This window comes from Hippocampus guttulatus, chromosome 13 (assembly GCF_054856545.1).
Source record: "Hippocampus guttulatus isolate MCC_2025c chromosome 13, RoL_Hgut_1.0, whole genome shotgun sequence".
In the NCBI taxonomy this organism is placed as follows: domain Eukaryota; kingdom Metazoa; phylum Chordata; class Actinopteri; order Syngnathiformes; family Syngnathidae; genus Hippocampus; species Hippocampus guttulatus.
Window position 1 is genome coordinate 6,926,652 of NC_141273.1, and position 72,089 is coordinate 6,998,740.

General features: G+C 41.3%; 3 protein-coding genes and 1 long non-coding RNA gene across 9 annotated transcripts in view; 3 read left to right on the forward strand and 1 right to left on the reverse strand.

Moving 5' to 3' along the window:
• Positions 1-22,737: 22,737 nt before the first annotated feature.
• On the reverse strand, positions 22,738-28,342 carry exd1 (exonuclease 3'-5' domain containing 1). 2 transcript variants are annotated; one of them, XM_086127434.1, is made up of 11 exons: positions 28,108-28,342; positions 26,105-26,173; positions 26,002-26,035; positions 25,872-25,933; positions 25,730-25,797; positions 25,517-25,603; positions 24,433-24,537; positions 24,283-24,363; positions 24,047-24,190; positions 23,734-23,925; positions 22,738-23,407 (listed from the first exon to the last, which is right to left on the reverse strand). In XM_086127434.1, the coding sequence occupies exons 1-11, from the start codon at positions 28,115-28,117 to the stop codon at positions 22,922-22,924; spliced, it is 1,338 nt and encodes a 445-aa protein (XP_085983560.1). In that variant the 5' UTR covers positions 28,118-28,342; the 3' UTR covers positions 22,738-22,921. The 2 variants fall into 2 exon arrangements, with proteins under 2 accessions (XP_085983560.1, XP_085983561.1); XM_086127435.1 differs by lacking the exon at positions 28,108-28,342 and adding an exon at positions 26,292-27,381.
• LOC147196135 (uncharacterized) lies at positions 23,402-24,179 on the forward strand. Its single transcript, XR_015102678.1, has 3 exons — positions 23,402-23,619; positions 23,716-23,781; positions 24,042-24,179. It is a non-coding gene; the product is annotated as an uncharacterized LOC147196135 (long non-coding RNA).
• On the forward strand, positions 28,212-52,343 carry LOC147196136 (RAS guanyl-releasing protein 1-like). Of its 2 annotated transcripts, XM_086127433.1 has the most exons (17): positions 28,213-28,454; positions 30,100-30,275; positions 37,533-37,638; positions 40,017-40,079; positions 40,158-40,289; positions 41,863-42,016; positions 42,158-42,331; positions 43,231-43,347; positions 44,302-44,577; positions 45,562-45,642; positions 46,531-46,635; positions 47,406-47,515; positions 47,791-47,935; positions 48,034-48,070; positions 48,731-48,874; positions 49,860-50,179; positions 50,279-52,343. In XM_086127433.1, exons 1-17 carry the CDS (start codon positions 28,318-28,320, stop codon positions 50,411-50,413), a joined length of 2,412 nt encoding a protein of 803 aa, XP_085983559.1. In that variant the 5' UTR covers positions 28,213-28,317; the 3' UTR covers positions 50,414-52,343. The 2 variants fall into 2 exon arrangements, with proteins under 2 accessions (XP_085983558.1, XP_085983559.1); XM_086127432.1 differs by having other exon boundaries at positions 28,212-28,454; positions 49,860-52,343.
• A 12,376-nt stretch (positions 52,344-64,719) lies between these two features.
• Positions 64,720-72,089, forward strand: part of LOC147196137 (synapse differentiation-inducing gene protein 1-like) — a 15,128-nt gene continuing 7,758 nt past the window's right edge. Inside the window, exons 1-3 of one of the 4 annotated variants that reach the window (XM_086128184.1) lie at positions 67,783-68,155; positions 70,218-70,317; positions 70,923-71,384. In XM_086128184.1, the coding sequence (XP_085984310.1) occupies positions 70,953-71,384 (432 nt within the window). In that variant the 5' untranslated portion in view covers positions 67,783-68,155; positions 70,218-70,317; positions 70,923-70,952. Of the gene's footprint in view, positions 64,822-67,782; positions 68,156-70,217; positions 70,318-70,922; positions 71,385-72,089 lie in introns of those variants that run through there. The other 3 variants (XM_086128185.1, XM_086128186.1, XM_086128183.1) reach the window with 3 other exon arrangements.

Sequence of the window (72,089 nt, forward strand, 5' to 3'; positions counted from 1 at the left end):
CACCCCCGCTGTTGAAGATAAGTAATTGCCTCCTGTCGTAAGTGGAAAGAAAAAAAGCTTTTAAAAACCCACATTTTTAAATTACCGGTACTCATCATACTTTTGACCAAGCCTAAAAGATATACTATGACAGTTCATCAGTTAATCCCTTTAAAATAACATAACATAACATTAATATTCAAGAGTATAACATAATGTACAAATAATCAGAGGTGGGGAGAGTAGCCAAAACTTTTATTTAATTAAGAGTCATAAGACTTGAGTCAATAAAATGACTCAAGTCAAAATAGACTAGTCCTTCAACTAATTACTTGATACCTTTTTGACAGTTATTTATGACAATAAAATAGGGCTAATGTTAGACTAATCACATCTGACAATTACTGCAAGGTGCCCCCCCCCTCAAGTCAGAAATGGGCTGAAATTTCTGAATTTATTAAATTTAGGCAGGCGCAGCCAGACAACGCAGGATGAAGCTGTTGTGTTTCGTAGTCTGAGATGTAAAACGAGTCGTGCGCCACTCAGTCAGGCCAGCCTTTGAAAGAGGTGCAAAAACATCATTTGACTGCCTGATGCCATTTTTTTGGGGTGAAATGGAATCAAACGTCACTAGCTGTTAGCACCCATCGAGGAAGTTTCTCCGATGAGCCAAAACCAAACGGATTGCGACAAGCAATTATTGATTGACAAATAAAAGTACTGAGCAATAAAGGTACCATTTTTTTCTTCACATAAATACTCAAGCAGAATATTTTGGATTAAAACTGACCGTGAATACAATTTATCCAAAAAGATACGGAGTTGTGAGTCAAATTAGCCCTTTACAATCCACCTCCGCTAATCATGCTGCCCTTTTACAATTTTGACGACCCACTTTGGCAAAGCTGACATTCCACTTGTCAGTGTAATAAGAGCATGTAGAAGTTGTGGAACTTTCCAGACACCCGTGTGCTTGTGTGTTGCCACAACACGGCAATGCCAGCTCTCCTCCATATACCCTTATCGCTACCACTAACAACACGCTGCTTACCTCAAGTGCTGAATGTCGGTGGAACATTGTATGTCGACTCAGCAACGGGTCCTCAGTTAGATGAACGCATCATAATATCAGTTAGTCACGCAGATATAATTCCCACACAAGTAGTTGTATGCGTGTTGCCAGGTTGCTTATTATTATGCAGGGCTGAAGGAGCACCCCCTTCTTCAATGCTTTTATTGATTCAACAGACCTGCTCCATCTTTGACACATGGAGGAGGCATCACCACGAGCTCAAAGATGATGTCACTATCTGGCACATTATGCAATTTTACGATGAGGAAGAATTTTAGCACACTATATCTCACAGTGCAGAGGTCATGGGTTCGATCTTGGCTCCGGCCTTCCTGTGTGGAGTTTGCATGTTCTCCCCCGGGCCTTCGTGGGTTTTCTCCGGGTACTCCGGTTTCCTCCCATGTTCCAAAAACATGCATGGCAGGTTGATTGAACACTCAAAAAATTGTCCCTCGCTGTGAGTGTGAGCGTGGATGGTTGTTCGTCTCTGTGTGCCCTGCGATTGGCTGGCAACCGGTTCAGGGTGTCCCCCGCCTACTACCCGAAGACGGCTGGGATAGGCTCCAGCACACCCCGCGACCATTGTGAGCATTTTGATCGTATTTTGTCCAAATTTAAAATTGTATATTTGTCATACATTTAGTTCCGACGTCCCTGGCCCTATGTTGCCCGCCCACCCCCACGCCCCTCCCAGTAGCACTGATGAAAAATTGTGACCCCCTCCAGCGTTGAACTTGTCCATCCCCGACTTCAGCCTACTGTGCTACTGTATTTTAATGTTGGTCATAATGGTGGTTCTTGGGGAGCTTTTGTGGTTGGTACTTGGTGTAAAATGTTGGAGAACCACCGGTCTAGTTCAACGTTTGATTAACTGTGTCCCTAAACATTTGCCCGTGCAGTTCATCTGATTACCCAGCATCATCAAAGTACCACTAATCATGGAAATACTTTGATGTGTGGCACTGCAGGAAATTTACTGTAAATTGAACGCTGTCAGTGTGATTAGTATCTGATCATTTAATCTTGGCATGTCAGTCAATGATGGTGTTTTTGGCGTGACCAGGGCTTAATGATGTCTTATCTGTTGGCCGAACATTTCCTGACCACACGACCTCCGTTGTTTGTTTACATGCGTACATGTAGAAACTGCCCTGACTTAAATTCCTGTTTTCCCATCATATAGTTTTTTGCTCACCATCCTTTTACTTTTGCCTTGTGAAAATAATTTTTTGAAGCTGCTTATTTGGTCTTTCTATACCACGGATTTTCACATGTAGTAGTCGGGTCTGGAACATATCCACACATGAGGAATTGTAGCACAAGGGATGATTTTTTTTTTTTTACCGCCCTACTCAACAAGCATGCATTTGTCCCCCATTTTCACAGGTGGCATTTTTTGACATTTTTACGTTTTAGTCCAAAAGTTATGCTTTTAGACCCGTGTTGAATTTGTTTAGTTTTTTGAGGCCTCCAAAATGTCATGTTAACAAGACACATTTGATCTGTTTTTAGCGGAAAACTCTCATGTAAGCTGCTCCTTTTGTGAGGTTGTACTGTTATTGACCTTACAAGTGCGTCATGTACATACTGGACATTCACTCATCTCCACTCGGAAAAGATAAACAATGCATGCAAATGCTTTTGCGCTGAGTAATTGCTATTCAAGTCAGCATGATGACAAGATGAAAGATACTGAGTTTGGCGGGCTTGAAGCCATGTTTGATCACGCTCATGCTTACTCAGCAGCGTACTGAGTTCGCCCTCTTTGATGCCTGATTCATCCTCCTGATGGGAGCCTTGTGGTGAAGGGTCCGAATGCAGACTGTTTGTCTGGTGGATGCTCAGTGACGTTGGATCCCCGCAGATGACGTTCAGCAGCAAGGCCTCATGTTGATGGCAATGGAGCGTTTCCCATAAGCGGACTAAAGTGGCCACGTGTTTGGCCCGGTTACTGAGGTAACTCCGGAGGAGTTCCCTGCTCTCCTGGGCCCAGAGGCTGTTTTTCCAGCCCGACCCCTTCACTCTCAAGTTGCTCGTGTTCTTACTCTTCTGACGTGACTCTGCGATGCAATTTTTTTGTCCATGTCCAGTAGTTGACATCTCTGAAGAACTCTGGAAAATGTCCATGTGTCCTACTCGCTTTTGCTCTGTTGTTGCAATTTAGCAGGAATGTCACTCACATGAGTGCAGACCTTGATTAAGATTGAACTGCTAACAAACAAAACCTTGGTGTTTGTGTTGTTTGTATGTTAATTAGGTCTGGTTCACTGAGAATCATGTAAAGTGGGCTACATGCTGACTCCAAAAGTTGATCCCTTGTAAAACGGTTATGGCAGACAATCATGAAAGCTAAACTTGTTCAGTATTTATGATGGCAAAACTATGTGTTATGTGGAGGGCCACAAACAGACTGGACAACTCGTTGTTTGTCACAAGTCATTCACCGAAACAGTCATGACAAGAACAGTTTTCAACTGTATTGTACATACCAGATAAGCTAATTGTTAGTCTTGCTTCTTTGAATTCTTCAACAATTACCGGTAACTGTATTTTTCCGGACCATAAGATGCTACTTTTTTTTCCAAGCTTCGAACAACACGGCTTTTAATGTGACCCAATTTATTTCTGAATTTCTACTGACAACTCAAAGCTGTCAGTCGATTTACCCAAAGTATCGTCAGGTCTGACCAATGAAATGGGCAAACAAGTCATAGTGGACCAATGAAACTGTCCTGAGTCTGCCCTCATACTGAATATTCTCAGGCATTTGCGGTTGCAGTGCGCATGATGGGATGCCTGAAATTTCTGGATGTCTGTGTGGGTAACGGTATGCGGCTGTGTCGGACTGACTCTATCGGCTAATACAGGGAAAGAGTGCCATAAATACAGCCCCCACCTGCCTGTTTGTTTGGCGACCGACACCCATCGGTGCACCTGAAGTCAGTGCTAACGGCGAGCCATGGAAGACAGCGTATCTGGCCATGCAGTGGCATCCCTTGCATCTCCCAAACACGACACAAATGGATTTCAAAAGGCTGCACTGTTGCTTGATAAAGCTCGTCGGCAAATTGGTGTCTTATGACAACAATTGTGACTCAGAAAGGTTCTGGGATGCCACTGTGTAACTATCTGCATTCGATATTGCTCGGGAGGGGGGAGCAGCTTTCTGTGGAAAAGATTTTTTAAAAATCCATGTGTCTGACCTCTTTCCCATGTTATAATGTGAAGACCCGCAGCTTTTAGTACATCTTGGCCAATGTATGTACACATTTGTTTTTATCGCTAAAATTAGCTTCTGCAGATTTTAATCAGATGCATTTTGTAGTCTGGAAAATACGGTACTCATTCTTCTGCAAAGTGGCCCCATGCTGACTCTTCAAAGTTAGACTTGGTACGAGGACACATAGCTGGCACCTCGAGCACAGCAAAGACTTTAAGAGCAGCAAGCACACATAATCTATTTTTTTTTCGTCATCAGTAGGTTGTCTCGCATTTTAACAATTGATTGAAATGTTAAAAATCTGTATGTTTGTATACCCTCCTTAATATGTTAGGAGAAGAGGGATGGGAAGAAGAGAAAAGGTACAGTATTCCTCTCCCCAATTGGATGTGTTCTTGGCCCAACACATTATAGAATTAGTTGTAAAATGTTCCCATAATGCTGCTCATAGGCAAACAGACAAAAAACAGCAATCAAAACAACGCCTCTCGTTTTGCTCTTGGGCTTGGCAAAAGTAATATTAGCTTTCAACCTTATGTGGAAGAAAATGACTGAAGCGACTGTGAATTATCCACACATTAAGAAGCTACAACCAGACAGAAAGTTGGTCTATTTCCAGTGCAGTCAGACAAACGATTGACTCCATTACACCTATCAAACTCTCGACAAAAGAATTTCACCTCTCATAGTTTCCATGATGATTTTTTTTTTTTACCCTGGGCAATGAATGGCAGCGATAGTGTAAGTGCACGTGTGGGACGTTTACTGTAGACCCTAAATTGTTGATCTTACAAGCTACACAAGCAAGAGCGGGACGGAAAAAAAAAAAGTGCATTCAATGTTTTGCAAGGAGGGAAAATATATTTGTCATCTGCTGGCAAGGAGGGAGAGCATCAGTACATGACCACTTATATTAACATCCATATTTTAGAAATGCATACCGGTACTCAAAATTGAGGATTTATCAAAAGTATCCAATACAAATAAATACAGTACTGCGCACGAATTCAGTGTAATATGTCATTGGTGATAAGACTCTGAGAGAGCTGCCGTGTGTACCCTCTCACGGTAATTATAAACACAGTGCTATGACAGGCTTACATAACCTCTGAGGAGAATTAAGCTAACCTGCAACACCATTGTTTGTTTGTTCGCGGAAAGGATTGTCACGGTGCTGCACGGTCCCGTCGCACAGACTCAGTTTAAGTTGATCAGAATTATTTTATTTTATTTTTTTTAAGGGTTGCGCCATTTGGTGAGTGAGCCAATGGGGATTGATTACACAGACATCAGTTATGACTCTGCTATGCTGACAGTTGGGTTTGCATTGGCAATATAAAGCATTTTATTTACTTCTTGTGACATGCCATAATTTTTCTAGGGGTGCTGCTTTGCTTCACCTCGCCTCACCCACTCGGGCCGTAACCCCTCCGCTCTCCACCTCCCGCCCTCTCACCCTCATCCCATCCTCTGCCTTTTTACGCCGAGCCTGGGAGCGGAATTCTGTGAGCATTTTTCCATGTGAAATGCCGAGGTCCAGTCGAGGGGTGTGACGCCAGTGCATTGTTCCAGTTGCAAAAAAAGGAACCGCTTGTGATGAAGCCAATTCCTGTCGGTCCTGAAAGAACAGGCACTTTCTCACACTGGTTTCCTTCCTCATTGGACAGCGCAAAACAATCACGCAGCGAGCAGCATAGCCGAAAAGAAAGAAAGAGGAGGAAAATGGGGATCGGGAGACAAAAAGTCAATCGAGTGAGATGGCCAATAGGAAGAAGTGTTTCCCTTTTTGTTGTGTGTATAACTGGCAATCATCATTCCCTGAAAATCTCCCCTTTTCTCGACAAAAACAGACTTTCTCTCCTTTCTACCAAACATGCAACCCTGCAAGCTGCACTTATCTTTACTGCCTTGTATATTTGTCATCGCCTGACTCATTCTCGTTGCATTTTGCTTTTTACTGTTCGGGCCGTGTTTGCTTGTGCGCCAATCAAGAGGAAACATTCAGGGATGGAAGGTTGAGCCGCAAGTAAGCCATGAATGGTGCCTTTAGGAAAAGTGCTGCAAACTAGGCAGTTCGTGCAGGATTCAGGAAGCACCTGCCCGTGTGGAGTATTTATCTCGGCCGACTCACATCAGGTGATTTCCTCGTTCGCCTGACCCTTATTGGCTGCCGCGGACCACTCCTTTTAACATTCATTGATCTTTCCAGGACTCCCTGTTTCACATGGTTCCTATTTTCCCACCAGGATCCCCTCCGAAGAGACACTTAATCATGATGGAAGTCGCTGGCAAACAGGGAGCACTTTAATGAGCCCAAACTCAAGCCCTTCCTGACATTTCACCTCTGTCCTCACTACACAAACACGGCAGCCTTGAAGATGGCTTTCCTTTTCCTCCGCGTGCCTATATCCAGACACAGTGAAAACAAATAGGCTCATCAATTAGCCTGCCTCGTATAGCCTGAACCGTGCTGTTCTCCGTGTAATCTGTATTTCTTCACCCCAACCTGCATGGCCACAGCTCAGGTCGGACTTAACATTTCATTGCTCAAATCATTTGTCCATTCATCTTTGCTGCTAACGTTAGTCAGTCGCACGCAGCTAAAGCAGCACAAAGCTCACTTCCAGAAGGTTAACAAAGGTTAAGCAGCCATGTTCCTGATGTCACTTTTATGTTTTATTATGGTTTTATAAAACACTAAATATGACATTTTCTATTGGTTCTGATCCATCTGACAGGCCTCTCTGGGGTTTTTTGGGGGGGGGGGGGGCTAGCCTTGACATCTGCGAGCTAGCTGTATTTTTTTACTTTTAATGTGTATCATTTCCAGTCATTGACCAAGGTGATGACACAAGCTCTGTATTCTGCCCCGTGGGTACCGTAAGGTTACCGCCTACTGCCCCTCTGGGATATTAAACAGAGAACAAATATCATCGGCCAAGTGACAAATAAAGCACCTTTACCTTAGTTGGCATTTTACTCAATTTGGAGTTCCTCGAAAGGCCGAGAATTATTGACACAAAGTCGCTAAAGGCTTTTTCTCAGGGTACAGTCTTGGTCTAAGGTTATATCAGGACCACCAAGACTCTTAAAGACTTGGACCATAATCGTTTTATTTAAATCTATGCAATGTTAAACACCCCAGCTCATAATAAGTGTATGTGGAATGTATCTAAGTATATGTGTGACGCCGTTTGAGAAAGCACCGTTTTATGTAGATGCACTCCATATACCATTTTAACCGCACTGGATTGTTCATCTGTTGGATCGTGACGTGTATGTACTGATATAATTTTTTTTTTGTTAAATGTGATCAATTCCTTTGTCATGATTCTAAGATTCCTACTTTGTCTGAGCTTTTCCAATTTGAAGTGAAACAGCAGATTTTAAACTCTGGAGTTCTTGAGGGGTGGCACAGCTCTTTATTAATTATGCTTAGATTACCGGTACTGTTTGTCATGAGTGCTGGTGATGACGGCAGGTGGACTGGGCACAGGTGGCGTAAATAATTGTGGAGGACTCATGATTATTTTAGCTCAATATATCTAATTAAGCAGTGCAGATGCACACTACTGACCTTTTCTTCTCACCAGGGGACCAGGCTGACTTATGCGTATGCTTGTGTACTCTATAAGGAAGGGTGCAATGATTATAACTGCCCATCACCATGGTGATTCGTATTGGCAAGGCTTCAGACGACGTGATATCACACAAGCAAATGGCTGAAATCGAACTTATTACTAGCCGTGTTAACTCAGCAGAAGCCCCCCTACACCCTCCCCGGGTGCAGTCTCTGCATGGCCTTTCGGTGGCCCTGCCTTCCGTACTATCTTGTTATCTCAGCAAGTGTTTCCTGTGAGCACCTCGCTCTTCTCTAGGGCATGCTGTGGAGCTTGTGCCGAGTTGCGTCCACGGGGTATTGTTCTCCCACAGTTTGGGAGTCGTAAATTAGCTGGAAACGATTTGTCAAACACGAGGGCCAGGAAAGGGTGAAAAACAACAACAAAATCAGGGGCCTGTTGTGGCCCCTGCACTGAACGATACATGGCACCGTTATGGCGATGGTTGCTCAAATTACGGCCACTCTGACTTCTCAAAGAACTATTATCCAGAACACTCAAGTATGAGCAAAATGAATGAACTTTCTGAGGTATTTCCCATGCACCAAACGCTCCTACTACACTACAACTTCAAGGCATTGCTATATATATTTGACAAACACACTGAGTTTGAGATGGATGAATGTAACAAAATGTTGCAACTACTACGGTGTCAATCAGAACTGAGCATCATTAGAAATGTTATATTAGATGTAATTGTGTTTTGTCCATGTGGTCGGTCAATAGGCTTCTTAGATCGATCCATCTAATTAATGCATATGTGAAACAAGCCCTTCCATGTTGAGAAACCATAACCTCCTGTGTTTATTTGAGATTTCAGGAGGGACCACCCTGTGTTTACCCCAGATCCGGATTCCTAATAACCTTCAACATGACACTCTTTAATGAGGGAATTCCTGCGCATTAGAGGATGTCTCACACACATCCTGGCTTTTAATCAACACTCGTGTTCTCACCTCCTTGCGTCAAGGTTCCATAGTACTGTAGCGACCTATTTTAGGGAGCGGTGTTCACATCCTACCACTCTGAAGGAGTGAACAATTCAAGTTAAACCTGTCTCGGTTTTGGCTGAAGCACAGCAGTAAAGTGTAATCTCCAAAGATTAACAGCCTATTTAGAACCCAACATTGAAAGAAAAGTGTGTGCAACTGCTGGTCGCTCGTCATTTGTCATTTTCAGGATACACGACTACAAACAATGCTCTTGCTGTGCCTTGGCGCTGGACAATGCAGAATTATACTGCACAGGCTCCACTTTGCTGCAGTGGTCCATTTTCTTTGCCCTCAGTCACCTCTCACCCAAAATGCTGCTACCATGGTATCCAAGATTTAACGTAACACCCGATGTGGAAATGGTTCCCTTCACTCCACAGTCTCCCCATTTTCTTGATGCCATCCGCCTCCTTTTCAATAAAACATTTCTCCAAAACTCTGCTGCCGTGTTATCAAACAGATAAAAAATAACAGTTGCAAACTGTAGTGGTAATGTATGTTGAACAGTATCCATTATGTTGCTTTTTTGTTTTTTTGGTTTGTTTTTGGCCGCCCTTAGTCTTTTGAACTAAAATTCTTCTCCAAAATGCTGTTGCCATGTTAACGGCCACAACATCAGTTCAAAACTGTTGAATCAAATACTTCTCCAAAACGCTTTTTCTCCATGATGACAAGCAGCTAAAACAATAGATGACAACTGTCTTGGAATTCGCTCCTTATATCCAGTCTGCACTTTGTAGCAGCGGTCCGTTTTCTTGCTGCCCTCAATCTCTTCATGAATCATGAAATACTGCGTCCAAAAGCAACACTCCAATAAGTAAATACAAGAGACTTCCTTCAATGTTGTTGTTTCTGTCTCTGATACATTAAAAGAAAAGCTCGGTTAACTGAGTCTCCCGTGGTACTCTTTTGACGCCCCTCAAGTTGACGTGAGTCGAGCTCAGTTGAGCTGTGGAAAAGAACCCTCATGAAGTTCAACACGGAGAATGTTAAAATGACTCTCAAAAAGATGATTTCCATTCTAATTGTGTTTTGTGAGAAAATTGTTTGGAAATTCGAGCAGTGTCAAGCATTGCAGACTGACTTTGAAAGCATGCTTTTTTTTAATTTATTTTTTTGGCCTCTGTTAGGTTACTGTCAAGTCAAGTTTCTGTCCTATTCCCTCAGGGGCTCTCCGACTGTCATGACCAATGTTCCCATGGTTGGAAGTGACATCAGGGGATGCCGAGATTGACAGGGATGGTGAATTAAAGTTCTCTCTAGAGTCAAGATGGAGGCTAAAGGAGCAAAAATCAAAACATGCAGTAAAGTTTGCCAACAATAGCAGTGTACTCTTTGCGGTGATATGAAAACCCCCAGGCCAACTCCTGCTATTCACAGATGGGGCTATCTGCACTCACACAAGCACGTCAAAAGGGGGCCGCACCAAGATGAACTATGCTGGGAACCTGTCACATGAAAGTGATCAAAAAGAAAATCCACTTAAGTAACATTTAACAAAATTGCTTCGATGAGAAAAAAAAAAACGGCCCTGACAGTCATCATGGGCAATGAACAGTCATTACATATGAAAACGACTATTTGCACAGTAAAATATCTGTATTTTTTTTTTCAAAAGGAAGTTCCTTCCTTCTAGCAGAACGGATTGTTCTCCAGCTTTGTTTATGTAAAGCTTTGTTTATGCTTAAAATTATATTTCACTCTGTGACAGGAGCGCAACCAGTTTCGTCCAGGAACAAATACAACAGCTGGAGTGAGTGTGAATTTATTTTTACTCTGCATCCATTGTTTTCCATTAAAACCTCAACACAACACAGTTTCTAAATTTCATCCGCTTTAGTGCAAACAGGACTCTCGTAACAAAAGGTATTTTAAATTCAAACTACGAGGTTTCCCCTCCGGCGTGGGTCACGTGATCACCCAACCACAAGAGCTCCTGAGTGAGTTGTGGCAGGACAACTCATAGCTGATTCACCAGGAAAAATCACCTGTTGCAAATGCCCTGCCTGAACTTCCAACAGTTCGTCACCTTACCTGTGGCTCTGTGTGATTTGTTTGCTCTTTCCCAAGCTCACGGGCGTAATCAAAGGGACCCCGTTAAAGGAACACATCATGATGGCCATGAGGCTCGCGCTCGAATCTTTCCGGGAGCATGCGAATGCGTGACATGGAAGTCTAAGAAAGTACGTTAGGCTCCGGGGAATTCATTCGAAGAGGCAAATTTGCACGTTGTCATATGGAGGTGCAGTAGCAGTATGTGACGGCAGTTCTGGAACATTTCTGACTCACCTCATGGAACAAGCACAGATGCTTATAAAAATGTCAACTACAGCCACTCAGCAACTGACTCGAAAATAGATGCCACTCATTTAGCCACATGAGAAATTGTGTCCAAACCTTTGATTTGTACTGTACTTGCAGGCGGAAGACATACGTGCACAAGTCAGGAAAACAAAAACACGACTAAGTCTGGCTTTTGGTTTTTCTCTACACAATACACCATTTGACTGAAAGGACTGTCAAAACAAGATTTAATTTAATGACGAGACAGCAGTCACGAGAGAACAAGATAATCATCTGGGCTACATTGAAGTTGGTTCCTGTTTGTCCTTTGGGAGACCGACTCTTTATTCAACACTGTGACGACTACTACTACTGCTGCTAAACCCATCATGGCCTGAATGAGAAACTTAGTAGACAACATGGCTGCCGCCGCAAACAATAATGGCTCTTGTCTGGGTGGGAGGGGGTGCGGGCTCCTGTAGGAGAGCCACCTTTTGTTTGTTGTTTGCTGAGTAAGCTACTGCTACTGACATTCATCCATCCATCCACCCATCAATCCATGCAGCCAACCGCCCACCGGCTAGGCAAACAAGCATCCATAGCACAATGGGACCTCCCAAATGGTGAGTTTGAAAGCTGTGTCGGTTTCCTTAACTGCACTCAATTCCCACTCTTTCCTAAAGTGTGGGTGTCATCTTTGGGTGTAACTCACCAAATTCAATGAGTTGTTGCACAATATGCATTGTTCTTCTGGCATGGAGTACTGGACAATACATTTTGTGTGTGTGTGTGTGTGTGTGTGTGTGTGTGTATATATATATTCACTCTGTGACAGGAGCACAACCAGTTTCGTCCAGGAACAAATACATATATATATCCCACATTCCAATATATATATATAGGGGCGGCCCGGTAGTCCAGTGGTTAGCACGTCGGCTTCACAGTGCAGAGGTACCGGGTTCGATTCCAGCTCCGGCCTCCCTGTGTGGAGTTTGCATGTTCTCCCCGGGCCTGCGTGGGTTTTCTCCGGGTGCTCCGGTTTCCTCCCACATTCCAAAAACTAGAATGGCAGGTTGATTGGACGCTCTAAATTGTCCCTAGGTGTGAGTGTGGGCGTGGATGGTTGTTCGTCTCTGTGTGCCCTGCGATTGGCTGGCAACTGATTCAGGGTGTCCCCCGCCTACTGCCCGAAGACGGCTGGGATAGGCTCCAGCATCAAGCATCAAAGAATGTTTTTTAAGGTTGGCACACGGGTCTATTATTCTGATGTGACTCAGTACAAAGTGGCCACTGACATGACTGACTCACGCTGAACATTTGGGGGATGATTCAGCCCCTCTAAAACAGGCCTAACAATGCCATTGCCACTCAGTGAACATTTTCAATTGTCACGAAACATTGACATTGAACCTGGAAGCCATTTATAAGGCGGCACCCTCCTAATGACGGAAAAGTGCTCACCGCTTGATGTCAAGTCTGCAAAAATGTTTCCTTTTAGGGCACTTGAAGCTCTCCAACACCCACATCATAAAACGTAATCACAAGGTCTCAAATCACCGAGCGGATGTTATCTTTATTGACACAAAACGATTTTTTTTAAACTAAGAAAGAATGTAAATCACAAAGAAACAGCTGTAAATTCTCAAAGTGGAAGTCAACTTCAGACAGAAAAATTTGGGCCACTTTGGACCGGATAGTTACTTTTCTTTGATGACTATGTGAATCAGCATTCTAAAATGGTCCCTAGTTTGTGCACTTAAAACCAAACAGAAACAAAGACCTTTCAAGGCTTTCTGTATTTAAGAATCACAAGCTCTCCACCAGTAGCTCCCGACTTTCATTGAGCCAAGGCACCTGTTTTACATTAAGAAGAAAAACATTTCACAGAACATCACCAAAGGGAAAAAAACGAATGGAAAAGCATTTCATCGTTCTTCCTTTCACTATAGGTTGCTGGCAACGATAGGTGACTAAAGATACGATTGTAATGAATAAATGGTCATTTTCAGACAAATTACGAAAAAGTGGATAATCCTTTCGCGAGCCTTATGAGGATAAGCAGATCAGAAAATGGATGGATGGGTGGGTGGATGGATGGATAAGTTCCTTTGGCACCCCAGATGTGCTTTCGCACAGCAGTAAGGTGCCACGGCACCCTTGTTGGGAATCACTGCTCTCTCCAAGGGCAATTATCACCATGCATGTTTGCGGCTGGTCGATGGTACTCAAGACCAATGTTAAGTATGCTGCTGATTAGAAAAGTGGCAGACTAATTACGCAAGGACAAAAGTCAAACAGGAATGCCTGTTAGGAATCGTCATGCATTGTGGAAGGTTCATAATCTCAGTAATAGTTCTTACAAAACACACAATCAGATTAGCCAAATCAATTTTAAAAATTCGGCAGTAAAAAACAAAAAATATCGAATGATTCTCTGAATTAATTCATTCAAACTTCCACAAGTGCCTGTAAAGGAGTTGGAACAAAAATCATTAACTGTGTCCCACTACCCTACTTTCGCATCAGTAAAAACTTCTTGGGCCCTTCTCATTCCAAGTTAATGATACAGGTGACAAAATTGGAACGAAAAAGAAAAGTCAACGATACCAGTAGACAATGTACAAACAGGTAAGGGAGCATGTACCATTGCAAAAACAGCATTTAAATTCTATTTAATTTGAAGCATTCTGCTGTTTTGGAATAATTGATTTGGTGTTTCGGCTTTTTCTTTTTAAAATGTTGTACATTGAACTATATAGCTTATCATGACATGCATAGGGTTGTTTTTTTTGTGTGTTTTATGTCAAGTTAAGTCCAATTTATTTGTGCAGCCCTTAATCACAAAATAGCCTCAAAGGGTTTTACAAACCCACAGTTGACAAATATTAATGATATCCCCTGATCTTAACCCCCAGGAAAGCAAGGGAAAAACCCCCATCTGGAGAAAAATAAGAAACTTTGAGAAGGGGCTTCCCAAAGTTGAAAGAATATCAAAGTGCTCCCTATATCCTGTAATTTTGCTGCACGTGGAATTTAGGGGATCTCATATGGTGGTGAAATAATGCAATGGTTGTCAAAAATAGCGAGCACCAGCACCACCACCAGCAGCAGCATCAAAACACTTTTGGTCCCATTCGAGCACGGCCATTGTCCACCGGCGGTAATTGTCCATTTTGCTTTCCCCATTACAGCACAAAGAGAGGGGAGGTAAAAACAGTTTGCCCACAAATCTCCTTCTGTGTGCCAACTGGTTTACTCCACTTATTCAGGCCGAGAAGCAAAGACCATCTGCTCATTTCAACTCCCGCCTCAAAACACTCGATAATGCGCATTCACTGTTCGCATTTGTCGTTTGCCAGCACACGATTTGACCAAACACTTAGTAAAACTCCCTCCAAAACAGATCCAAAGCTAGCTTGACCGAGCCATGAATGCGGCCGCTTTGAATGCGCGAGTCCTTGCTTGGTCTCCTCCTGGCGCGACTTGAATGGCATCCACCAAAGGAGAACCGGACAAAGCCGGAGTTGAGGTAAAAGCCAAGATACAGTCAGCTTACAGGCTACAATGGTGAAAATAAAATGATTTGGCAGTACATTGTTTTCATTTCTTCATCAATTGGAGGATGTCGTATTGAGATATTTTAGGTCTTTACTTATTGCTTGGACAAAGATCTAAAGACCCGCAATGTCTTTTGGCATGTTTTGGTATGACACTTTGATCCACTTTGCAGCTCGCAGCGCAGGGCCAAACAAACACGCTTTTGTATGAATATTCACATAGAGCTGTCTGGGGCAAGGCGATAGCAGCTGGTGCGCTTGAGACCTACAAACAGACCTAAGCCGTGCCTGGATGGGACACGGGCAGCTACATCTGAGCCAGATTCAAACATTCCAAAAACTAATGATTGTAGGTTAATTTAAGAGTGCAAATTGTTTACGAATATTATATGAATGTGAGTGTGACTGACTGTCTCTGCGCCCTGCAATTGAGTGGTTACCTCTCAAATCTCACCTGCAACCCTAGTGAGAACAAGGGCAATAGAGAATGGGTAGATGGGGGTTTTTTTGGCGCCCCATTGTTTTTTTTCCTTTGTTGATTTGTAGAAACATGACTAAATACGGCTCAAGGCTTCAAATGTTTTGCCCTTCTGCCATGTTGATCATAAAGGTGTTTTCAATTACATTTAACTACAATCCCACATTCAGGCTGTATTATTTCAACAAAACAAAAATATCATTTGGTCAGGTTTCTTCATTATGGTTAAATATAATCAGCTTAAAATGGCATTTCCCCTCTCTATTGAATGTAATTTTTTAATGAGCAAATTTAATCTCATCCTAATCCAATGGCCTCGCCATAGCAAGTATGGCGAGCGGGTTGGAATACAAAAACGGCTCTTGTGAGAGTTGGGTGTGCAACGCTATCGATGCCCCCTACCCTTCATGGGTTGTTGGTTGGCCTTGACAACACCCCTCAACACAGTGCCAGGCTGTCAGGGTGCCAAGGTCGGGCAGCAGCTGCCGGCCTAAACCAGCGGGCACTGATTGCGGCAACGGCAGGGAGCCCCATGCTGCCCTGGTCCTCCCACTGCCTCCTTGAGGCTGCGACCACCCCTCATCCACACAACACACACACAATGCGACTTTAATTATGAAAAATTAGCCAAAAGCTAATCTCCCATCTTTTCAATCATTGATGTGCTGGGACCGCCACTATAATAATAACTAATTAGCAGTTTTAAGAAAAAAAAAACCACTGTTCCCTTTGAGGAACCCTCATCTTTCTCTCTAAAGCCCCACATGGTGTTTTGCACTTACCCTGCTTCATGCATAAACATGTTTAAATATTGCAGATGATCATAACAATTTCATGTAATACCCATTTAATCCATCTTTATTGTCGGTGTGCTTTTTGCATTATTAATGTGCATGACTGTGACAGAAGTGGGCCAGGTGGCATCGGTTTCGTCTCCGTCTTTGCCAATTGTGTCATGTCAGACTTGGGTCTTACAACTGAGAATTTACTACAAAAAGATGACAGTCTGCAAATCTTCGCCGCATGCGCGAGGCTTCCCATTCAATATGCTGTGATGTATTTTCAATTTGAATTTGTTTGTTGAACCACAAAAACATGGCGTGATTGTGTAAGAAGAAGCAGCTGGTCACAAAAAACAGGTAATGGGCAAGAATAAGGAAAGTCTGTGCATAATTTGAGGCTGTTGGCAATGAGTACATTTTGGAGACCTGGAAGCATATTTTGTGTGAACGCTCATGTGCATTTTTGATTGGCTGATAGTCTGATGCTGCACTGACGATTCATTGTTTTTCAAATTGCAGCAACACCAATGTCCAACCATTAACATCAACCTGTTGTTGAATCCCACACACTGCGTGCAGTTCAGTCATGTAGTCGGTGTGTGATGGGCTTAACTCACAAGCTAATTATTTGTCAAGAACTCGTTGCCAAAATGCCGTTTCACCGAACTTTAGTTACAATGCATTTGCATTTCATTCAAATACCTGCATAATGTCACCCTTCACATCGCCAATCAATGTAAACCACTGACCCTCCGTCCATCCATTCCGCCAAACATTTTCTGGAGTGCTTGACAATCAGTCAGAAAGCACATGTCCATCAGAGCTAACAATTCACATATTTACACTGTCACTGAGTGGGAACTGAACGCATGCTGGCTGCATGAGGGAAGTCAGCTGCCAGGTGAACCACTGCTCAATCAGTGACATGTCCAGTCACAAAATGTGACAATGCATCTGTCTATTGACATATTGCAAATGTCAGAGTCAGAGTAAGAGGGTAAAAAAAATAGTGGCTTACTTGCAGCCAGTATGGAATCTGTTCCCACTCAATGACAGCGTGACCTGACAGCCAATTAGTCCAGGGTAACAAGTTCAGCTTCCATTCTAAATGGTACTGAAAATAGACGTATGGGTGTCTGGACCTTCCCGTTTAGGAAAAGTACCTAAAAGTGGAGGACAACACTCTGCAGCCTGTTGATTAGGTGACAGTCAGTCATCGCTTCAATTCGACAATGTTAATGGAATCGGAAGAACACAGGCAACACATTCCATTGTCGTCCTTTATTTACTGTGCTCGTCTTTTTTGTTGACAGTTTTCGCCGGTGATGTTGGTATGATGTCACACTGTTGCCAGACGTGACATCCTCCTGCCAGACAGTGAAAACACAGGCCAAAGTAAGGTTTACTGTACCAAACTGTACATTATTATACAGTACTGCATTATGCTGTGTATGTTTTCTTCTACTATTACTATGACTATTACTATTAATACTCTTGATTGGATTAATATTGAGTTTTGTGTGCATCTTGATGTTTTGAAGTATTTTCAGGAGACTTCCTGAGTGCAGGTACACATACTGTTAATAAGGCAGCCTAAAATATTGATGCTCTGTTTTGTTTACATTTTTAGTGTACTTGAGAAGCCACCGTCCTTTCTCACGTTAAATATGCAGTGGCCTGGTGAATGTGACCAAGGGAGAGCAAAAGAGGATCATTTTGTAACATGAGAGACAACAGGCAAGAGGTGCTGGTGGGGACTGAGCACAGCATTCAACAATAGCTTTGGCTAACAGATGGATGATAGTGTGTGGGGTTAGAGTTCAGTGTCATTGTAGAACCTGATATCTGATTGTGGCCATCCCGACTGATAAACACAAAGGGATTACATGCGGTTACATGAATAATGAATTTTTGAATTATTTTGCTGACATGCGTCTAATTTGCTGTGCCCTTGCAAAATGCCACAAAGGAGCAGCGGATCATGTTCCTCCAGCGGGCCAATTAAATAAGTTCCTTGTGACCGGCTCGCCTGTGAAGTGAGGCTCTTAATTAGCGGAGAAAGGTCCACGTTCGCAGGTGCAATCAGAAGAACTTATTTAACAAGCTGGAAAACAAAATGCTTGTTCATGGTCCAACGCTCCAAAATGTTTGGAACTTATCCCTATGTTCAGTAGTCATGATAAAATGAACCGTGGTCCGACTGTATACACAGTCAGCAAACCCCACAAACAATTAGAATGATGTGCAAACACACCCATCATAAAATGCAGACAAAGCGGCGACTTTTTGAGTCAACCACTTCTTAATATTGAACGACACTCCATAAATTATGAACAAATCTGCAGCCGAACACTCATTAAGACCAGGGGTTGTTGCTTAGGAGCGCTGGCATGTTCGGTCACTTGTGTGGTGTTCGTAACTGAACACCCTGCAGTGTGACAGTAATATGGCGGAAAGTAAATAAGGCGGGGACCTTTGTTGTGCAGGCTGCCACAAGCATGCTACAAATCCAAGTGTTCAATAATGCAGTCCGACACGTGTCTGGCTTGCTTTGTTACCCGGCACCCTTGACATGCATGTGCCCAGGCGTGCATGACCTACTAAAACAGCCTTTCTTTAAATTCTTTAGCTTTAACGTCACAACAAAAAAGGTACAGCCGTCCATCCATGAAACCACTTTCTACAGCATTTGTCCTCACTAGGATTGCAGGTGAGCTGGAATCTATCCATCCTGACTTTAGGCAGGAGGCGCAGTCCACATCGGACAATCACAGACGACATGACCCAAAAAAAAAAAAAAAAAAAAAGTAGAAGCACTCTCTAAATGTTGACTGGTTGTGGATATTTGTGAAAAGTTGACCATTGAGTAAAATATAAAGTTGACATACCACTGTTAAATGCGATTTTTTTATTTTTTTGTGAGTGGGACAAGAGCCTGTGAAAAAAACAGTCATTTTTGTGTTACTTGCAAAAAGACAAACTTTCAACTGTTGGAAAACTGTAGGTGTTTGTTTACATTCAAACTCGGCTTGTAGTGAGCTTTAGTGACATCATGCACAGTGATCGCTGATTACAATTTCAGCATCCCGGATCATAGACTTATTATCAGGGTCCCCCATACTGGTTGTCGGAGACAATTTTGTTTACATGCCACTCTAACAGTGCCATTAACATCGATTTGTAGGTAATGTAGTATGTTAGCTAAAGTTACAGAACATCAACAATTTATTTTTCATGTATTAGTAGTGAAGTGTGTCTAAAGTTATTCTTGTAACACAAAAAATCAATAACAATTACGGTACTACAGTACATTTAACCATCATCTGGAATGGTGCTTACTGAGACCTCGAACCCATGTTACAACCGCCCCTGAGCTTGGGAAGTGAGCCGCCAACTATCAGGCCAAGAACCTGGGCTGCTAAGGCACTGGCTACCGTTACTTATAAGGCTGTCAAGGAGTGTATTTTGACAAACGTACTTTTTATACAGTTCGAACCTGCACCTGCGACATATGTACACTGCACAAACTTCATTCGCTGAATTCAGCCTACGAGTGACTGCTGCGTAACAGTAACAGTCCAAAGTGCCTCACTTTTCACGAATGACAAATCAATTTATGTTCAATCCAACTGTTAGACTAATATGAAAGCTGCAGTAAGTGTGGGGAGGTGATTGGTCATGTCTGGAAAGTGAGGTAGAAAGAGGATGTCCAAAGTAATACAAAGGCGACTGTTATTGCATTACGACTCGGATGCTATATTAGCGTAGCAACAGACCTAACACAATATCCCACGATGAAATTGACTATATCATCGTTAGAGGGTTATATTTTCAGTATATGTTTTTATATAGCACTCCAATATGTATCGTTATATCGTACACCTCTAGGCCCAAGTGGACAAAGTTTACTCTCTGAAACATTTTTAACTAATCTGTAACTGCCTGTAACATAACAGAAATCAGAACATTTGGGATCTCTGCATCAAAACAGAGAAAACGCTTCCAGAGTCCTTTGATGCTGGCTGAAGTGAGTTTTATTCGAGTCTGCTTAAGTTACACATGACATGATGCTTGATGGGTTTATCTCCTAAGTTTTGTAGGACCACTGGAGCGCACTAGGAAATCAAAGAGAACATTTTGATTGGTTTTCAGATTGTACAACATTTTGTGGTAGCAGATGGTAAAGTTTCAGATGTTGAAATGCGGATGACTTATTTACACCATAACTGAAGTCAAAACAATCGTTGACCTTGCGCCGTCAAGCCTCCGTTTTAGGAGATAAACACAGCTGGACACCCTAAAACTTTTGGTGTTTATGTCTGTTTGCTACCTTTCCAACTTGAGGCTAAAAATAGCCCCCGTGCATCCGGCTGGGATGCTAACAGTGCAGTCATCTTTCCCTGTGAAGGACACAACACTGTCTGAAGTTTTGGGAGCAGGGAGAGGGGGAGAGGAGAGGGGAGGAAGCGGTGACTACCGTGTGACAAGCGCCCTTTTCCTTCCTCCCAGGCCTGGGAAACAGGAAGTGCTACACACAAGGCATTATTGTGACGGAGAGGAAATGCAAGGTCCTCTAAAATAAGAGCCTCAATCTGGTTGTCAATGACATGGGACTTGTCCTCCACAGAGACCCCCCACTGTCTCACGCACACACACACACACACACACCTCCGACAGTGAGTGATTATGTTGTGCTTTTATTTTGGATGCATGTATCATAAAAGAAAATCCAGATATGGATGGTGATTATCCAGCCTGAATAACTTTTCAAAGCGGCAATACGGGGGCAAGTGTTGAGCAGACGTTGAGGAGGAGCCGGTTGCTAAGAGAGATGCAAGGCTCGAAGTGTGCCGCCTCCCAGTTAATCAAAATCTTCCTTTATCTGTTCCATGTTTTCAATTATACAGCTCTGGAAAGAGCCAAATTTCATCTATGAAGATAATGGCCGTCCACTGGCAGTCCAGGCTGCACCCATGCCTTGCTGTTTTTGGCCACGTCTTATTTTGATTCCACACACCAACCTCATATCATCCGGGCAAAATTGTAGTGAGTTACCCCTTTTGCCAAGATCAGCATGGCACCTCATGTCGTACATTACATGGATAAGATCTCTATTGTGCACCCTTGGAGAACATAGCAGATGTTGGCCACTTGACTTTTTTTGGCTATTAAAACTAGATCCATCAATGTCCTTCTGCTTTTCATCTGCAATTAAAAGAACGGCAGAAGCCAGGACATTAATCACACTATGTAAAGTAAGATACTGTATACCAGTAGCTTCTAATGGATTCAGTAGTACCAAATACACCACCAAAGCCTAATAACGTTTTACATTTTTAGAGTTTTTGCATTGATTCCCAATTTGTCCTCGTTTTTCGCAACAGCACATCAAATTTTCATATAATAATAATAATAATAATAATAATACGATAACAATTGTAGCGACTCTCCTTGTCTCCTGTAGGTCCCGTGCATGGTTGTGGGAGATGTTTTTGACGTACTTTACTCGATAAACAACTGTCCATGGTGTTGTCTGCTTTGGGGTGATGTTCACCTTTAATAGGAAAATTTGCACATGAAAGACAATCATGCAAGCAAGAATTTAAATTGTGAGGCTTATATAAACATAACGTTGTATGCACTTCTGTCTGTAAACGAGTGTCGTGTGTGAGTGCAGTAAAAAAAAAAAAAAAATCACATGACCCTCCACTCCCTTGAGCACGAATCACTCGCATGCATCTGTTCTGATAAAGATGAGGGACCACTTGCACTGCCGCCCGTGGACATCAGCCGCAAACACAAGGAAAAATAAACACGTAGCTCCAACAATAATTCATACATTTATTGTATATGCAACGTACTGTAGTAATATACTGTATATGATTTAAGGGTTAGGTGGAGCGACAGATGGATTTTTTTTTCGGAACCATCATCCGTATTGTGTTAGCTTTTATACTGTAGGTCAAATTAAAAAAAAAAAGGAAATGATCCCCAAAAGCCAATGTGCTAGGGGAAAAAAAGTCAAGACATTTTGGACATCAGCATTAAAAATACATTTACAGACACATGAAGCCATCGCTGGTTAAAATTCACCGTTGACCAGTGTTATTTCATCCAATATATTTTCTTTCTGCATTAAAATGTAGAACAAAACAATTTCCTGACCTGTTTATTGACCAATTAATGTTGTTTATTTGGTATTGTTTATTGATGAAAATAAAACAATTAAGTAACATCACACGAAAGGGATTGTTGTACTCACCGACCTTTTTGAAACGGACTCAGTTACTGGTTTGGTCAGTTTTCCAAAGTCAAAGCAGATGTTTGCAAATGCCTTAACTTGATTAAATACAAAAGATAATCAGCCTTCGTTCATGAAAGACTACAGAAATCAGACAGTCATGTTGAAAAGCTGAAATCAGAGCATTTGGACAATTTTAGGTTAAACAATGGCTCTAAATGCAAACATTAAAATAGTTGTCAATGACTTGGCTAACTTATTAGTTGTGGATGAATTTCAACACCTCTAAAAACGATAATACAATCAAAAAGAAAATCTGCCTTTGAAAAGTTAGTATGGCTTTCATTAATATTTAACAATACGGTATGTTTATTGTAAAGATAGAATTTTGGATAGAGCTCTTGCAACGGATCTTATACAAATTGGTCACGATGGTGGTCATGTACAGAATATGTGTGACACAAGAATCACTCTTCACTCACATCTGAAAATGAAAATCTTATTTTAATACAGAACACAAAACTTGCAACATTCTACTCCAGGCCGAACACGGTTGTGAAAACAAAACAAAATGTTTACTGCCATCTAGTGTTCAATTTATAGACAAACAACCTTTTGTGACAACCTGAATGGGTGTTCGGTTGGAGGCTTGTGGAGATTGTTCCTCGGGAATGTCGAAGCAGGAGGAGGAGGTTCCTCAATCCCACTCCTCCATCTTGGGATCTGTGCTGGTAGTGTCTGAATCAAGTGGTCTGCGCTCAAAGTAGGGGGAAGGTGTGGGAGGGTGGTTGGTCACTGTTTTTTCTTTCCCAAAAGGCCTCCCTCGACCCATCACCCCCATCAGTAGCGATGTGAACCCTCTGCCTACACCACTGAAAGGTATTTCGCTCACTGGCTCTGACAAGGTGTTTGGGAGTGGATCCGATGGGACCACATTCAAAGTTGCGGAGAGCGTGTTCTGATCGGCTTGCATCGGTGGCGGTGATGATGGTTGCTCAGCAGGCTGTATGCATTTGTCTTCTTCTGCCGCAGGTGAGGTCTGCGGTGCGGGCTCCGTTTGAGGACTGGAACGAATCAGCAGACCTTTCTCTGTGACTGGATAGAGTTTGGCGGCACGCTCCCGACGCTCACTGCGCATCTGCTCCAGCAGCCTGAGCTCGGACGGAAAGTCAAAAACACAGTCCTGTAAATAGAGAAAAAAAAATAACAATGCAAAGACCTTTTCAGGATTATGTTCCATGTGTCATAGGTCCAAAACCTGACTGACTGCTTCTGGTTGCGAGCCTAAGCACCATAGCATAATCCTGATATTTGAGGAGAAGATAAAGCTCCCAGATATGCTTGGGGAAAGGATGGATTTACGCGGCCGTTATATTGAGAAAGCAAGAAACGATGGTAAGTGTCGACTCTCAATAAAACAAGTCCTTGAACTCCAAAGGCTGCCTATTTGTGTTGAACAACATTTGCAAATTATTTCATCTTTATACATAGCAAACAACGGACTCATACCAAATTGATGCACTCCAAATTATCAAGCGGATACTGGCTATTTGAGAGGTAGGTGTCCACTAAGGTCATGTAGTCCATTAGAATAGAATCCAGCAGCACCATTCTGAGAGGTTGCAAGTGGATCACTGACAGTGCCATCACGTTCAGAAGAGGTAAAGGGCACGGACGCTTGTACCACGCCTTAGTTTCCTCCTGCCAAAAAAAACAAAACAAAACAAAACAAAACAACCCCCCCCCCCAAAAAAAACAAAACAAACATACACTGTCATTAAAGCTGACTAATCAGGTTTAACTGTCGTTCTCCAAAGCGTACTTCGGTGAGCTGGGACTTGGTCTCCAGAGTGAAGAGGTGGGAGGAGGGCACCTTCAGGTGGAAACTCACCACCTCGTGAAGAGTGCTCACTCTGTGTGGAAAAAATCCTCCCGTCTCAGAGTGAAAGCACAAGACATCTGCCACCTTGGCCAGAAAAGGTAAGAGAGACATAAAGGTCAGGTCAAAGAATGATACTAGAAGGATGTACGCATATCCACCACTCTTCCCTTATGTACCTGAGTGTCAAAAACATGAGTCAGCTTTACTCCAAATTGTGTCATCAGACATCCAGCAACAGCTCTGCAGTCATGAATGACCTGTGCCACGTAACACAATCAAAAAGGGCCAAACAATACAATAAGCATGTACGACTATACACAGCTCACCTTCAGTATGTGCTTATTCTCGAGAATCATGCACAGGCCGTTCTTAAAGGCTTTCGCTCCGAGTAACAGAATGTCAAAGAGAAAAACCTTGTGTTTTGTGGCAATCTAAGACACAAACAGGAAACATCATTAGATACGGATGATGTTCGAATGCCCCCTTAATGTTGAACAGATTGGAATTTTACCAAGAAATACAAGCCTTGCTAAAAATAATAAAAATCTGCAAGTTCATAGAGATTTATTATTTATTTTTATTTTATTTATTTGGTGAATGCAAACACTTTGTTTTTCTTCTTTCTACCCACAATCTTGCTGCTATCGACTGTAAATTTTCCCAGTGTGGGACAAATAAAGGATATCTTATCTTAGATCTCTCCAAAAAGGTTAATGATTGCCTATAAATTCCCCAAAGGGCCACAAAGCATTATGTTTGTTACGTGAAGCGCCTCAAATCATTACAACATGGTTCTTTGACTCCAAGATGCCACCAATGTAATACTTACACAGCTTTGGACTGGGCACAAAAACAGCAAGCAGGGGAGACCAAGGACAATGTAAGATTTTTGACATTTGTGTCTAATTTTGAGCTGTTTTGACCTGTCCGAGAGTGTTCAAACTGCTATGCAAACTAGATTGAAGTGTCTTCTACTAAACATGTGAATCATCATTAAAATAAAATTGAACGAAAAGTGCCACTGTGCACTAGCAACAACAAACTTTTTTTGTCAGCAAGCTTTTTTTTTTTTTTTTTTTACATTCCACCTTCGAAGAACTCATCTTCTGCTCTACTTCCAGTGTCAGCTTGACAGGTGTGTCATATTGCTGTTTGTTTACCCTTCTTTTTTGGGAAAGGGAGTTTCTGTTGTCTGGCCTTTGGTAATGCAAATGCATAGAATATGCAGGGGATAATGTACATGACAGTAGTAATTGAGTGTACCATCTTATACCGCCTGTCAACCTACTGTTTCGTCACACACCATTTCCCCGTTGTGGGACGAATAAAGGTTAGCTGATCTTATCATATCCTCGAAAGATCTTGTGCTGTGACACTGAGGACCCCCTGAAAGAACTGCGGACTTCTCACCTGAAGCCAACACAGTTGGCCGTGCTTGTACATGTCCACCCCGTCAGCTCCAACGCTAACCACATGCTGCTTCTTAATTTCCATCACCTAAGAATTAACACATCACAAACATAAATCAATCATCAATATAGAGATTGTACAGTATTTTAACATAAGGCTTCACTGTTCTCTCACTATTTTTTCAAATACATGTAAGACTTTAAAACTACTTACGGCAGGTCCAAATTTCTCATTAAACCCATCAATAACTTCAAATTTGATGTATTCGTCATCATGATCAGCTATTAAAATAAAGACATTTTTAATCAACAATGATTGTTTCTATTTTGAATGACAATGTTTACATTTTACTCACCCTGGTGAAAAGTCTTGAATGGATGGAATTCTGGCAACTTCAAGTGGTCTTCAGGAATATTTCTGTGCATCATTTAATCGCTCTAAATCAAACCTTCGTCTCTCAAAGTGATATTTTGGTAACGACTTACCCATGCGTTTTGTCCTCTTCATTGGCAAACTCCACTATTGATTCACAAAATGATAATTTTAGGAATTTTCACTTAAACTATATTCGATGGCTTTTGTACTGACCATTCAAAATCTCGTGACCGTAGAATAATCTAATTCCGGGAAGTTCACATCCATGATCGCCATATGCGACTGAAACACAGCAATTTAATTAATAAATGGCGGTTAGCTTCCTCGTTCATTTAAGCATAACCAATTATCCATTAACATCAATGTTAAAGGGAATAATTATGAGCCACTTTTGTCGAACCTTTAGCGAGGGCCACTGTTTTGCTGGAGGTGATGCGCTGCACAACGCCGAAGCAAAATGACGTCTTGAGGGTAAATTTAATGCGTTTCCCTTGGAATAAATTCGTGAAATTAGTGTCTTCGTCCACCATCTTGTAGTTGTGGAGCACTCAAGTGTCGTTTATTTGAAGAAAAAAACCTCTTAAATTCAGTATCGAAGGAGGTGGCCAACTCCGTAAAGAAGCTATACGGCTAATTTGATGTTGTGTTCAAGAACAACCTGCGTGTTTGGAAAGTCGATCCACAAAAGGAATCTATTCCCGAGTTCACTGTTCGAAATATGTATTACATTACCAGATCCTACATATGGGAATTGAACAAAACTATGCTGGGACAGATCACATTACAGACTAAAATAATGTGCAATCACTGGCTTGTGCATAGGAGTTTTGTGAATTCCCAAGTGAGCCCAACGCATCCTTCAGATGGCAATAAATGAAGGGGATAATTTATGGGAAATTTAAATTGCATTGTTTAAATACAACTAGTTTGATTTCTGAAGCAATTGTCCAATTTCTTTTCACCGCTCCAGTTAGTCAATGGTAGTCAATAAATTTTTTTTTGGCCACCCTTGATTTACCCTCGGTGCTTGTTTACAAACACGATGAAAAATGCTCTTTCTGCAAATGTGTCTCGAAGAAGCAGTTCTGCACTTCTTCCAGGATAATGCCTGGAGCACTGCATTAGACAGCCTCGCCCCTTAATTGAGCAGCCACCATGGCAAGAAATATGTCTATAATTTTTGATCTTCGTGCCACAGACAAGGCAGGGGGAACCCATAAGTCTTTTAACCTTCTTTCTTTTACTTATATTTCTATTTTTTGCTGAAAGGTGTTGTGTGAAAAATGTTCTTGTCTCACAGTATAATGTCAGGATTTTTTCTGGCCTGAAAAATAACACTATCACAAAACTTTTTATTCTTATTCTTTTTTAATAACATGTATTTCACTTTTGTATACCTTCAAGACGTGTGTTCATTTTTATCTTGTTTTTTTTTTTCTTTACAGAGAAAAATACTGCCAACTGCTTAGCCACATGGGGGCAGACTTATTTCATGCAGCACATCGCAAGCAACTATTAAGCTACCTACCTACTTATGTGTATATATACCTATATATATACCCCGCGACCCTAATGAGGATGAAGCGGTTCGGAAGATGAATGAATATATATATATATATATAGTGCAATGTACATGTGGCAATAATTTTTTAATTTTGTGAAGTTTATATATATATACAGTATATATATATATATATATATATATATATATATATATATATATATATATACAGTATATATATAGAATGGATCAGTGCTGGATTGACATGGTTTGTTATTACAGAATGTAATGTTGCACACACAGGATATCTCTTTCAGTTGGTATAACAATACGACTACACACAATTGAACATCTTCAACTACATTTTTGGATTCTTAAAATTATTGTCACATGTACATTGCACAATAAGATCAGATGTGAATTAAATTTAGATTTGAACATCTCAAATTCAAATGGTGCCTAATGGTCAATCTACATTATTTTTGGATTGAGTTTGATATGAGACATCTTCTCACCCTGTATACTCACGGCCAATTTTTTTTTTTAATCACATAACATTAAATCAGAGTTTTAAGCAAGTAAATGTTTTCCACAGCATGCTTATGATGGGATTTTCCATTAAATATGATCAGATTACATTTTATATTTTAAGAATCTGTGAAAGTCTATCCCAGCCTCAACACCTGTTAAAGTTTAGTCAAGAAAAGTGACTTACAACAGAGCATGACGCTCAGAGGAGTTCCTCTGCCCACTCTGCAGTGCAGTTAATGACATGCCGGCCACATTGCAGCCTGCCTCCCGCCCCCAGACAAGCTGCGTCTGAATGTTGCCTGTTGCTTGTGTCACGTCCATTGACGAGTGTGTGTGCATGTGTGTGTGCTCAGCATGCTGCTAAGAGCACCGGTGAGGCGAGCACAGCGATCAGATGCTCCAAATGAGGAGGACGCAGATGGACAGCTTAGTGCAGCCTCTCGTCGCCCAGTACCTTGCCATGGGCTGTCAATCAAAAGACAACAACAAAAGTGAAAGTATTGCTCCGGACGACAAGGGGAAAGACGATGCGTAAGTGTCACCATAATATTTTACTCTTTTTATTTCATGCTTCTTCAACCTGTTTCGGTCAACAGTTCTGTGTATTTACCTGCATTTGAATTTGTATGTCCATCCATTTATTTAGGATCTGAAACGCTTTATTCTCACAAGGGTCCGCATACTAGTGTTCAATACATATGGTCTTTTCCTATACTAAAACAAAAGTAACACTGTTGTGAATGTGTAGCACCAAAAATGAAGAAATGTTGCGTTTCCCCTCCTTTAAAAGAAAATGGCCATATTTGCTGGTCAGCTACAAAGCTGAAGTGGATGTCCGTAATTAAGTGGTATTTCCCACAGTTAAAGGAAGGAAATGAGAACAATGCACACTATCTCATGGGAGTTCCTTTTTAAACAGAAGCCATCTTTTGTACTTCACATTTGATGTGATGGAGGCTGTGCTGCAAAAAGTACTCACACTCTGCACTTAAAGGGGAACCAAACCCAACGAGTCAAAATGTTCGATTTTACATGCACATCTCTTCTCAATCAGCCGCCGTTTACTTAAATCTTCAAAGTAGGTATTGATTTTAAAAAAACAACAACAACAACAACATTAAACCCTTTGATGCATCCTGTAACCTGATAACATGATAAGCTGTCCATTGTAGTCACCGCTGTCCCTGAAAGAGTTAAAACGTCATATCCACCATTGTACACTTGCATAACGATAGCCGCCATTTTTACTTTTACTTTTGTATGAGTGTGATTTTGTAAGAATGTGGATTCTGAGAATGTTTGGTTTTTTTTGCCAGTTCCGACCTGTTACACAGCTTCATTAACTTGCACAGCCATACACAGTTAGTATTCAGTAACACCAAGCTACCGTATGTATCATATTTTTTGGGCCAAATCCTTGCATCTCCAAAATGACTATCGGTACTCCTCACAAAAATTAGACCTTACTTTGCAATTACCAAACACTTGTTGAAGTATTTGTGCAGTTAGTTGTCGCAGCATTTGAATGATGATCAGGTTTTGCCATGACATACTTTTTGGCAAATCTTGTTGAAATAACCTCAGATTCTTACAGAATGCTTCGAAACAGATTTAAGATCTTATATTGTTGTATTCAGAATAAGCTTATGATGTTCAACATGTAAACAGTTCAATTTAATTGAGCCAGACGTAGTCGTTTTCTGTATAATTACATTTAATTTGATATCAAATGTTTTGGTACACGCTGTACTTTCATCTCAGTGGATTAGATGTCAAACCTAGTGTTTAACAAAGTGTTAAAAAAAATTGTGATAGATCCATCATTTTACTATATATGGTGGACTGTATTCTCATTAAGGTCACGGGAGAGCTGCAGCCTATCCCAGCTTACTTTAGATGTGGGGCAAACTATGAAAATGCTAGTGATATTAGGTCATAGGTTTTCCGCATAAAATGATTGTTATTCCAAAATGATTAATGTCTTCTTTTTTTTTTTGAAACCTTGCAAATTAAAGCCTTCACGTGTATACATGATTGCTATTACTGAAATCCATTACGTCATTGTCCAAATACATTTGGCAAACTACATGTGTTTGTGAAATGGGCGGTTGTAAATCCTTCCACGGAGAAAAATATTATCCTATTAACAATCATGTGTTGGTGCATTCCCTAAAAGGAGAGGGACTCCAGGATGCGGGCCCAGGTCTAGAGTTTCCACTCCAGGACGTCCTCAAAGGTTCCACAAGCCGATTCAGGTCCAGGCCCCCATGGGGAAACCCACGGTGTCAGTGGGCCATCTCGCCAAGGGGGCCAGCTGGGAGGAGCTCATCCAGGCTTGTTTGCAGGCCTTTGGTAAGCTTTAACTGGCCTTCATTGACATGTTTTTACGTGTGGATGGATATCGAGCGGATTTCAAAAGTCACCCCTGTTGCTGAGTTTTTAATATGATTGGTTAGTTTTGAACAGTCAAATCAAAGTAAATGTGTATTTTGATTTCCCTTCTCGAAAAAGATTTTAAAATGTAATTTAATTGACCCGTCGAGGTCATGGGTCACATCGATGTTGGAAACGTTTTGAAGTGATTTGTCTTGCTCAAATTTGTTTAGACTAAAAAGTCTGGCATTTGAACAAGCGTGTTTATACTTTTAACCAGAGCCGTAGCTTTTAAATTGGCATTTGTTTCATTGAATTGCTGTTATGTAGGTTTTTCTATTCGCAGTTTGATTTCCAGCCATCCTTACTGAAATCTGGATATAGACTCCGCTGGGTGTTTTGTATGTTGCGGATGTTGATGAAATGTGTTTGCCTATCTTGGCGGAGGAGGAGGGGAGGGGGCGTTACGACAGCACAGCAGGTTGGTTGAGTAGGTTGGATCAATCAAGCCAACATAATTGGCTTCATTAAGTTGTCAGGAGAGCTTTCTGAGTTTTGGTGATTATATCTCTGGAAAGAGAAGCTTTCAAAGTGGTGTTGTCCTGGTTACGCAAATGGAGCAATACGAGAGGCGTTACAATGGACTGCACATAAAAGGGCATCCCATAAACAGTGTTCGTCGATGGCGAGCTAGAACCGGGTGTAAGTTTGTGTGGCCACAAAAAGTGTCAGTACGCGCGTGGGGTTTAAAGGCGTACTAGAAGGTATGAACCAAAAATTGCAAAAAAGTAAGGCCATTTGAAAGTAGAATTTCAGGGGGCAGCAAAATGTGTTCAAGAGTACGTTGCTTTTTAAATATAAAAATCTGGGGATTACAAATGCTTCAACATGTATATAAAAAAAAATTGTATCAAAAAGCTGTTGAACGATTTCAGCCAATACCTAGAAAAGGATAATGGAGATGTTTTAATTGCCATCCCTTTGTTCAACCACAGGACATTGTATTTCGAACTGACAGTGCAGAAAATGCACAAACCTGAATTAATTATGACTCTATCACTGGTTTGGTCCGTAACATATCGGAAAATAGGCAAAATGTTGATCAGTGTTTGTCAAAGTAAAAGAAAATGTTTTACATATTTTGAGTCAACACAAAGATAATCAGTCTTCCTTCGTGGAGAACGACAGAAATCGGATATTTCCTGTTTGGAAGCTGAAATTCCAAGAATTTGGACACGTTTAAGTTAAAAAAAGGTATCGAAACGATTAATTAATAAAGATCCAAAATAATAATAGATTATGCCCAGTGAGTGACTGGCGACCAGTTCAGGCTGTAGTCTGCCTTCTGCCAGAGGTCAGCTGGGATAGGCTCCAGCAACTCCCTGTCACCCAGCATAAGCTGTGTTGAAAATTGATGGCTAGATGAATAATACATTAATTTGATAAGCGATTAGTTGTTGATTCATCAAATAATCCTTGCATGTGCCCTGTGATTTATTAGTGTCCATTCTAGGATGTAGTCAGCCAAAGACCCTAGATAGGATAGGCGGTATAAAAAAATGGACAGAAGGAATTAACAACTTTCCTCTTTCTTCATCAAAGCAAAATAAAAAAAAACCCAGCAAGTAGTAGAACAGCAATAATTAAAAACAGTCATAGATGGAACATGAATACAGACATTTACATCACGTGAAAAGTCACACTTGTCACGAAGCTACACATAACACAGACATCGGCCAACAACACTATCAGTGATACCGTGATTGATGTTTTAATCCACCACAATCGGTACTAAAGAGGGTTTGACACTGTAGTTATTGTGCACCATGTGCCCACATCATATAGGGACGCCTGTGGCGGGCGAGTTATTTGAAGGATGGCCCGATGGTACTTTCAGGCTCAGCTAAACCCAAAGGTCAATTCCCCACACCGCGTCGCTCAGATGGTGACCAGCGTTTGAAGATTACACCGCTGTGGGGAGTCGATCAATAGCCCCTGACATCATTGTCCATCAATTTCAAGACCTCACTTCACTTTGTGCTTCAAGTGGTTTGCAATACCTCAAAGAAATTTACAGGGCACATTTGGTGCTTTAAAAACAAGTCTGGCCCATGCTTTTGTACAAACAAAATATATTACTGTCAAACCTCGGTTTTCGACCATAATCAGTTCCAGAAGGCTGTTCGAAAACCGATTTGTCCCAAAACCGAAACCACGCTCTTTTAAAAAAAAAAAAACATCTTTATTGAACACGTCTGCTCACAATGGAACGCTACATGAGGAAGCGTCACTTCCTCGTCTACCCGAGAAAGCGTCACTTCCTCGTGTAAGGAAGGCGAGAGGAATCAAGTGGCACATTCAAGTGCGCTCAGTTTGGTCGAGAACCGATTTTCGATCGTAATCCGAGGCATAAAAAAAACTCGAATTTTTTGGTCGAAGACCGATTTGGTCGAGAACAGAGATGTTCGAAAACTGAGGTTTGACTGTATAAAGCAGTTGCTAGTGGTGTAGCGGTACACTCACCTGACTTGTGTGCGGGCAGCGTAGGATCGATTCCCACTTAGTGATGGCATGGATGTGGATGTGGGTGTGAATGGTTGTTTGTCTCTATAGGTACCCTCCAACTGACTGGCAGTTCAGGGTGTAGTCCGCTCAATGTCAGCTAGGATAGGTTCCAGCCCCCCACTGCGAGCAGTCAAGTATGTGCCACTTATCAGAAGCCAAAACTGTTAGCAAACACGAATCTGTGCATCAAACACAATTCAACGCAGCTCTGCTTACCTCTGGACTTTGGCATGATAGCAGGGTGTCCCACCCATAGGGGATGTGAGTGTTTCTACTTGATTCTGTCTGTGCATGATTATTTCAGACATTTGGTCAGGTTACTTGAAGGTGGCTCTGGATCTTCAGCCAACCAAGCCAATCATCTAATCGGTGGAGAAACTTGGAGGCGGTTAATATGTAGGCTAATGAGGGAGAACATGCACGTTTTAATTGCTTAAGAGGTTGGTTTTAACCCACAATGAGAGAGCTCATTCACACGCACACATTTTCACAAATAGTCCAATAGCAAAATATTTACTTGGTTGTTAAATTTTAAACTCAATGGGTGGGCAAGCACTACAGAGACACAACGATGTGTTGACAATTCCAGTTCAGGGTGAACCCCTCCTTTTTTTCCAAAGTCAGCGGGAGCGGCTCCAGCTCACCGATGCCCGAAAGATAAGCGGCACTAAAAATGGGTGGATGCTGAATAGGCTTAAATACTTGACTGGGTTGTTATCTGCTGTTGTGTTCTGTTTGTTCTCGTCTTGCTTTAGTTACAAAACAATTATTGCACCATATTTAAATCATATTTTCTCTCATCGAAACTGAATAGAGTGAAACTCTGCATATTTGTGGTTTGCATTAGACAAAGCAATAAAAGTGTTGTTCTTACTTTGGTTGCAACCTATGTTCAAGTGAGTTGAGGAGTTTCATTGGGACAAAATTAATGTCCCAATGATTGGCAATTACAGGACAGCTCTTTTTCGGTGGGATCAATTACCTGTATTTTTATTTTTTTTGGTTGCTATTTTTCAATTTATACTGCAGAGGTTCACCTGTTCATATGTATGGTGGACTCGCATCAGGCCAACCATACTGCTGCACCCACAAAAAGTAATCAATGAACTTTGCGAAATGCTCATTCCTACTCATGAGTGTCCATTTTAATCCTAAAAATATAATATATTAATAGGCATTGACTTGTATTGTTTCAAACAATTGAATATTTCTAACCCCGTGTCCCATAGTCCAACACACAACGTCCTTTAAAGTCAATTTTTTTCAGATTTCAAAGGAAGAACCATAAAAAGATCATCCCGTCTGATAACATCTTCCAAAACAAGGAAAAGCGACACACACACAATCGAGTATCCTGATGAGTGTCAAAGATAGCCTTAAAAGCAGCGCACGAGTCTGGTGTGCAAGTTTCACCGCCGTGGGCGTCTTTCCTAATTTTCCAAGCGGTAACAGATCGTCCAGAGGGGATTTACACCAACAATTAATCCTGCGCTGGTTGGTTTAGTGGTCGGGAGGTTGTGAAAACAAGGATGAGCTAATTGTTTACCTTAGACTGAATCATTCTTTCCTGTTGTGCATTTATGCTTTTATGGGTCTCACTTTACAGCTTATCGTGGGTATGGACGCGGATAAAACATTCAGCAAATATGCCGGTAGGGCATGATAGATTTTGCACAAATTCACCGTATTGTTTTTTAGGCAATACTTTAGCTGTGGGTAGCCATCCTTTCCTGTTGTAGTAGCTCGTAGTGGGTATCAAAGTAGGTTAATAGTAAACAAATACACTTGAACGAAACAAAAGCTTACAGACAAAATTCACCCCGTTGTGGACTTGTGATGCCGCTGGCTTAAGCAGGTAATGGCTGAGCGGCACCAACGGAAGCACTGCCCAAGCAGAATGCGAGGGCTGGAGTGCCGCTGGAGAGGCCGGTTGCTCACAGATAACGCAGATTGGAAAATGTGTTGCCATGGTGTGCAAAGTCTATCCAAGGTGATAAAAGTGTGTTCAATCACCCCATGGCCTTAAATTCTCGAGAGGAACTGCCCGACTGAACCGTGAATAAAGCGCATGCTCTTGAAATGTTCGGCTTTTATGCGCTTTGTCGTCTTGTCTACCATCAAGAGCTTTTCCTCTCTTTGTAAACACTCGATCGCGGCACGCAGCGGCGGTTTTTCTCAGAAGATAAATGGTCAGGAAAAGGCTTGCATGCGCTGAAATTTGAGCTCGGCTCTGGTGTTGTGTGGTTTTTGCACTGTTTTCTGCACATTTCGTCTCTTTATATTCTTTGTGTCTGTCTCGAGACGATAGAGGAAGTGAGTCAGTCGAATTGGAGAAAAAGAGGAAGATTAAATGTTGCGGAGACACACGTGTGTCAGAAGTCCGCACAGTTACAAAGGTCAATAGACCATAATGACATAATTTATTAGAGTGTGTCCATCGGTGGTTTCCCGTCTGGGTAAAGGGATGGTGATTGTTTGCATGGATACCCATGACATCACCCAAATCCCCTGATTACAAGGCCCTTGGGCTGGGTTATTCTTATTTTGTCAATATAATAATATACATTTTATTTTCGAATCCAAATCAACATAAGTTGATAATGAATATATAATCAAATAAGTTCAAATGTTTTCATACATACAAGTCCTGTTTAAAAACACACCTGTTCAGGACTGCCTACGACACTTAATTCTTCCATTTCCCATGTTTTGGGATTTCATGTCCTGTTTTTATATAACATTTCTTTTGTCTATTTTTACATTGTATTTCCTCATTGTCTGTACAGTGTCCTTGGGTGGCATGAAAGGCGCTTTTAAATAAAATGAATTATTATTATTATCTTTAAGGGGCCATTTAAACATTGTTGGGTTTACGTTTAAAAAAAAAAGGTATGGACATTGGTTGTGCGCCTTTAAATCATGTTTGACAAACATGACTATGATTTCATCTTGTGCAATATTGATGTTGCTGAGACATGATTTTAACGCATGCAAACATGTCCATACTTTTTCTTTTTTATGTAAATCGACCACTCTTTTTTTTTTTCAGTTTAACAATGTCTACTGCATTTCTGAAATCACATTTAGCTCTTACCATTGCACTTTATTACTTCTCCTATTTAAAAAAAAATCACACCTACGGTACAAGGAGTCCTGTGAACCTCTAAATCACGGGTGTCAAACTCAAGGCCAGGGGGCCTGATTCGGCCCCCCACATTATTTTATGTGGCCCGCAAAAGCAAATCATGTGTCAACTTCCGTGATCCTTGCTAAAATCTGTACCGAAATGTCAGATTGTCATGTGTCATAAATAACATTGAGATTTTGCAATAACTTTGTTACCCTATTACCACTCACCCAAAATGATAATTGAACAAAGTATTATAGGTTATTTGACTGATTTCAAAACTGCTAATCCATCAATTTGTTGTGTACAAGTAATAATATATAAGCATTTATTTAGTTTCACTGTTGTAATGGCCCTCCAAGGGAAGACGCAACCCCAAAGTGGCCCACGACAAAAATGAGTTTGACACCCCTGCTCTAAGTTCATAGTTACGAAATTACTGTACAATTTGTCATTCATTAAATTTTCAGCGACATTTCTGGATGATTGCATCAATCTGAACATGTTTGGCCAATGAACTCTGAGAATACTGAAAATATAGGCTACCAACTGTTTCTAAAAGTACAAACAAGATTTTATGAAGTTGTTTTTCTCTTTCACACTTTGTCTCACGAATTTTTTTTTTGCATATGATCATATTTGTATTTTCCAGCCATTTCAGCAAGTTTATGTTAGTATAATATTCTTATTGTTATTTGTTGATACAAGAAAACAAATCACTCTTAAATGTAGAAGCTTGGAAATCAAATACAGCACAGTCCACAAGGCTCTGCAATGACTCCTCCCCATTAGAAATCATGGAAAATGAGTGTTGTACTCTACAGGTAAGTAGCCCTAAATTGTCATGTTAATGGTAACATTTTATACAAGTCACTGTTGTTTATTGTGTAACCCATTCGATGAGAATGACTTCTGGTAGTAATTATCAATGAGTTTGTTCCTCTTTGGCTTATCATCACTGATACTGTTAAAGGGTTTTTGCGAAGACAATAATTTGAAAAATAAAACAGATTGTGAGTCTATACACTGAAGAACAACAGCTGCTACAGAGCTGTTTTTTCTTTTCTTATTTCCAGGCTCTTGAATGCTCCACTTTTGGATGGAACGGTTGGATTCTGAGTTCATTCAAGTTCTGAGGGTCCACCTAAACTAAAAAAAATTAATAATAATTACCGGTTTTCTATCATTAAAACCCTATTGCTACCAATTTCTAGTGGCTTCAACTGGTTGTTTTCCTCTATCAGTTCCTTTGCAACAGACAGACTTATTCACACAAAATTTGGAGTGCTTGCCGATAGCATAATTTAACATGGAATTCTAACAGTGACTGTGTGCCTCCGCTGCATGCAAATGACTGCATTTGTGCAGCATTGCGCCTTTTACTCCAGCTGTGATGAATCGCACAGCTATTGCCTTGGTGAAACAAGGGCGATCATGAGTCACCGATGATGTTTTTTATTCTGAGGGTATAACTTGACATTTTGTATCAAACAATATTTCCACATTGCCACACTCAGTTGTATTTTTTTTTCTTCCCCCTCCAGATTCAGACGGTAACGTATGCGAGCGCAGCCACTTGTTGAACATCACCCTGACCATGCACCGCCTCCTCATCTCCTCCAGTGATCTGCTGGATAAGATCACCAATCTATATCCTTCAGCAACCTGACGAAACGACATTATTGATATCATGGATACATTTGTAAGCATTCAGACACGTTTGCTGCCCAGATTTGATTGTCAAGAGAGACTGCCAATCTCTTGCTGGGCTCACAATTCTGGCTCGCCTGCGTAAAATGAGAGTAGCCTGTTTGGATTTTCTTCTGCTTGCATTGCTAAAACAACAAATCTAATGGTACCCAAGACACAGTACTGTCTCATTTTCTTGTATCTTCTTAGCTCCATCACATCAATTTCTCACATTTGTAGCATTTTGATCCTATGCCTTAAAAAAAAAAAAGAAGAAGAACCTTTGTCTGTGAACTCATGTTTTGTTTGGGCCTGTCCGTTCGATTGTTTGCCACTGTGCAAACTAGGGCTGGCAAGATCAGTCGACTAGTCATGATGTCATTGACAATTTAACAGACGGCGAGTCGATTATTTCTATATCATATCGTATGTCATTCATTTGAGGCTTTGTTTTTCTCTCAAAACTGCCTCATCTCCCGCTGGCTTTATGCCTTGAATGTGATGCACAAGTATAGTAGTGATAACCCGGGTCATCCGTGACGTAAACGGAAGCATTGTGGGTAATGCCTGTGTCATGGCTGACCTGAGTCATGGCTGACCCGAATTGGCAGCGGATGCATTACACCAAACATGTTTAAGATCATGCAAACCTCCCTCTCATGGCAACACAAGCGGATAAAGAAGCATGTTGTAGCTGATGGCAAATTTCATTTCTGACATGGGGACGGTCATTTCTGTAAACTAGCATTAGCGCACACAGGTTACTGTGTATATTTGATGTAACATGATGTCCTGTTGCACGCTAATGTGTTGTAGCGTTGACTAAGGATTTCGGAGGTATTAGTCAGTCACGCTCGATCATCTAAAAAGCAGCTGCTTGTTGGTGCGATATGCCGTGATTTACATATGAATTGTTGACTACCTACGACTACTGTTGGTGACTAGTCGACTAAGCCAAATAATTGTTTGTGGTAGCCCTCGTGCAAACACAGCATTTCTTTGTGTACGTCTTGTGTTGTGACTGGCATGGAAGGCTTTTAGTCTTGGCTTCCATTCAGGAAACAGCGGTGGCGTCACAAAGCCTCCCAGAGGAGCGCATCAGTTTAGCGAGCAGCCCTGGGGGTTTCAGCTGTTGATTACCTGTATTTCTTTCAAACACATAGACACACACACACACACACGCACACGTGTCCTCTTCAACTATATATAAACACTTCTGCAGATTTAACAGACGCCCGCTCGCACAAACCACGTCAGAGCGCACAATACAAAATATCCCTCTGCTATTTTTAACCCTCTCATTGGGAACCCAAGCCCCAAAAGGTTCTATCAAATAGATTGAGCGAGTGTGTTATGATCCGGGAGGAGACGCGGAGACCATTAACAGCCCTCATCATCACAGTCCGGCTGTGGGATTGTGTGGGCGCTTCTTCTGCTCCCATGACGCCATTAGCCTTTTTATGTGCATCACTTCAAGATGATTCCTGCCAAATGAGAGCCTTAGTGTCAGTCCATTTATTTATGAGGGCTGACTCTCACATCACACCTTGTCTTGATCTCCTTTTTGCCTGGCTGCTCCATCTATAACCGTGGCTAACGGTCAACATGTGCAAAATGGAGCCCTGGAAAATAACTTTCTCCAACTCAACTCTCACTGAAAAAATTGGCGTGTTGAATTCACAGAATTTTATTTCAAGTGGTCGCACACAATAAAATCATCTGGATTAACATAGATTTTTAATTAGCATGCCACCAACTATGTTCGTGGGCCTCTATTTCCTTGAGTGATGTTACAAATACGTACCATATATAAGTGGGTTACTTCTGTCATATTTTTAAGCGCAGTATATCCTAGCATTGCTCACCATCCTTAAAAAAATGGGCTGTTGAATTTATTCAATTGTTTTACGTCAAGAGGTTGCACAAAATAAAATCATCTGGATCTTGATGTATTTGTAAGCAGATGTCTAGTCAACGTAACAAATGTACCTGGATCCAGATGATTTTATTTTGAGCAACGACTATATGAAAAAAAAAATGGAGTCAATTCAACAAAAACATTTTTCAGTGTAGAGCAGGGGTGCCAAACTCATTAAATCACAATAATGTTAATGCTTTATTCTTTAGCTTTGTGTGTGTCTGCTTTGTCTGAATTGTACAGTGATTCACTGAGTGTTGCTCACCAATTTGGTTTCGTGCAGTTGCCTCCTACATTACTGAATGTCACATTGGCGAGCCTTGGTGCCAGTCACTTAATATTAATGTGTATAAAAGCCGTACAAATCACATATTGTTGATGACAACTTGATCATCATTCAGCATCCTTAACTACAATCTACATTTAAAAGTGCCATGGATAATGAGCAGCCAGCCGAGTGGCAGAGAATATGCTACCTCATCAGGTTTGTGCCTTCATAGGATTGTGTTTCCTTTTGCTATGTTTTGCTTCGGTAATGTACATTGTCCACTCTGACCTACAGGCATTGGATTCAGGAATTCTGGATGATGTTCAGGTTGCACCACAGCTTGTCAGACAGCTTGGACCAACTCCAAGAGCTGATCAGGGAGCAGGGACAGGAGCATCTATGCTCTCTCCTTGAAACAAAATGGATGTAAGTGTTAATGTGCGACCAGCTGTCAAATGAGAGGTCTGAACACGACTCCCAAATCAGTCAGGAAAAAAAATGAATACAGTCACGATCATAAAAACTTTGCAGTAGAACAAAACGTGCATTCATGTTCATAAACTGGACCTCGACAGAGAGCAAAAAGTGGAAAAAACAATTTGCTTCTAAAATGTAATTATTTTTACTCGCCACAATATTATTTGAATTTTAGTCGTAAATAGTGTGTTTGTATCTGTGCCTATCTAGAAACGCTCTATGACAGGGGTGTCAAACTCATTTTTGTCACGGGCCACATTGTAGTTACTGTTTCCCTTGTAGGGCCATGAAGAATTTTGGGAAACCATATAAATCTTTAATCCCCTCCACATATTACATACACAGCGCATAACAAATTGATGGATAACTAGTCTTAAAATCAGAAGTCAAGAATAATGACTGTTATTGTGGATTACATATGACAATTTGAAATTTTGGTTCAGACTTTAGCAAGCATCGTGGAACTTGTCATACTTGATTTGCTTTCGCGGGCCACATAAAATGATGTGGCGGGCCAGATCTGGCCTCCGGGCCTTGACTTTGACACCTGTGCTCTATGATATCTAAACCAGATTAGACGGAAGTCTTTTTTCAACATACTTTTCTCACTCTGCCACCTGAAACTTTATTTTTCATGAACTATTCTTGTGGGCTGTGTCAAATGTTATTTTTTTGTACATGTAACAGGCCTCTGAAATCTGTGTGAGGGGCATTAGTTTGGTCACTTCTGGCCTAAGGCAGGGTTCAAACCTTGGAGTTTTCTATTGTAAGGCAGGCTAATGCTAATCATTCGTGCACTTTCCTGTGCTTGTCCATTACATCCATCCATCCCTGAGATGACTTAAGTTGTGAATTGGTGTGACGGAAATAAAACGGAATCAAATGAAATGTCCTCTGATTTGCCTTTGCTCGTTATCATGCTGAAAGGTTGAACTTCCAGGGTCCTACATTAACCATATTGGACCACAAAAAGTTCACTGATGCCGGCCCAAATGGGCTAGTATCAATTTCAAAAATTTAATACAATGAAATCAATATATACATATTCAATATTTTGTGTTTTATCCACTTCAATTGATCAATTATCAGTGATCTGTTTACTGCGCTGTGTATTTTATTTTATTTTTTTTGCGTATTAGGTTAAAGGCTTGAATAGGATATAAATCCCGGAAAATGTCAAAACGGTATTATTCAGTTAGACATAATACTGCAAAAAAAAAAAACAAGCAAACAAACAAACACATCACAGGAAAAAAAAAAATTACAACATAGAAGTAATTGTTTCCTACGGTAAATCAGTGCTGGTCCTGGCAGGGCCACCACAACATGGCTCAGGGTGGCCCAACAAAGGCTCAATATGGGACCCTGTCTTCTATATCCCAGAAGACATCGGGAGGTCGTTGTGACCTTGGGTCATTTTATAGGCTTCCAATCACTGTGTGCCACTTGAGCCCAAAACGCCAGATCAGCGCTTTCTTACATTGGCCATCGCGAAATGTGCTGTCACCATCGTGCGTTCTAGAAACGAGCGAGACTGGTCCTGGAAGGCCAGCCAGAAGATCAAAGCCAACAGCAGTAAAAAGAGGAAGGTATCGCTTCTCTTTGACCACCTGGAGCCCATCGAGCTGGCCGAGCATCTCACCTTCCTGGAGTTTAAATCATTTTGCAGGATTTCCGTGAGTACTCATATCAGCATACAAATCTTTTGGTGCACTGGTGATCTGTGTCTTTGGCATGCATGCAAGGTGCATATTTCCTCCCAAAGGAAATGCCTGGTCGGTTGCATTCGCCTCTTAGATCTCTGCTCTCACCATCAGTTCATAGACTACCAGAATTACATCCGGAACTGCTGCATGAAGGACATCCCCGTGATGGAGCGTTCCATCGCCCTGTGCAACGGGGTCTCCCAGTGGGTTCAGCTGATGGTGCTCAGCAGGCCAACGGCTCAGCTTCGAGCGGAGGTTTTCACAAAGTTCATCCACGTGGCAAAGGTAGTTTCAATCACATCACCGCTAGTCTGAGCGTTCTGACCACATTAAGAGCTAAAACAATGAGCATTTGATTTGCAAGCTAAATGACTGAATCGGTCTCAAAATGTTTTTAGAAAGCAACACCTGTTTTCTTTTTTTTCAGTGCAGTCAAATGTAAGTACCGACCAACCAAAACACACTCACCTACTGACTTTTATTTACCAAATAATTCTAAACGCTGTGAAGCAGAACTCTACATCCAGTCAAAAATGCATATCAATGAAATACTTTCACATGAATGCATACCTTCGTATCTGTTTGTATTTATTATTCTAAAGTTGCATTAAAATGCCATGAGTTCCGAACTTGGAATGCTAGTGCATTGAATGTTTCTAGAAATTTCACACTCTTTTGCTATTCCCTATTTGTCAAATTAACAAACTTAAAAAAAAATGGTTAGGTGCACTCAAAAACCAAAGCGGCGCATCATTCGGCGGCCCTGCCGCCCTGCATTGGTTCGTGCCATTAAATCGCCAGCCTGCTGCTGAGCACAAAGCCCATGGGGTGTGGAAACAAATTTCACACCATCATTCTCCAATGACAGCAGGAATTTCAGAGCCGAGAAGAAATGGCAAAGCGCTTCGGGTTGGGGGAAAAAAAAAGAAGGCAAACAATGGGTGTGAAAAAGTAACAACAATTTAAGTGCTTTATGTAACTGTGGTTTTCTGTATTATATAACCAGAACTACTTGAAACATGAATCTGTCATCACAGCAAACTACAACCACAATCGTGAATGTATTGTTACATGAATACATCTCTGACCATCTAAACTGAGCTTGATAGGGTTTTTTTTTTTTCTCGAGTGGATCTCAATGTCGGCGTCGAGTTGAATGACCTTGTTTGTGTTGCGTCCACCAGGGTTTACACCTCATGCACAACTACAACACGCTAATGGCAGTGGTGGGAGGGCTTTGTCACAGCTCCATATCTAGACTGAAGGACACCACCTCCCATGTACCCACTGAGGTCATCAAGGTAATGAATAATCACAGAGCCGATCCAAAGCGTAAGCGAACTAAACACCTGCTTCGTGTGGTTGTGTTGAGGAAGAGTAGACGAACATTAAAAAACTGGAATGTTTGGATTAAGGCATTTATTTAGATTTGTATTTGAATTTTTCAATTATGTTAAAACGTTTTCATCAGAAGTATTAGCATAACAATGTTACGCTTCACCTTGGTTGTATTTATTGCTTCAAATAATTATATTTATTGAGTCTACTGTGCATGTCTAACTTCTAATAGGAGCCAATGTGCAAAGGTTTGTGTGCCCCAAAGAGGAATGAAATCATGATATCATCCAAAAGAGATAACAAACAACTTTACTCATCATGAACTACAAGCACTTTAGAGAAGTTGTTGTCCTGCCCATCTAAAAATAGAAACGCATATATTTTGAATTTTTATTTCATTAATCCGTTTTTGTTTTACTCAAGGTGTCTCAGTTGAATGGTGGGGTGGCACCCTCTATTGAGCTGCCACCACTGTCTGTGGTTTTGTTTATTACACATTAATAGGGTTCTTGTACTCCAAGTTATTTTTACACTATGCGGTTGCAGTTTTTAAAAAACAAAATTAAGAAACCAGATTACACTTTGATATGAAATGCATGATAGACTGAAATTTTTTTTAATTGCTTTTAGCAGGCTGAGGTGATACGCAAGTGCGTGAGTGTGTTGTCTCTTGGAATATTGTTTAAATGAGCCCCATTTTGCTGTTGTATTTGTGCTCTTTATGCTGTCATCCCTGGAATTCAACAAAGAATGATCACTAAACAAAATTATTGACAAAAATAAAGTACCCCAATCTAAAATTCTTATTATGGGCCTCATGGAGGCGTGGGCTCTGAATGTGCAATTTCGAGTGCTCCATATGTACTCATGAGTGTTCAAGGGGAGTTAAAAGATGCCCTTTTTTTCCCCCTCTCCAGGTGTTAAATGAAATGACAGATCTGCTCTCCTCGTGCAGAAACTTTGATAACTACAGACAAGCATACAACAAGTGTACAGGATTTAAAATCCCCATCCTGGGCGTGCACCTTAAAGACCTCATATCAGTGAATGAGGCCATGCCGGACTATGTGGAAGACAATAAAGTCAACGTACAGAAGCTGCAAGCCCTCTACAGCCATATCAATGAGCTGATACAGCTACAGCAGATCCCTCCCAAGCTGGACGCCAACAAGGACTTGGTCCACCTCCTGACGGTATAGTAGCCCCGCGACCCCCCCCCCCCCCCCCCCCCCCCCGCCACTCATTTGTTTGATTCACCACATTATTCCAGGACTGATGCAGATGTGTGTTCCTGCTAGGGCAGCCAAGAGTAGTTGACTAGTCACAATTACAACCATAATCAAATCTGTCGATTTAGTAATCAATGTGTTGTTTATCTTTTTTTTATAGATCTATTGATATTTATTGATCTGACACTTTCATTTCCTCTGCTTCCGCTTGCCGTCTGCCTGTCTGTGACGCACATGCATAGTACAGTTAATATGGGTCATCCGGGATGTAAACAAAAGCACACTAATGCAGTGTCATGGCTAACTAGTTTTAGCAACAGAGTCCAAATGGTAAAGCGCATTTCACCCAAAATAGGAAACTCATTCACTCCCAAAGACGTTTTTAAACGTCTTTTCAGACTTGGTCCAGAATTGGCTGGTACTGAATGAGTTAACATGTACAACACATCAGGAATGCTGGTACAAGCTGCAAACATTAATCAAAGTTCAACGTACTTAATTGGGGGGTCTTTTTTGGTTGTTGTTTTTTTTTGTACATAGCTTGAAGATTTCAAGCTAATGATAGTTATATACTGTCAGAGCAGCTTCTTGCTGGTGCGGTATGCTGCGCTTTACATATGATCCGATTAGTCGACTAATTGCAACTACTGTCAGTGGCTTGCCGACTAGCAAAATAATCCTTTGCGGCAGACACGGTTCCAGCATGTGGTTTGTCTGCACACGCGTGGGTGCGATGAGAGTCTAGGATCCATGAGTGTGTGGGTGACAAACTGAGTGTGAATGAGAGTGAATTCAAATTGCTGCACTGTACTTGTGTGTGTCATCCTTGCGGTGCTTTACATGAATACAGTATGTCCTTGAAAATGTGCTCTTGTACCATTGAGCCACCCCCCTCTCTCTATCTCTTTCGCTCTCTCTCACACGCCTTCTCTCACTCTCTCCATCTAGCTGTCCTTGGACCTTTACTACACAGAGGATGAAATCTACGAACTGTCTTATGCCCGGGAACCCAAGAACTGTAAAGCCCCTGTGAGTGATCGAGCCACTTCACACCCACAAGTCATAGCTGCATATATCCATGGAAACTAATAAGAAAAAAAATGTGTTTTTAAAAAAGATCGCACTGTAAGACAAATCTGTTTATTTTGTATGTATTCAACAGTTGTATAGATCTGTAATTTATCATAATAAGAGTTGTTTCTAATAATTTTGTTTACCATTTACCGCGCATACTCTTGGATATACACATACCTGTCAACGTTTCGGAGCGCCAACCTGTATAAACTACCAAAAAAATCCTTATAAAGAGCAAAAAATCATTATAACATACCAAAGCATTTTATATGTCAAAATAACGGCAGAAAAAAACCCACGAAATGTTCAATGATATTTATTGTAGATCTCCATAATACAATGTCTGGTTAATGTCTAATCATCATTCTACTTAGTGGCATTACTGTGTTCAGAGTAGTATTCCTGCGTTACTTTTTTCACCAACTCCAAATCATTTGGAGTTGGTGAAAAAAAAAACTGAAATGTTCAGAATCCGTATGATTTGTGCGATACGGCCATATACGTAAGATTCACCACAAAATCCATATGAACTATGGCTAAACCGTATGAGTTGACAGGTATGTATACAGACCCTCCTACCTTCACATCAACACATAAATGACTCTACCCAAATAGATGCCTTTTTTTCTGCTTTAAATTAAAAAAAAATCTGTTAGGTTCCGGCACGTGCATCCTAATGCATACATTTGTACAAATAAATGCCTTCTTCATATAACAACTGGAACTGTCTGCATTTGAGTAAATAAACATCCCCTGTTACTGTTTGAGGGATACAGTTTTGAGAAAATATGCTTATTCACTTATTGAGACTTATTTTTCAACTATGAATTCATTTTCCATCAGCCAGCAACCCCATCTAGACCTCCAGTGATTGTCGACTGGGTATCAGGAGTGGCTCCTAAACCGGATCCTCGAACCATTAGCAAACATGTGCAGAGAATGGTGGACGTAAGTCTTTGCTATTTTTTTGCTGGGGTTTTTTTTGGAGGTGGGGCATAAAGCAGGGGTGTTCAACTCAAATGCCCCAATTTTTCAGCAGTGTTAATGGGAGGCCACATGGGACCATGCACTCCCCAACCAGATGTACTGTATGACAAAAATGCTATATTCGATATGGACAAAAAACAGGCTTTTAGGATATTTCATTTAGATTTCATTTCTATTTGGACCGTATATATAAAATATCCACAATCCTAACCCAACAACTAAGTGTTTGAAGCAAACAATAAAATACCCACATACTGTACAGTTATTTGTTTCCAGTGCAAAGGGATCTCGCATAAAAAAAACAAGGGTGGCACAAAACTGCGGAACATGAAACCGACATTAAGTGCTACAACTCATTTTGTACATTTTTTTTCTCCAAAATCAATTCAACTCACTCAAAATTGTAATATTATTTCACAACTTTGTTTGTCCTCCATACCATTCGAAATCCACCAAAAAAATATTCGGTCTCCTCACATGTGTAGTAAAAGGGCAGTCACAAAACTACAGAATATTTGCAGTTGCACACCCGCGGGAAAAAAAAAAATTCTATCAAATTTTAATTATATTTTTTACATTGTTTTTTGAAAATGAATTAAGGGACCACTCAGAGTGTGGTCGCGGGCCACACGGGCCTCCAGTTGCCCATCCCTGGCATGGTGATTATTTTGACAGGCTGCTTTCATTCATTGTCGAGCAACATCCATTTTTTTCCCTCTTGTCCTCCACAGTCTGTGTTTAAGAACTACGATCACGATGAGAACGGCTTCATTTCTCAAGAGGACTTTGAGAAAATTGCCGCCAGCTTCCCCTTTTCTTTCTGTGTCATGGACAAAGACAAGTGAGTGCTCGGCGGGTCACGCACTCATTTGCAACTGCAGGAGAGAGCAAAGTGGTATTTGTAGTGATAAGTGCGGCGACAGGAAGCTTCAAGAGGCTGCACAACTAACCATAACCTCACTGCTCTCTAGTCTATTTTTTGCATGCGGACCCACTTACATGCGATGTTCACCGACCACACAAAATCATGCAATCCCCAGCAAAAACTGTCAGTGTAAATGTCGTGGGTTGTTTCATTAGTAATATCGTAATCCTATTTTTCATATGCTTGTACAGAGAAGGACTTGTCAACAGAGATGAGATCACAGCTTATTTCATGCGAGCCAGTGTCATCTGCTCCAAACTTGGCCTGGGCTTTGTTCATAACTTTCAGGAAACCACTTACATGAAGCCCACTTTTTGCGACAACTGCTCTGGATTTGTAAGTCAGCAGATGAGCCAATGCACACCGTTAATAAATAAATAAATAAAATAAACGCTTTAATGTTGGCTTTTGACAATTCTGTATGTTCTTTCCAGCTGTGGGGTGTCATCAAGCAAGGCTACAGATGCAAAGGTAACTCTTCGGACATGAGTCATGCATTGTCTGGAGATAATTCAAATCAGACCTTTCTGCTGTGAGGCAGACAGCTAACCACTAGTTGCCCGTGCTTGTTCAAAAATTTTGTGCAATTCATAAGAACTTCATTTTGTCCCTTTTTTTTTAAAAGGGACAAAAAAGAATTCAACCAAATCAACCAGATCTCAACCTGGTTGATTTGGTTGAACGCCTTTTATCCTGCAAAACATTCATACGGTAACCTAAAAGCTGCCAAATGCCCAATGTGATACAATGATGTCGTCTGCAATCATGCATTCCTAGTTTAAAAGTATGTTTAAGCTTGGAGTTTGGGGTTTAGCCCAATGTAGTACAGCATGGCATCATATTGAGAGCTGGTTACCACATTGAGTTCTAAGCACAGTCGTTGGATTATTACCACTAGAATATAACTCAAACCTCAGCGTTATTGAATATTTCGATGCTAAGCTCTTGTATTGAATCTCACTGAATCCTATAAATTGTGTTATTTGCCCTCGCATGTTGCGAGCTAAACCTAGACCGGTGTCAGTCAATTGTTCTTTAAGGAGTGCACGCAAAGGTCTGAGCGTTGCAGTTGCAGCAGAGATTCAAAGAGAGCTTGAGTTCCTGTTCTGACTTTGCGCTGCCTTCACACAGACTGCGGGATGAACTGCCACAAGTTGTGTAAGGACCAGGTGGCCTTTGAGTGCAAGAAGAACACCAAAGTGAACAACAACAACAACAACATCATCGACAGTCCCACGCCCGGCTCCACGCCAGTTACCGTGGGAACCTCGGAGGGTGGGTCAGGGCACGACAATGAAACCATCATGTAATGAGTCTATATTCAAACAATACAACTGGATTATGAGGGCTTACATGAAGTTTCTATAAAACGGGCCATCTGGTGGCAGCACATAAAAATCAACCAAGCATAGTTCGTTTTTTCAAATGTCCTTGAAATATTGGCACAACCTCATTTACGCAATTTCTTCTTATTTTTTTTTTCAAGTCAAGAAAAGTGTTGAAAAGGTTTTTGAGTGCTTGCCTGCTACGGGTGGGTGGTTTCCCGCTATCCGTCTTTCTTTCATTTACTGTAAAAGTGAGCAGGCTGCCCACCTGCGACAAGAAATCTGCATTTTTCAGTGGCAGGTTACTTTCAAACAAAATGTCACATTCAGTAAATAGCTTCGGATAGGTTCTACACGCACACACACACACACACACACACACACACACACACACACACAAAAAAAGACAATTGTGAACCGTGAATTGGCTCTTGAGATCAATATTATTCACAGTCTGGACACAAATAAATGAGCTACGTGGCAAAGGGCATAAAAAAAGAGATAATAGACTCTTAGAAGTTAGGAAATATTCATATTTTTGTCATCATCAAATTTTTTCCTTCCCTATTTGTAAAAGCATTTCAAATATTTTAAAGTGGCCTACATTTGATAACATGTTTCTAGATAATGCTAGAAGTAACCGTGATCTTTTAGAATAAAGCACAGGATTGCACCTCCTATAAATTGTCCAATAAGCAAAGAGCTGTCTTTAACCCATTCATGCACCCTACAACCTGATAACATGATAAGCTGTCCACTGAAGTAACCGCTGTCCCTGAAAGGGTTCATATTTCTGTTCCAGACAAATGCCACTTTCTTATGTGATTTCCAACCAGAAGATACGCTGTACTTATTTCACCCACCATCAATAAACAGTAGCTTTGCGGCAATAATACTAAGAGGCTGCTAACGCTGTCTCAATGTGTCCTCTTCAGGTTCAGATGAGTGTCCTTTCCAGTACCCACCTGATGACAGCAAAGACTGGAGTCCAGACTCTCCCGTCACCTCTCATTTGAGGCTAAACCAGGTCCACAGCGCCACTCAGACCGAGGGTCCGCCGCCGTCCCCCGATGCACCTCGCCCTCATCCCTCTCTGCTGGTCCTGACGGCGTCCGCTCCCGCGGCGACCTGTCCCAACCCGCTACCCCAGAGGAAACAGCGCCACTGTGCCAAGTGGGAGAACCGAATTTCTGTCGTGCACAAGTCACAAGAGCCAGATGAAGACCACAAAGCCAACACGGAAGCCCTACAGTCAGTGAGTGTCACACTTTTCTTGATGGTACATGAAAGCGCTACACTTCTTAACAATCTCATGTGTTGTTTTTGCTGTTGTTTATTTATTTTTTTAAATCAGGAGAACGACAGGCTCCAAAAAGCCAACGAGACGCTACACAGAAAGTTGAAAGAGGCAGAGCAGGAAGTGGATATGTTAAAGACGATGCTGAAGAGGCACGCGCTCCATCCTGTGGAGGAGAACGAATCCTATTAGACACATCAAGTACATACAGTATCGTCAGACCAGCACTTAAACAAGTAACATGGAGAATAATTCACATGGCCAGTCAGGTTGTTTTGAAAACCAACAAGGGTATTGCTGTATTTCATTTTTAGATGAAATATCACCACAAAATGCAGTTGTTAATTTCTCAGTACATGCAAGAAATACCTACAAACAATTCAACCTTCAAGAAGTAATTTTATATAATATATCAAGTTTAATGAAGCAGTGAAACCTCCATCGTTGAACACAAGCGGCAATGTGAGGCTGGCTGACTTCCAAGTTGTTGGACTTTCCCATAGGGAATACTGTGATTAAAGTTTAATGGAGGTTTGCCCCCGTCAAGTCCTTAATTAACTCTACAGGTGATGTTTTAAGTACCGTAATATTCTAACTGATTCTAACTGTTATAGAGGTAGAAGGAGAAGTTAACCACAGTCAAATAAAACTGAAATACTGCAAAGAAAAAACTACTTTCTCTTTTGCAGACACTAGACAGACAGTTATAGAGAGTGAACACAAAGTTGTATGCAGCATGATACTGTCACCTAGTGCTGATTGCCTGAATTAATAAAAACGTCTGATAATAAATTTTGAATTAATAGAACTGCAGATACTGTACTGAACAGTAAGCCCCTTTTCTAGTGTAGGTCACACTGAGTCCCTTTCTGATTTTATGGTTATACCCCTTAGAAACCGAGGATGGACTAATGCATGCACAAAAAATAATCTTGGCATTGATCTCTTCTTTTTAAGAAAGTGCACCCGTAACTGAATTAAGATGCTCTAAAACCAATAATGGAATTTTGTGACGTGAGTGACTGTTTTAAATGCTGCTAGAAATTGCATGAACACCTCAAGTGTTGTGTATTTCTTGCACATGTATGTCAAAATGTTATTTTCCAAGTAAAAGACAAATCCAACGTGTGATGTGGCATTACAAATGTTTCACTGCTCCTACGGCAGGGACTTTAGCCCGAAATTGGATGCAAGTCTGAATGCGCTATCGTCACTAACCTAGGCTAATGCAAAAGCAAAGTCTTTTTTAAAATTGTATTTTCTTTAATTTTTTAATTGTTTTTTTTTTAATGAAAACCGCATCAACATCATAGATATAAAACAATCCAATGAAAAACATTAAATATGGTACAAACTGAGCGTTCCTTCTTGTACCACGTGAAGAAGTCTTATGCTGGCTGTATCCTTAAAGTGTTGTATGCCATTCAACTTTGGAGGTTCCGCTGCAGATTTTTTTTTTATATATATCATATCAAATTATATACATCAAAGTCACACACTGTAAATTGAGAAGAGAAAAATGGAGTCAAAAACGAGACATTTATCTTCAGATTTTGAGAATCACATGCCTATGGAGTATGTCCAGAGTGATAGTGTGAAGTACAGGTGTCAAACTCCTGTCTTAGATCTTTCCCTCCTCCCACAGGCCTGATTCAAATGATCAGTTCATCAGCACGCTCTGCCGGAGCCGGATAACGCTCATGATTATTTGAATCGGGTGTGTTGGAGGAGGGAAACAAAAACATGCAGTATAGTGGCCCCGAAGAACCGGAGTTTGACACCTGTGGTGGAAAATACGTTGGGTAATAATTGCAGTACAATGGCCCCAAATTACATACAGTGTACTTGTAGTGCATCTTTTTATTGTGTGAAACACTACATGGTTCATAAAGAAGTTAGACATTTTTTGTACTTTGGTACTTACTGTTAGATGTATTTTTTGCTTATTTGCGCATGGCATATCGTTACTTTTGTCTTATATTTGTATGGTCAGTATTGTAAATGGAAATTGTGGTGTATTTTTGAATTGACGGTGCCACAACGATAGTTAAGTTACCTCCTTGCTTGTTTTTCATGTCAGTATTGTAAGCTTTTTGTTAAAAAAAAAAGAAAAAAAGCTGTGCATTCAGTGTAAAAATTACTTGCGTTACTTCATTTCGTCAGCGGGGGGCACTAAAGCCTCACAAAATCCCAGGCTGTATCCATCACATCAGTTCTGGTGTGCTTTTGAACAAACCATGTCAATTTGACAACATTTTGTAAAACAGTTACCGAAAATTGGAGCTTATTTTAATCTTCATACAGTGCCAGATTTCCAAATGATGGACCTTTTTGTCTTTTGGTATCGTGATGGAGTCAAAGTATATATTCCTTCCGCAGATATTCATCATATAAACCACCGAAAGTGCTGATTGAGAGTCATTGAGTGTACTTGGGTGGGGTTTGATTGAGAGGGCGGGGTTTCGACGGTTGAGGAGGGGCTTGTCTTTTAAAAAACATTTTTAAAAGGCTGTTACACCTTGTTGACATGACAATTTAGTCAACACATTGACAAATCAATCAGTTGAAAATCAATATACGACCCGCAACCGAGACAAACCATTATGGCTTAGCCTGAAGGACACACGTCGGCTCAATGAAACGCTGCATTATACAACAGCTGACAGTCTGCCTAATTACGGAGACAGACAAAGGATTTAGCAACCAGATTTCAGTGTTCCAATTGTGGAACAATTTGGAGTCAGACAAAGTATTTTCTGGAGCAAATATGCCTTGAAAGTCAATTAAACTTTAATTTCAACCATCATCATTATGATGTCAGAAAATCTGATTTCTTTTCCCCCTACGTTTTTGCAATGCCACCAAAGAAAGGTGTTTGTCAAATTACTTTACCCAAGCACCATTCACTCGCAGTCTGGACGTGCAAGTGTGGACATCTTCTCTGCTGGGAGTCTCTACCGCAAAATCGCAAGGTTTGTTGCTACTCACTTTTTGGGAAGAAAGAGTCATTAAATAGAGCAAAAAGTCAGCAACATGAAGCCACTGCTCCCTTTGTTGCATGTGTTGGCTCCACCCTCTGGTTGTCATGATAATGAATGCCAATTAACAATTTTTAACAGTATTTAGTAATGTTTTTATGTCTGTCTCGATGAGTTGCAACACCCTTTATGTTCAACTGTCCATTGCTTTAAGCGCTACAACACCACCACATAGCTGTTTTTTGTGGTGGCATGGCAGTTCCCATTATGTGTTAGCACTGTGCTCTTTGGTAGAGGTTCCACTGTTTGTGGAATCATGCTCATGGAAGATATTCATAAGTTAACTCGATCTAATGAATGCGTTCTTAAGCTAATTCGATAAAACTGTCATTGTGTCCCTGGCACACAAAGCACCATGACAACAAAGTGCCTTTAACACACATTTGAACACAAAAAAGCAGCAGTGCCTGTGGGGTGTTGCCAAGCTGCTCTAATTCTCTTGATTATGAAAGTGAGTTCATTGGCTTCTTAATGGTGGCCGAAGGAGCCATGTGGGCACCGCAGAGCCAGCCTGTAGTGATAATCAAAAGGAGAACTACTTGAAATGGCCAGCATTACATGAAGACTTGGAAATGTATTAAGTAACCTTGTTAGTATCAAGAGGAGGTGGCACGGCAAGGGACTGGTTAGGAAATCCGCCTCACAGTGCAGCGGTGCAGAGTTCGATTCTGCCTCCGGCCTTCCTGTGTGGGGTTTGCATGTTCTCCCTGTGCCTGTGTGGGTTTTCTCCGGGTACTGCGGTTTGCTCCCACATTCCAAAAACATGCATGGCAGGTTAAATTGTCTACAGATGTAATTGTGAGCATGGATGGTTGTTCGTCTATGCAATTGGCTGGCAACTGGCTCAGGGTGTACCCCGCTTACTGCCCGAAGACAGCTGGGATACGCTCCAGCAAGTCTGCGGCCCTTGTAAGGATAAGTGGATTAGTAGAAAATGGATGGATGGTATGAAGAGGCTGTCAGCCAAGAGACAATCACTGCTCTCTCATATCTCATTTGAAATTCATTATTGGATGTGATGCACGTGTCAGAGAAGAGCTGCTGGAGAATTGCAAAATGAAATAATCAGAGATGGGGAGAGAGAGAGAGATTTCAATTCATTTCTGTCATTTTGGCATGGCGATAACATTACTGTGTTTACATCGATTGCATTTTGTCTCTATAGTATGCACAGGACTGCGCAAAGCTCTTTGGCAGGCACAAGCTTTGTTCTTTTAATGACCTTTTTTCGGAGCAATCATTTTAACAATGAGCAAGTAATAGGCAGATAGTTAGGATTATGGAAAATATTTCCATAAAACACTGTGGAAATTTTATGGAAACAATCATACTGTCAGCCTCTGTTTAACATCTTCCACGAATTAGGAAGTTGTCAGCTAGAATTAGCAAACCGACACGAATGTTTTTTTTCACTTGCTTACTAGTAGCATTCTATGGAATGAGTGCTTTGAATTTGAATTATACACAGCAAATCTAATGGTGCCTAAGAAAACTTGACCTGCTAACACCTTGCATGCTAACACCTTGCTAGCCAACAAGAGAAGTCATCATATTTGACTGCCAGACCCCAGTGAGAATCAAACTCACAACTCCTGGTGTATAAAACTACTCTAACCACCGAGCCATGAGGACACACCTAGCAAAACTGCCTTAATTTTAGGTGATGAGTTTCAAAAGAATATAGTACTAACTAGAGTATAAGGACTTCGCATATAAACCAGGACTCTAACCACTAAGCTAATCTTGTTTAGCAATCCTTCAGTTCTTCTCAGGCCCTAATGAAAATCAAAGTCATGCCTCCTGCATGGTTTCTTCGACCGGTGCTTTAGCCACTGAACTACAAGGCCCACATAGCAACTTAGCATGGCATTTAAACATCATAAGTACATTTGCACCAGTAAAGCGGATTTGTGCCACACTCTAATGTCTATGAGGACAACTTCATTGCTTTAGCCTCAGACTGTATTTATCCTGTATAGCTTCATGTATGGCAAATGTTTATCATGGCATCCAGTTTCAGTAAGAATTGAACCTAGAACTGCCTCTAAAGGAAGGGCCGGCTGTTATCCTGCATGTTTTAGATCACAGGTGTCAAACTCTGGTCCTCCAGGGCCCCCGTCTTGCATGTTTTCCATTTCTCCCTGTTGCAACACACCTGATTCAAATGAACAGGATCGATATCTGGCTTTTTGATGAGCTGATTGTTTGAATCGGGTTTACTGGAGGAAGGAAACATGTTAAATATGCAGGATAGCAACTGTTGACATTCGTTGACTGTTGACATTCCTCTAACCATTTTTTCCCCCAGAAAATCCCAGCCCATTGTTTTACTGTAGCAAACTAAACGTGTGTCATATATCTGTAATAGTGATGAAGCTGCTTATCTTGCTTGGCACGATTTCAATAAACTCAACTATATTTTTTTCCCTCAAGGCCCCAGTGAGAATTGAACTCACGACCCCTGGACCAGTGCTAGAACCACTGAGCTATGAGGTCCTATATATGTAAGGTAAAGAATGATCATCAGTTGCAGAGCTAGTTCAATATTACTCATTTTGGTTGGTGTTTTTGCTTTTCACCTGAAATTCACAAATTGTCCTACTGTTGGAAGGCCTCATATCTCTGTGGCATGAACAATTGTCTTATAAATCAGGGGTTGTGAGTTCAATTCCCTCTGAGACCTGATGACAAGTTACTTTCTTACTATGGAGTGTGCTTGTCTGTACAGCAACTTGGAAGATTCAAACATGAGCAAATGTGTTTTTGTCTGCTCCAAGTAAAGGTCGTTTGAGGAAAATTAGGAATGAGGAAAAAAGTTGATTTATGGTGGTTTGTGGAATAACAGGTGCATGCATATTTAATGTTTGACTTGTAGATTGATGCTAATACTTTTGCTACCAGGTTGCATTCGGTTGGAGGGCCATGGAGAAAAGCACTCGGCACAACACGAGCATGCTTTTGAGCAGTGCGCCTACCAAGATGCGGCATGATACCAAAAATTCAAATCAAATCGATTTCAAAGTGCAAAAGTTGCTCATCGCTGCCAAGAAAAGCTGAAGTGGATACAGTATCTTAGAACATGTAAGCCTTACAGCAAAGCAGAGTACTGAAAATAAATAAACCATTAACTCATTCAGTACCAGCTAATTCTAGACCAAGTCTGAAAAGACGTTTAAAAACGTCTTTGGGAGTGAATGAGTTAAACAAAACAAAAAATAGAGTACTCAGCAAAGATGAGCTGCTGCATGCAAATATGCAGAAACTGCACACACATCTCAAGATAAAAGTCTAGCATGAAGATATGTCATGGAGGAGGAGCATGGTTGATGTGGCAAAGTCAGTTGGGAACTGCAGCCCAAATGAGAATTCCGCAGGAAGAGGAATACATTCAAGTCTGTCTGTCGTTTGCCAAATTGCGGTGACTCGCCTCCAACAAATTGCAATAAAAATAATGCTGTACTGTACACTTTTACCATGGCTGTGGGCAAACCTTTGTGCACGAGGGCCTCATTCGATTTTTCACAAAGACTGAGATAGGCCAGCTCATTTGTACTTGTGGTGTCAAAAAAAAAATCAATGAATGAGAAAAGCAATACCATGTGAAAATATGTATAATGGCTCTTTGAAAAATTAAAATTCCATGTATCATATATTACATTCATTTTATTTTATTATGTACAATGGTATTATTTAATGAAAATGCAATTTTTAAAATAACACATTCTAGGAAAAAAAACATGCTAAAATAATGCAACAACTATTATATTTTGTTGTTCTACTTCTTCCTTTCATAACTTTGCTGCTGTGAATTGGGAATTTCTCCATTGCGAGACTAATAAAGTTTTTCTTATCTTTCTTACATGATGATGTAGCTGTTCGATGGGCCTGATTAAAGAACAGAGCAGGCAAGATGTGGCCCCCGGTCAATAACTTGCAAGCACAGGTTGCTTACTTAAGATGTGACCTTCTGAGCCTTGTGAATTGAAAATCAATACTTTAAATAGAATACTGATCATAAATTATTCCATGAATAGAAGACTTAATATTGTAGTACAGTATATTATGCAATTCCTATTATGAATGTAAAACACCGAATCATCACAATGGAGTACCCACTTCATAAAACCTAATAGAAGAGTTGTACTAGATAATTCTTTGTCTATAAAGATAAGGTGTTTGCATTAAGATTATCAGGCCGATATTGAAATAACAATGTTTTTTTTTAATTTTATATGGTTGTATTTGCTCTACTATTATGCAACATGTAATCAACACAAGTACAGTACAAAGTATTTTGACAGGTATTGAGATTTTAGGTATAAACTGTCGGTCCCCTTTAAAGGGAATCAATTAAATGACAATAATTTTAAAAATACCAGTGGTTGTGTATGGGTCACATTTTTTAATGTTGAATTGATCGGTATATGGCCCCTCTCTCTGGAATGACCTCCCACTGAACATTCGGCAAGCCTCCTCGCTGCCCATCTTCAAAACCCGCCTCAAAACTCACTTGTATTCTTTGGCATTTGACTCAGCATGACTAGATTTCTTCTTGGTTTTGCTGTTCGGTGCTTTCTACCGTCTTTATTACCGATTTGCTTTACTGTTTGTTGTATATGTTAAATTGCTCCATGTACAGCACTTTGTATGCAGCGATGGCTGTTTGAAAGTGCTCTATAAATACAGTTGAGTTGAGGTATTTAAAAAAGCCCTTTTAGATCTTTTAGGCCACATTTGGATCCACGTCAAAAGGCAAGTAAAAGTAGCATTAAAATTCAAATCGATATTCTTACATATGCAAAGAGCGTTCCAGGGCACAGGGCATGTGTGTGTGTGTGTGTGTGTGTGTGTGTGTGTGTGTGTGTGTGTGTGTAAAAATAAAGTAAAATGAAACTCAAATTCAGCACTTGTTGGTCAGCACAGCTCCCTCAGAGTCAAAAGGTTCTAAGGTTCAAACCTCAGCACAGGCCCCCCTGTGTGAAGTTTACATGTTATCCCAATGCCTGCTTGGCTTTTCGCAAGCATGTTAGGTTCAAAGAATTCAAAACTGTCCAAAGGTGTGAACGCGAGTATGAATGGTTGCTTGTAGAAGCAAGCAAGACCCGGAATCGAACTTTCAAACTGTGACGCAAATGCACTAACCAACCAAGCTGCCCTTGTTGCACATTCAATAATTTTGACTAGATGTACTGCTTGAAGTCTGCTTCGGATCATTTTTCACGTGGAAGTGTGTCTTTGCTTCCAAGCCTCGATACAATAATGCAGAGAGAGAGTGTTCCTTTTTTCACGCTGACACTTAGTTGCTTCCCCGTCAGCGGTGGCCGTTACAGCCACGGGACTGAATTGGAGGACATGAAAACCGTTTAAAGGCTCTGCCACCCTCCGCCGCCTTCCCTAGCGACCCGAGACACTTTAGGCTTTGAAAGGCACTCAGCCTGAAATGCCCGAGGATGCAAAGACAGGCGCGGCCTGTCGTAACCACGGAAATGGCTCACTGCTGGGTTGCTGATACGTCATGGAAAAAAGGTCAGATGTGTAGTCATTCCTCTGAGGGCCTTAATTCTATCAGAAGGCGCTCAGGAGAATCTGTAATTTTTTTCTTCCCACCGCCTCCTTATTCTCTGTGAAGCAAAGGCCAGACAATAAACTCTAAAACAGTTAAGATAGAAAACTGCTCTTTTTAGTTTGACTTGGAAGAATCCTTTTGCTATTTAAGAAACCTTAATCACATCGGTGAACCTTGCAGTTCTTTTAATTGGAAAAGACATTGCACATCAACATTCACCATCTGCAAGCACTTGGGCTGCCAAGTGAAGAAATGAATGGGATTGAATGCTCGCCGTCTTTCAGGTGTCTCAGGAGAATAGTAACTAATCCTTTCATGGACAGCGGTTACTACAGTGGACAGCTTATCATGTCATCAGGTTACAGGTTAGCATTATTGTTGCATTAAAGGGTTAATGTCCTCTTCCCCCTCCTGATCACTAGTCACCACCAGTGCACACTCAATGGCATGAGACTGTCAACGATTTCCTGATACTCAAGTGAACCTTGATACTCAAGTCACCACCGTACCATTTATGGTTTCCTTTTCAGATAGATAACTGATATACAGTATCTGCTTACTACACTATAACATACACTTGTGTATCAGGGACAGTAGCTAGTTTTGTCCCGATCACAGTATTTTCTTTACCAATATGGTCCCACATATCAAAGACGATAGCTCTTGTCACTTTTCAGGTACCAAATATTGTATTCATGGTACTAAATAACGCTCCTTTCCTGTTACTGACACTACCAAATGAGTTTCTTTTCCGAATAGTCATCTACAAAACATGACTGTACGGTAACCCTGTAGCATAAAGTAGCAAATGTGGCTCTTTTCCTGATGCTTAAGGTCCAAAATATTTTCTTCCGTGATTATCACGGTACCTAAGTTGATGTCTTTTCCGCCACTTGAGCTCGAAATATGATCACGGAAATACTTACGGTCCCAAATAAGGCTCCTTTCCAAACACTCCGGTTTGCTCCCACATTCCAAAAACATGCACGGCAGGTTAGTGGAACACTCACAATTGTCCCTAGGTGTAAGTTTGAGTGCGGATGGCTGGTCATCTCTGTGCGCCCTGCGATTGGCTGGCAACCGGTTCAGGGTGTCCCCGGCCTACTGCCCGAAGACGGCTGGGTTAGGCTCCAGTACCCCCCGGCCCTCCTTGATGGAGAATACTACAAATACTAATAATGACTTTTAACATATAAAATATTGATAACAATCAACATTTTTAATAGCTAAAATTATATATGAGTTAAGTTTATATTCCCTATCAGAGGATGTCATTAAAACCATCAGATTTCTTTTTCTTGCCTGTCTATATATGATGTATGTTTCGCTTTAAAATCTGCTGCTTCACTGCCTTCCACTACTGCCATTCTCAGTTAAGAAGTGAGCCAATAGCTGCAGAATTTGAGTCTTATGGTCAGACTGTCTGGTGATGTGCGAAGCTCAAATGTGTCACTTGCCTACGCGGGTGTGGGAATGCGACTTCCTGTTTGACACGCGCGTAGACACAAACTTATTCACACAGCAGTGCATTATGCCAGGCGCCTCCACACAGATCGGTTACTTGAACACAAGGAACGCCAACTGTGACCTCGACTAGTTTAACGCTTTCAGAGATAGCGGTTACTACAGTGGACAGGTTATCATGTTGTCAGGTTACAAGGTGCATGAAATGATTAAAGTGCGTTCAATGCATGTATCAGGCAGCGCATACGGTACGTACTTGAGAGTTCAGTATTTTTACGCAGTTTCGAATGAGTTACCACCGTATAAGCCACGAAGCCCATGTGTTTCCTCTTCCTCCTCTACTTACTTAGTAACCATGGCTACCTTAGGTGTTATTTTGTCAACCTATTTTAAGAAAATATAATCTTGTACAATTCTCATCCACACACACGCAGAAATTGTGGGAGGGTGTTGGTCATGCAGACACTTTACACTTGCGTAACTTTTAACTCTGACTCACATTTTGAGTTATTTTTGGCCACGCTGATGGTTGAGTGCACACATCCTTAGAATATTTAATAATCAAAAGCTCTATGCAGTATATGATCACAGACAATACAATGTGATAAGTTAAAATAATACATACAGGATGTGTGTAGGGAATGCTCTTTATGACAAAAAAAAGCACAACGTGAGAAATTTGTTAGATGAATGGGAGGCTGAGTGGGTCTAATTCAATCTACTCATAAATTATCACTCAGCATGATGAACACTTAATTGTATGCTTGCATCCATCCATCCATTTTCCGAACCGCTTGATCCTCACTAGGGTCGCGGGGGGTGCTGGAGCCTATCCCAGCTGTCTTCGGGCAGTAGGCAGGGGACACCCTGAATCGGTTGCCAGCCAATCGCAGGGCACACAGAGACGAACAACCATCCACGCTCACAATCACACCTAGGGACAATTTAGAGCATTCAATCAGCCTGCCATGCATGTTTTTGGAATGTGGGAGGAAACCGGAGCACCCGGAGAAAACCCACGCAGGCCCGGGGAGAACATGCAAACTCCACACAGGGAGGCCGGAGCTGGAATTGAACCTGGTACCTCTGCACTGTGAAGTCGACGTGCTAACCACTGGACTACCGGGCCGCCTGTATGCTTGCATATGGCAGTAAAGTATGCATACTGCACTGTAATTATCTGTGGAGGCCTTTATTTAGACGACTCACCCACAGGTCCATTCGGGTACACTTGCACAATCAAAATCAATTCAGTACATAATTACCGGTAGGTTAGTCAGCTAAAGAAAGGGTTTAGGTTTTCTCCATTCCTAATACTTTAATGTCTAGCTACATTTTTGTGATGAAAACTACAGTGCACATGTAAGGAGCACAAAACAAAAAAGAAAGTTATTCTGGGGTTATGGGCTTTCTCTTTTCATCGACCTGATTTTTGGTCCCCTGACATGACTGAGTAAACAGATTTTTGTCCCAGTAAAGTAATGACGACCATGCTGAAGAGACATTTGTGACAAATGGGCCAAGGTTGTGATGGCGTTCTCTATTTTTGGGGACCTGATATTTGGTTGCCTGACATGATGAGATTTTTGGCCCTTTGGTGATGAATACTTCAAAGTAGTGATGAGTACAGTCACTGGTGCTCTCAATATGCTGTCCAGATCAATACACATCCTGTGAAGCAGTCACCAATATATATATATATATATATATATATATATATATATATATATATAATAACCGATGATGCAGACATGTAGCGCACCATAATTATGTCCCACTTGGTTTTTCACTGTGAAAACGAGTGTCACAGTCTCCTGATGGTCCAGTGAGGCTACTCAAAAAGTGAGGCAGGGTTTGGAGTGAAGCCCTCTCTGACCACCTTCCCTTTTGAGCCTCTCGACTGAAATTTCAAGGCCTCTGCAAGGTTGTTTTCTGCTTTCAAGTGCACCACAGTGGCCCCTGTACACTGAGAAGGTCTTTTTTAAAATGAAGGGGTGGGCAGCCGACTGCAAGGGCACGGATAATAAACCCACCTGAAAGCGCACCTCAGTGGGGAGAATTTAAAGGGCAACGTAAAGAAAAATATTGACTGAATCCAGACGTGTGTGCAGAGGTACATCACAACACATAAAATAAAAGCCACTTTGAGTCAGGTATGTTGTTTTACACAAGGCAATACGACTTTACCACGCGGAGGATGGTGTTCTCCAGCTCGTGACAGCGTAATCATGTGTTGCATGCTGATAGCCAATGTCTATTTCCTCGGTGAATACACAGCCATCAATCAAGTGGCTGCGATTCAGCAGAGCCGAAGAGGAAGCAGAAAACAATATCGTCCCGGTGTCTTTAAAGCTCTCTGGGGAACTCTCTTTCATTTTTATGCGCTGTCGGGACTCTGGTCAGGCAGAATGAACTCGCTTTTCGGTGGATTTTCCTCTGAATGCCACTACCTGTTGTGTTCACAAATGGCACGGTAAAGAGGGGCAAGAGTGAGCCCGCGTTGGTTGCAAAGGTGGACCACAAGGTTATTGAAATGATGTGATGAAACAAAGTAGGATCCCAAAACACTTCAATAGAACTTCAGTCTGAACTAAAAAAAATAAAGGGCTTACACAGTATTTTATTTTTTGATTTCAGAACAAGTAAGCAGGAGGCATGTACATGTACAGGGCCGTGAAAAAGTCTTGGCCCCCCTCCTAATTTCAGTTTTTTTTTTTTGGGAGGGGGGGTTGCATATGTAACCCACACAAAGGTTTCAAATCATCAAATCAATTTTAATATCACTCAGAGACAACCTAAGGAAATACAAAATGCAGTTTTCAAATGACAATTCAATTGATAAATGACAAAAAAAAAATCCAAACCTTTCTGACCCTCCGTTTAAAAAAAAAAAAAGCAATTACCCCCTGAACCTAATAACAGGTTGTGCCACCCTTGGCAGCGATAACTGAAATCAAGCGTTTGCGATAATTGGTGATGAGTCTTTCACATCGCTCGGGAGATGAAGAACCTCTAGAATGTCCCAGGCTCAACAGAGCTCATTCCCAACATATAAAGATGTGATTCTCTCAGTCAAAATGTATCGCTTCGACATTCTCTCTTGACTTCAATTACTACTTTCCGCTCCAATCATCTCGATTGTTTAGTGTAAGGTGGTAATCTCAGCTGTTTTAGTCTTTTCCTAGTCTTAGCCGTATGACAATGTTTGATATTATCACCACTTCCAGGCTTTACGCTGTCATTGACACAACCACCATAAAAAAACGGAAACAGGAAACTCAAACAAGAGGGAAAATTGATGGGAGAAAACATTTGCATTGTGGAATGCCTAAAGAATCTAGTTGTAGTCTCACAAATAGTGACCCTGCAAAATTTACAGTCTTTGTAAAATCTGATATTTTACCAGTAGAGTTATGAAAATATTTTATGATGTTATTTAGTGCCGCATTCATAGTGTTTCCTCTTGGTGGCTGCACAAATCAAACCACTTTCCTGCACTGAGTCAACCAAGAGACTGACCCAAGAGCATCCGATCTGCTTTTACAAGATTCCTTTCGATCCGTTAAGTGGTGCCGTGTCATTGCGTGTCAAATGGTATTAAACTTGCATCTACAAATCAGCCGTGCACACAATGTAGACGAGCTGTTTCTCTCAGCGTGGACTTCTAGCGTAGTGTGTCCACATTAAAGAAAATCTATCATATTAATGATCTTGAGGCTGCTTTTATTATTCACGGTGCAGCAGCGCGGCTGTCCAAATAGATTAGCATTGGCCATCCATTCGGAGGTGTTATCAAAAGTGAACATAGATAATGTCATTTGTCTGCACACTGCATCTCTCTGGAGTTCACTGCTTTTTTTTTTTTTTTTGCTGGCATTCCTGACTTTCTTTGAAACGCAAAGAAATTCGATTCCTAATCTACTCCTGAATTCTGTGATTGTCCGGCAACCAGCCCGGGGTGTACCCTGCGTCTCACCCCAGAAACTGGGATCGGCTCCAGTGTGAAATGAAATCAAGATTAGTCTCTGAGCGATTCTAAGTTTTGTAAATTGTGATGTCACAGTGCTCATTTACATCATATCTCCACCACCACCACCACCACGGAGAGCCTCTTTGCCCATGAGAGAGGCTGGCTGTGAAGGTCTGCTATTTTCAAGCACAGTACCACTATCACGTCAAAGGCAAAAGGTAAGCTGCAGTTTTGACACAGATTAGCATTTGCTAATAAGGTTTACCAGCATTCGCTTCAAATAACTGTCCCGTTGTAATCAATGTGTCCGCTGCATGCACCACCAGCACAAATGTACAGATCTGATTATGTTGCTTGTCTCTCATAATCCTGAGGTTCATAAATGTACTTGTCGCTCCATCTCCTGCAGATCAATTTCAGTGCTTGGCTACTGTCTGCATCCATCGGATTAGTTTGACTAATTCCCACTTGTGTGGACCTGATTGAAGCTAATGGCTGTTGGGAAGATTTGCAGCCACTCGTGTTCAACAACCAAGCGACACATTCTTCGTAATGTCTACCGGTGAGCTCCTTTTTCTAAGTAGCGCCTAATCAAGAGCAAATTGATTATATTTCCATGAATGTGGGTGACATGACAATCATGTACAAGTGAAACGTGTGTGCTGTGGTGACATGACAACTAAATATAGAGCGGAAATGGAGCAGAGGAAAAGGGCACAGTGAGGACCATAAATATTCAGAGTCCAGCTACACACAGGAGGTCTCGCATGCTGCTCACTTTTATGTGCGGCTGCACTCGTGACACACTTCAATCGAAACAAAACAAAAAGGAAAGTAAGAAGCCTTGCGTCAGTTTCCCGTTCACAATGTCCTCTTGATGCACTTGTGGCATGACTGAATGTGTGCAAAATCCCATCCCGCAGCAGTGTGTGAAAAGAATGAAGAAGCCAAAGTACTTTTGTGGTTGTGGTGCATGTATGGTATGTTGACCTGCTTCTAAGGCTTCTGACTACACTTGGGACATCATTCCGGATTACCTCACACACACAACTGAAACACCCTCAAACTCACTACTGAAAAAATATTCACTCACGATAAACTAATGAAATGCTCTCACATTCGACTGAAACACCAATTGTACGACGCTTTTTGACCTCAAAATGAGATGCTCTCAAACATTACTGAAATGCTCTCATACACACAAATGACATTTTTTGCCCTGAAACACTACTGAAACACTACCACATGCATTACTGAAATGCTCTCATACAAAATGCTGTAAAAGTATTCACTTACATACACTACTGAAACACTCACGTCGAGGATAGTAATGCTCTCACTTCCTATTATTCACTCACCCTCACTACTGAAGCACTCTCATACACACTCCTGAAAATGTATTAACTCATGCTCACTACTGGAGCGCTCTCATATATCCATTATGAAAAGTATTTGCTGCCCCACTATTGAAACACTCTCATTCACTTCAGAAAAAATGTTTCTCTCACACACTACTAAAATACTCTCACACCCAAACTGAAACGCTCCCACCAACACTGATGTACTTGCATTCACATGACTGAAATGCTCTCACTCACCCGACTGAAACGTTCTATGCTGGCTACTGAAATTTTTTTCACTTCACACACTACAGAAACACTCTCATACTCGCTATAGAGAACTTATTTACTCACACAGTTAAGTTCACAATGCCTTCCCTGCTGGCCTAAACACTATCAGAAACATTGACCTACATTTACGATGTAGCTACATTTTGAAGACTATTCCCTAACATTTAATTTGATCAAAGAAATAAAACAATGACCCGTCTTTTAAAATTCTTGGGATTCAGCTGTCAAAGGCTGACGAGAAGATAAAGGAGGAAGAAAAACAAAATAGCTTTGACCCCAAGCTCTCCATCCCCTCCCCTGTCCCCATTTGCAATATCTCCATCCCCGAGGGAGCAGTATCCATCATGGAGACGGCAGGGCTGTTATGACACGTTGCGTGGCGCAACTCTCGTGTAAAATGCAGCCCCACGTCCCTGCCGCAAAGTGTCCATCAGAACCTTAATGCTGTTCCCAGTGAAAGTGACAGAGCCGTGCCTTGCCACATTATTAACTCCAGACATTTTTATGAGGCTCTGCAATGCACAAGAGTGCTCTGCATAAGATATGTGTCCACCAAGTGGCTGTCGATCATTGGCACCACATCACTCTTGCAGAGTTGCAGAGTGATGTGGCCCTCTAAATACTACGATAATGTTATAATTATTCACTGAAGGAAGCCAAATACTGTACGGTTGGTTGACAAATTAATCTATTTTTCCACACGTCTCCTTGCGGATGATTCATATGAATGATATGCCAAGTGTTTATGGTGATAAATGGTGACATGAAACCATACGGAGCTTTGCAGAGGATACTGTAAAGGCACAACAAACTTGACAGGCTCATGACAAATGCATGGGATTTATCTTAACTATTCATCAAATACGAATGCAGCAATTCATTTATCAGCCTTTCACTGTGTGTTATATTTACACCCAGATCAGAAGTAATGTAGCTTTTCAACAACGTTAGAACAGAGTGCTAGCTTTTCCTTGTACACTGAACGGTCACATGAAGGTTTTCCACAAGCAAATGACAGTCTGAAAGATGTGTGTGTGTGTGTGTGTGTGTGTGTGTGTGTGTGTGTATCTCTATATATATTTCTAAATATATGGTACATGTTTAAAGATAATTGCTGAAACTATGTAAGTGTTGTGTTCTATATTTTGAATCATTTAGGCAAACAACATATATAGAAACAAAGCATTGTTTGTTTATAACCATAGCAGCAAGTTTGAGCTCATATGTCTGCTTTGCAGAATGAGCCACAGGCTGTAAGTGTCATGGTTTGGCCTGTGTTTTGTTTTTTTGTTTGAGTTCCGGCTGGAGTGGAGGGCGTTCCCTCCAGCAGCGCACCTGTCTCTCGTTAGCATCACTGGAATCTAAATGCACTCCGACTTCAGCTGTACTCCGTCGGATGATTAACCTTGCCCACTGTTAGGCTTCACGTGTTGTTTTCAAGACATCTTGTCCATGCTCATAGTTCGCTCTTATCCGTATTGTATTTGTTTCGGAAGTATTCTGCATCGTGTTATTCCCTCTCGGTTTTGTTTTCACGTGATTGAATTCTCTTGATATTTTTTTCCTGGTGTTTCAGAGTTTAATATTACTTTGCCTTTTGTAAGCGCTTTTTGTTTGTTGACACTCCCCCCCCCCCCGAAAAAAAATTCTGTTAAACTGAAATAACTGAAATTATTGGAATGATACAAATATAACTGAAAATTTGTGATTACATTTTATTTTTCAATCACTCGTTCACAAAGCTATTTTTGAAGGTGGTAAATGAATTGTCTCTTTTGTTTGTTTGTTTGTAAATTACTTACATCCTTGACGTCATTATTTGTTACGATTTATTCGAAGGAGCTCATCCACCCCCACCCAACCTGTTCCACTGAGCACAACGCACCGATGCGTAAAACCGCATCCAACCCATGATGCAACGGCAGAGGAGCAACTGCGGCCAAATCCGCGATCATCTCCAGTCGAGAGTTGACATCTTAGCGAGCCAGCAGGCTCGGAGAGTCACTTCACCCTAAATAGATCGCGGTCGGGATCCTTGAGGCTCTCCGGTCTGCGTCTCCGTGCGTAAAATGGAGCTGTGTGCGTGCGCTGCGCAGCGCGGCACACTTCTGTCACACACCGACGGACAAACTTGCTTTTAACGAGTGAAAGCTGCAGCGTGCATGGCGGCTTCCCCCGAAATGGTGATGTGAAGTCACAAGCGGGCAAGTCAGTTGCGCGGAGGAAGGATGCTGAGCGAGGCTGCGGGAGGACACTCAAACCAAGGTGCGAGACTACAACTGTATACAGCATTGTTTCTTTCAGATGTTGACGGCCTTGAGATGCGTTGTTGTTCTTGTCAATGCCGTTTAACAAGTGTGGTGTCATCTTTAGTTACAGTTTCTTTATAGTGCGCTATCGATGAGATCAAAGAGGAGGTTAAATAAACAAATAAGAAGAGGAGAGAGATGGGCGAGAGAGGCAGCATGTATTATTCATAACTGAGCACACACACTGGCTAAGTGCACATCTTCTGGTGTTTGCTTAATTTTTTTGTGCGTATAGGATGGAGGTTTGTGTTCTCTAATGTGGTGTGTAATGGCAGCGTGTGTTATTGTCCAAGATAAGAGAGTTTCTGTGTTGTGTGTGTGTGTGTGTGTGTGTGTGTGTGTGTGTGTTCACATTCACACAGATCGTTTTCCACATCATTCACGCTTGCCCAGGCGGAACATTTGCGTCTCGTCCTGTTATTATGTTGTGCACTCAGGCCACAAGCTTGGCTGCAAGCATGCCATCACACATGTAAACACACTATAACAGTACAATGGGCACTAATGTTGGGACTGCTTTTTTTCCATAAACCATATTGTGTTCTAGGCTTTGTTTCCTGTTCTACAAAAAAAAGAATCTCTATTCTGCACATTTCCTTGGCTTACACCCACAACAGCAATGCAGCCAATTTGCTACTCCAGTCCAAAGTCTGCTGCAGCTACTTTAGGGGATTTACATCCTTACTTTACCGTTTAGCCATTGTGGAATTCAGGCAAGGGTGATTGCAGACACTTCGGGGCCTCAGGCAAGAAGGACCATGTATGGAAGACCCCCCCCCCCCCCAAAAAAAAACGAGATGGTGATTAAGCAAAGACAACTTTCGTTCAAAAGTTACTATCACTTTTTTTTTTCATTTTTGTGTGCCCTGATTGATTCGTTTGCTTCATTTTATTTTCCGTGTTTCTGACAACATGCTTGTTCATTAGAGAGCTACCCAAATCCCTGCATGTCATAGTTATGTGCACGGTGGTTTCCACTTGTGTTGTTGATTTCGACCAGGGGTGCCCACACTTTTTTAGCATGCAAGCTACTTACAAAATGACCAAGTCAAAATGATCTACCAATTAGAAAATTGCAAAACATACATTTATTCATAAATATAAACATATTGAAGAATGCCTCTTTCACTATCTCTCCATCTTGGAATGATTTCTTGTTCTTAACGATGGTCCAGCACCCTCATACATTTTTAATCCCATAAATGTAGTTTCTAGATGAAACGATAGCTCACGACCTTGCAAGGAAGACGCCATTGGGTGCGTATGTCTGTCTGTGTACTTCAGCGTCACGCGATCTATCCACACTAGTCATTCTTAACTAAAGTAAAAATAGTCACCTTTTTTCAGGCGTGACCAAAGTGGGGACAGGCCATAACTGACAGACTTAATGCTTTTTAACATTCTTAACAGTTTATGCAAGTGTTAAAAGAAATAACTTTAAACACTGGGTAAAGCTACGGGTGCTCAATGAGCTGAAGTTTCGTGAGGTTTACTGGCATCTTTTGTGACTTGTTCCAAGGTTCCATTGTGTACTAGTATTCCGGCAGGTGGAAATATGGTGTATATTTTATCGCATATTGTACTTCTTCAGCTTTGCTCGTGAAAGTGCCTCAGCGGACAAGGCAATCCGAATTCAGCGCCGGCATACGACCACTGCTTATCACTGTGGAGTTTGTTTTCCATTACATGTTGATATGAGTGTGCGCGTGCATGCGAGTGTGAGTATGGGTGTGAGAGGGAGTGAGACAAACATTGAGCAGATGGTGATTTCATTGCACAGGATGGCAAAAGTGTACATGCTGAATGTTGACAAACAAGAAGAACCTTTATTTAGCCAAGCTATGTTCCAATCGAAAAATCTTTGGGCAGATCACCCAATAAAAATGCCACAAAAAGTATATATGCTAAAATAATGAGGATCTCATTTAAATTTACTTACAAATTGACTTACTCAGTATGACATCTGTGCCTGTTTTGTTCAAATAGTTAACAATTATTCTGCTCTCCTTGATTTGAAGGGCAACAGAAGGATACAAACGTTTATTGGACCTTCCGTCATCTAGTGGAAGAGTATTTTATAGTTCTGCTGTCACTACACGGAGGTGGCATAGATAGAAGGTAAATTATACATTATTTGCAGTAATTAATAACACTGGTCAACAGCAAATTTTAATTCCAGATGGCTTCCTATGTTCCGAAACATATTTTTGATGTTGATTCATTGAAATCAGTTAAGACGACGTGATGGTGCGCTCCTTCGTGGGTGTGGCTAAGGCAGTATAAGTACTGTCTAGGGATCGTTTTGGAGAGGACAGAGATTGTTCCGCCATCTGACAGAAAAGGCTCCATGGTTGTGTGTCACTCATTCTGGCATCCATTAACTACTAGTTCAATTGCGTTTATACAGTTCTCTGGTAGTTACTGTTAGTGTGGCGAGCATTCAAGATCAAGGACTAGTGAAAGTTCCTCAGAACTACTCAAATGGTATCTGGCTCTCGGCACGGATTGAAATTCCGTTCCCGATCCCACTGCTACTGTCCATTTAATGTGCATTTTAGTACCATTTGCATTGGATGACTTAGTCTTATTTACTATTTTCCTATTCCATATTCTTGATCACACAAACTCGAAGTTGCACCCTATTCTATTTTGACATGACATCTTCATCAACTTTATCATTAAGCCTTGTCAATGTTTGTCATGTGTATTATTTCGACTTCCAGACCGACTAACTCCTATTGGACTGTAAAAGTATGAGCAGGATCCCCATGGAGAGTCTCAGTGAGCTTCAGAATCCTCTTCTGGACAAAAGCGGCAAACACCTAGTCCAGGGTTACTTTGGCGACTACCCAAGCCAACAGCACCACCAGGACAGCCTCGCGGGCTACCTTGACTGCGGGAGCCATGACGAGCACAAGTCTCAACAATTCCTGGATGCCACCTCGCTGCATCTGGCGGTGGAGGCCTTCTACAAGCCCGACTTCATTGTGTGCAAGGACGACGTGAGTCTGCACAGCAAAGACTCCAAGAGCGAGAGTTTTGAAACCACCTTCACCGAGGATAAGGACGCGGCGCCAGGTGACGACTGCACAGAGAAGCAGCTGGGTGGCACGCAAGGGGAGAAGGACGTGAAGATCCAGACAGTGTCGTATGAGGTGGAGGATGAGCAGGCTCCTGATTATGAGGTCAGTCAGAGAACATCATGTCAAAACAAGAATCTGAAAACCAGTCCGTCTATTTTCTCTCGTGCTTGTCCTCTGTTGCCGTTTCCCAACCTTCATTGATCCAAGGCCCTGTTTTACAAATCTCATGCACAGCACACTGCCAAACAAAAATATCAGTATGTACAGTTTTTGTATGCTGTAGCTTTCGTATGATTTAGTTTTTAATGACTTTTCCTCGGAATGTTGTTCAGTTGTCCTACATTGACTCAGTTATTGTACCAAAAATACCATATTGGCCCAAATATAAGACAGCCCTGATTATAAGACGACCCCCTCTTTTTCAAGACTCAAGTTAGAAAAAATACTTTTTGAACACCAAATTAATTTTTATACAGAAAATAATTACAGTACATCTGAAACAAATGATTATAACAATATATTTGAGATAAAAAGCATGTTATTTTGCCTCATTCAAATCTTAATATCTGAACATTTAAATATGTAAACTAAAGTGAAATCACATTCGTAAATGAATGGCTTCTGGTTTTTGAAATGTAAATTGCATCATAAGTTCTCCTCAGCTGCCGGTTAACCTGGCCGATCTTCGACCCACTTTTCTCCAGATTGTCACTACGTTTCTCCATTTTCTGTTATCTCTTCTATTATTTTCTTCTCTTTTCTTTCTTACCGCTATTTTTTATTTTTCTTCTTCGTGCTACCGCTATT

What these genes read in the sequence shown, in the direction of transcription:
- exd1 (XM_086127435.1), bottom strand. Translation starts at nt 26,421, where the DNA reads ATGGTGGACGAAGACACTAATTTCACGAATTTATTCCAAGGGAAACGC. An exon ending in AGAATAAGCACATACTGAAG is followed by an intron (nt 24,364 to 24,432) that starts GTGAGCTGTGTA and finishes TACGTGGCACAG; the next exon opens with GTCATTCATGACTGCAGAGC. An exon ending in CCAAGTCCCAGCTCACCGAA is followed by an intron (nt 23,926 to 24,046) that starts GTACGCTTTGGA and finishes TTTTTTTGGCAG; the next exon opens with GAGGAAACTAAGGCGTGGTA.
- LOC147196136 (XM_086127432.1), top strand. Translation starts at nt 28,318, where the DNA reads ATGCTCCAAATGAGGAGGACGCAGATGGACAGCTTAGTGCAGCCTCTC. An exon ending in AGAATATGCTACCTCATCAG is followed by an intron (nt 40,080 to 40,157) that starts GTTTGTGCCTTC and finishes TCTGACCTACAG; the next exon opens with GCATTGGATTCAGGAATTCT. An exon ending in AATCATTTTGCAGGATTTCC is followed by an intron (nt 42,017 to 42,157) that starts GTGAGTACTCAT and finishes TCTCACCATCAG; the next exon opens with TTCATAGACTACCAGAATTA.